Raw genomic sequence first — 72,089 nt, 5'->3', positions numbered from 1 at the left:
AAGGCTAGAGGGATCCTGAGGTCACTGTAGCAACACGAAAGAGCTCCGTGGGCCAAAAATCAACTCGAGATGAGAGGTTAGTCCCTGGCTTCGACTCCAGAGGAATACCACCTTACCACAAGCACCTCAAGAGGAGGCTTCTCTCAGCTCTAGGTATGTGAGAGGGACCCTGAGTTTGCGGCCTCAAGTGGAATGGACACCGCGATGCCTTGACGCGAAATAAGGCTGGATATCCCTTCAGTGACTTGAATGCAGGCTCGTCTTGCATCTGCCAAGATGAAAGGATGTCTGAATCCCCTGTGGAGACCACAGAGAAAGACCTAGTTCCCCACCTCATCGCGACCGGAGGCCTCACATCCTTTGAAAACTCCAGAGGTACGCGGAGATCAGTGCCTCCAAAGGAGACGATGCCTGACTCCTCGTGAAACTTGATAGGAGTCCCAGGATTCCTGTGGCACGTGGAAAGGGACACTTGGTCTCCCGTCTCAGCTGGAGAGGCGTCCCAATTGCCTTGCCAAGCCTCGAGGAGAATCCCGAGTTGTGTCTCGCAACTAGGCAAGAGTCCTGACGTGGCTGAACAAACACGTGTGTGGAAGGGCCATCCCCGTCGTAACTCGAGAATATACCCCAGGTTCCCGCCGCAACTCGAGAAAAACCATGAGACTTCCCCCTCGCCGCGAGATGAGGCCCGATTCCCCTGCACTGCGTGCAGAGCAATTCCGTGTTGCACATCACACATGAAAGGAGCCTTGATTTCCTTGATGGCACTCCAGAGAAACCCCAAGAACACTGTTTCAAGGCTAGAGGGATCCTGAGGTCACTGTAGCAACACGAAAGAGCTCCGTGCGCCAAAAATCAACTCGAGATGAGAGGTTAGTCCCTGGCTTCGACTCCTGAGGAATACCACCTTACCACAAGCACCTCAAGAGGAGGCTTCTCTCAGCTCTAGGTATGTGAGAGGGACCCTGAGTTTGCGGCCTCAAGTGAATTTGACACCGCGATGCCCTGAATCAAAATAAGGCCGGATATCCCTGCAGTGACTTGAATGCAGGATCGTCTTGCATCTCCCAAGAAGAAAGGATGTCTGAATCCCCTGTGGAGACCACAGAGAAACACCTGGTTCCCCACCTCATCGCGACCGGAGGCCTCACATCCTTTGAAAACTCCAGAGGTACGCGGAGATCAGTGCCTCCAAAGGAGACGATGCCTGACTCCTCCTGAAACTTGATAGGAGTCCCAGGATTCTTGTGGCACGTGGAAAGGGACCCTTGATCTCCCGCCTCAGCTGGAGAGGCGTTCCAATTGCCGTGCCAAGCCTCGAGGAGAATCCCGAGTTGTCCCTCGCAACTAGGCAGGAGTCCTGACGTGGCTGAACAAACACGTGTGTGGAAGGGCCATCCCCGTCGTAACTCGAGAATATACCCCAGGTTCCCGCCGCAACTCGAGAAAAACCATGAGACTTCCCCCTCGCCGCGAGATGAGGCCCGATTCCCCTGCATTGCCTGCAGAGCAATTCTGTGTTGCACATCACACATGAAAGGAGCCTTGATTTCCTTCATGGCACTCCAGAGAAACCCCAAGAACACTGTTTCAAGGCTAGAGGGATCCTGAGGTCACTGTAGCAACACGAAAGAGCTCCGTGGACCAAAAATCAACTCGAGATGAGAGGTTAGTCCCTGGCTTCGACTCCAGAGGAATACCACCTTACCACAAGCACCTCAAGAGGAGGCTTCTCTCAGCTCTAGGTATGTGAGAGGGACCCTGAGTTTGCGGCCTCAAGTGGAATGGACACCGCGATGCCCTGACTCGAAATAAGGCCGGATATCCCTGCAGTGACTGGAATGCAGGCTCGTCTTACATCTCCCAAGACGAAAGGGTGTCTGAATCCCCTGTGGAGACCACAGAGAAAGACCTAGTTCCCCACCTCATCGCGACAGGAGGCCTCAAATCCTTTGAAAACTCCAGAGGTATGCGGAGATCAGTGCCTCCAAAGGAGACGATGCCTGACTCCTCGTGAAACTTGATAGGAGACCCAGGATTCCTGTGGCACGTGGAAAGGGACACTTGGTCTCCCGTCTCAGCTGGAGAGGCGTCCCAATTGCCCTGCAAAGCCTCGAGGAGAATCCCGAGTTGTCCCTCGCAACTAGGCAGGAGTCCTGACGTCGCTGAAGAAACACGTGGGTGGAAGGGCCATCCCCGTCGTAACTCGAGAATATACCCCAGGTTCCCGCCGCACCTCGAGAAAAACCATGAGACTTCCCCCTCGCCGAGAGATGAGGCCCGATTCCCCTGCACTGCGTGCAGAGCAATTCCGTGTTGCACATCACACATGAAAGGAGCCTTGATTTCCTTGATGGCACTCCAGAGAAACCCCAAGAACACTGTTTCAAGGCTAGAGGGATCCTGAGGTCACTGTAGCAACACGAAAGAGCTCCGTGGACCAAGAATCAACACGAGATGAGAGGTTAGTCCCTGGCGTCGACTCCTGAGGAATACCACCTTACCACAAGCACCTCAAGAGGAGGCTTCTCTCAGCTCTAGGTATGTGAGCGGGATCCTGAGTTTGTGGCCTCAAGTGAAATGGACACCGCGATGCCCTGACTCGAAATAAGGCCGGATATGCCTGCAGTGACTTGAATGCAGGCTCGTCTTGCATCTCCCAAGAAGAAAGGATGTCTGAATCCCCTGTGGAGACCACAGAGAAACACCTAGTTCCCCACCTCATCGCGACCGCAGGCCTCACATCCTTTGAAAACTCCAGAGGTACGCGGAGATCAGTGCCTCCAAAGGAGACGATGCCTGACTCCTCGTGAAACTTGTTAGGAGTCCCAGGATTCTTGTGGCACGTGGAAAGGGACCCTTGGTCTCCCGCCTCAGCTGGAGAGGCGTTCCAATTGCCCTGCCAAGCCTCGAGGAGAATCCCGAGTTGTCCCTCGCAACTAGGCAGGAGTCCTGACGTGGCTGAACAAACACGTGGGTGGAAGGGCCATCCCCGTCGTAACTCGAGAATATACCCCAGGTTCCCGCCGCAACTTGAGAAAAACCATGAGACTTCCCCCTCGATGCGAGATGAGGCCCGATTCCCCTGTACTGCGTGCAAGGCAATTCCGTCTTGCACATCACACATGAAAGGAGCCTTGATTTCCTTGATGGCACTCCAGAGAAACCCCAAGAACAATGTTTCAAGGATAGAGGGATCCTGAGGTCACTGTAGCAACACGAAAGAACTCTGTGGACCAAAAATCAACTCGAAAAGAGAGGTTAGTCCCTGGATTCGACTCCAGAGGAATACCACCTTTCCACAAGCACCTCAAGAGGAGGCTTCTCTCAGCTCTAGGTATGTGAGAGGGACCCTGAGTTTGCGGCCTCAAGTGGAATGGACACCGCGATGCCCTGACTCGAAATAAGGCCGGATATCCCTGCAGTGACTTCAATGCAGGCTCGTCTTGCATCTCCCAGGACGAAAGGATGTCTGAATCCCCTGTGGAAAGCACAGAGAAAGACTTAGTTCCCAACCTCATCGCGACCGATAGCCTCACATCCTTTGAAAACTCCAGAAGTACGCGGAGATCAGTGCCTCCAAAGGAGACGATGCCTGACTCCTCGTGAAACTTGATAGGAGTCCCAGGATACCTGTGGCATTTGTAAAGGGACACTTGGTCTCCCGCCTCAGCTGGAGAGGCGTCCCAATTGCCCTGTCAAGCCTCGAGGAGAATCCAGAGTTGTCCCTCGCAACTAGGCAGGAGTCCTGACGTCGCTGAAGAAACACGTGGGTGGAAGGGCCATCCCCGTCGTAACTCGAGAATATACCCCAGGTTCCCGCCGCAACTCGAGAAAAACCATGAGACTTCCCCTTCGCCGCGAGATGAGGCCCGATTCCCCTGCACTGCGTGCAGAGCAATTCTGTGTTGCACATCACACATGAAAGGAGCCTTGATTTCCTTGATGGCACTCCAGAGAAACCCCAAGAACACTGTTTCAAGGCTAGAGGGATCCTGAGGTCACTGTAGCAACACGAAAGAGCTCCGTGGACCAAAAATCAACTCGAGATGAGAGGTTAGTCCCTGGCTTCCACTCCAGAGGAATACCACCTTACCACAAGCACCTCAAAAGGAAGCTTCTCTCAGCTCTAGGTATGTGAGAGGGACCCTGAGTTTGCAGCCTCAAGTGGAATGGACACCGCGATGCCCTGACTCGAAATAAGGCCGGATATCCCTGCAGTGACTGGAATGCAGGCTCGTCTTGCATCTCCCAAGACGAAAGGGTGTCTGAATCCCCTGTGGAGACCACAGAGAAAGACCTAGTTCCCCACCTCATCGCGACAGGAGGCCTCAAATCCTTTGAAAACTCCAGAGGTATGCGGAGATCAGTGCCTCCAAAGGAGACGATGCCTGACTCCTCGTGAAACTTGATAGGAGACCCAGGATTCCTGTGGCACGTGGAAAGGGACCCTTGGTCTCCCGTCTCAGCTGGAGAGGCGTCCCAATTGCCCTGCAAAGCCTCGAGGAGAATCCCGAGTTGTCCCTCGCAACTAGGCAGGAATCCTGACGTCGCTGAAGAAACACGTGGGTGGAAGGGCCATCCCCGTCGTAACTCGAGAATATACCCCAGGTTCCCGCCGCAACTCAAGAAAAACCATGAGACTTCCCCCTCGCCGCGAGATGAGGCCCGATTCCCATGCACTGCGTGCAGAGCAATTCCGTGTTGCACATCACACATGAAAGGAGCCTTGATTTCCTTGATGGCACTCCAGAGAAACCCCAAGAACACTGTTTCAAGGCTAGAGGGATCCTGAGGTCACTGTAGCAACACGAAAGAGCTCCGTGGACCAAGAATCAACACGAGATGAGAGGTTAGTCCCTGGCTTCGACTCCTGAGGAATACCACCTTACCACAAGCACCTCAAGAGGAGGCTTCTCTCAGCTCTAGGTATGTGAGAGGGACCCTGAGTTTGCGGCCTCAAGTGGAATGGACACCGCGATGCCCTGACGCGAAATAAGGCCGGATATCCCTGCAGTGACTTGAATGCAGGCTCGTCTTGCATCTCCCAAGAAGAAAGGATGTCTGAATCCCCTGTGGAGACCACAGAGAAACACCTAGTTCCCCACCTCATCGCGACCGGAGGCCTCACATCCTTTGAAAACTCCAGAGGTACGCGGAGATCAGTGCCTCCAAAGGAGACGATGCCTGACTCCTCGTGAAACTTGATAGGAGTCCCAGGATTCTTGTGGCACGTGGAAAGGGACCCTTGATCTCCTGCCTCAGCTGGAGAGGCGTTCCAATTGCCCTGCCAAGCCTCGAGGAGAATCCCGAGTTGTCCCTCGCAACTAGGCAGGAGTCCTGACGTGGCTGAACAAACACGTGTGTGGAAGGGCCATCCCCGTCGTCACTCGAGAATATACCCCAGGTTCCCGCCGCAACTCGAGAAAAACCATGAGACTTCCCCCTCGATGCGAGATGAGGCCCGATTCCCCTGTACTGCGAGCAGAGCAATTCCGTCTTGCACATCACACATGAAAGGAGCCTTGATTTCCTTGATGGCACTCCAGAGAAACCCCAAGAACACTGTTTCAAGGATAGAGGGATCCTGAGGTCACTGTAGCAACACGAAAGAACTCTGTGGACCAAAAATCAACTTGAAAAGAGAGGTTAGTCCCTGGATTCGTCTCCAGAGGAATACCACCTTACCACAAGCACCTCAAGAGGAGGCTTCTCTCAGCTCTAGGTATGTGAGAGGGACCCTGAGTTTGCGGCCTCAAGTGGAATGGACACCGCGATGCCCTGACTCCAAATAAGGCCGGATATCCCTGCAGTGACTTCAATGCAGGCTCGTCTTGCATCTCCCAGGACGAAAGGATGTCTGAATCCCCTGTGGAAAGCACAGAGAAAGACTTAGTTCCCCACCTCATCGCGACCGATAGCCTCACATCCTTTGAAAACTCCAGAGGTACGCGGAGATCAGTGCCTCCAAAGGAGACGATGCCTGACTCCTCGTGAAACTTGATAGGAGTCCCAGGATACCTGTGGCACTTGGAAAGGGACACTTGGTCTCCCGCCTCAGCTGGAGAGGCGTCCCTATTGCCCTGCCAAGCCTCGAGGAGAATCCAGAGTTGTCCCTCGCAACTAGGCAGGAGTCCTGACGTCGCTGAAGAAACACGTGGGTGGAAGGGCCATCCCCGTCGTAACTCGAGAATATACCCCAGGTTCCCGCCGCAACTCGAGAAAAACCATGAGACTTCCCCCTCGCCGCGAGATGAGGCCCGATTCCCCTGCACTGCGTGCAGAGCAATTCCGTGTTGCACATCACACATGAAAGGAGCCTTGATTTCCTTCATGGCACTCCAGAGAAACCCCAAGAACACTGTTTCAAGGCTAGAGGGATCCTGAGGTCACTGTAGCAACACGAAAGAGCTCCGGGGGCCAAAAATCAATTCGAGATGAGAGGTTAGTCCCTGGCTTCGACTCCAGAGGAATACCACCTTACCACAAGCACCTCAAGAGGAGGCTTCTCTCAGCTCTAGGTATGTGAGAGGGACCCTGAGTTTGCAGCCTCAAGTGGAATGGACACCGCGATGCCCTGACGCGAAATAAGGCTGGATATCCCTGCAGTGACTGGAATTCAGGCTCGTCTTGCATCTCCCAAGACGAAAGGGTGTCTGAATCCCCTGTGGAGACCACAGAGAAAGACTTAGTTCCCAACCTCATCGCGACCGATAGCCTCACATCCTTTGAAAACTCCAGAAGTACGCGGAGATCAGTGCCTCCAAAGGAGACGATGCCTGACTCCTCGTGAAACTTGATAGGAGACCCAGGATTCCTGTGGCATGTGGAAAGGGACCCTTGGTCTCCCGTCTCAGCTGGAGAGGCATCCCAATTGCCCTGCAAAGCCTCGAGGAGAATCCCGAGTTGTCCCTCGCAACTAGGCAGGAGTCCTGACGTCGCTGAAGAATCACGTGTGTGGAAGGGCCATCCCCGTCGTAACTCGAGAATATACCCCAGGTTCCCGCCGCAACTCGAGAAAAACCATGAGACTTCCCCCTCGCCACGAGATGAGGCCCGATTCCCCTGCACTGCGTGCAGAGCAATTCCGTGTTGCACATCACACATGAAAGGAGCCTTGATTTCCTTCATGGCACTCCAGAGAAACCCCAAGAACACTGTTTCAAGGCTAGAGGGATCCTGAGGTCACTGTAGCAACACGAAAGAGCTCCGTGGACCAAGAATCAACACGAGATGAGAGGTTAGTCCCTGGCTTGGACTTCTGAGGAATACCACCTTACCACAAGCACCTCAAGAGGAGGCTTCTCTCAGCTCTAGGTATGTGAGAGGGATCCTGAGTTTGCGGCCTCAAGTGGAATGGACACCGCGATGCCCTGACTCGAAATAATGCCGGATATCCCTGCAGTGACTTGAATGCAGGCTCGTCTTGCATCTCCCAGGACGAAAGGATGTCTGAATCCCCTGTGGAAAGCACAGAGAAAGACTTAGTTCCCCACCTCATCGCGACCGATAGCCTCACATCCTTTGAAAACCCCAGAGGTACGCGGAGATCAGTGCCTCCAAAGGAGACGATGCCTGACTCCTCGTGAAACTTGATAGGAGTCCCAGGATTCCTGTGGCACTTGGAAAGGGACACTTGGTCTCCCGCCTCAGCTGGAGAGGCGTCCCAATTGCCCTGCCAAGCCTCGAGGAGAATCCAGAGTTGTCCCTCGCAACTAGGCAGGAGTCCTGACGTCGCTGAAGAAACACGTGTGTGGAAGGGCCATCCCCGTCGTAACTCGAGAATATACCCCAGGTTCCCGCCGCAACTCGAGAAAAACCATGAGACTTCCCCCTCGCCGCGAGATGAGGCCCGATTCCCCTGCACTGCGTGCAGAGCAATTCCGTGTTGCACATCACACATGAAATGAGCCTTGATTTCCTTGATGGCACTCCAGAGAAACCCCAAGAACACTGTTTCAAGGATAGAGGGATCCTGAGGTCACTGTAGCAACACGAAAGAACTCTGTGGACCAAAAATCAACTCGAAAAGACAGGTCAGTCCCTGGATTCGTCTCCAGAGGAATACCACCTTACCACAAGCACCTCAAGAGGAGGCTTCTCTCAGCTCTAGGTATGTGAGAGGGACCCTGAGTTTGCGGCCTCAAGTGGAATGGACACCGCGATGCCCTGACTCGAAATAAGGCCGGATATCCCTGCAGTGACTTCAATGCAGGCTCGTCTTGCATCTCCCAGGACGAAAGGATGTCTGAATCCCCTGTGGAAAGCACAGAGAAAGACTTAGTTCCCCACCTCATCGCGACCGATAGCCTCACATCCTTTGAAAACTCCAGAGGTACGCGGAGATCAGTGCCTCCAAAGGAGACGATGCCTGACTCCTCGTGAAACTTGATAGGAGTCCCAGGATTCCTGTGGCACTTGGAAAGGGACACTTGGTCTCCCGCCTCAGCTGGAGAGGCGTCCCAATTGCCCTGCCAAGCCTCGAGGAGAATCCAGAGTTGTCCCTCGCAACTAGGCAGGAGTCCTGACGTCGCTGAAGAAACACGTGTGTGGAAGGGCCATCCCCGTCGTAACTCGAGAATATACCCCAGGTTCCCGCCGCAACTCGAGAAAAACCATGAGACTTCCCCCTCGCCGCGAGATGAGGCCCGATTCCCCTGCACTGCGTGCAGAGCAATTCCGTGTTGCACATCACACATGAAATGAGCCTTGATTTCCTTGATGGCACTCCAGAGAAACCCCAAGAACACTGTTTCAAGGATAGAGGGATCCTGAGGTCACTGTAGCAACACGAAAGAACTCTGTGGACCAAAAATCAACTCGAAAAGACAGGTCAGTCCCTGGATTCGTCTCCAGAGGAATACCACCTTACCACAAGCACCTCAAGAGGAGGCTTCTCTCAGCTCTAGGTATGTGAGAGGGACCCTGAGTTTGCGGCCTCAAGTGGAATGGACACCGCGATGCCCTGACTCGAAATAAGGCCGGATATCCCTGCAGTGACTTCAATGCAGGCTCGTCTTGCATCTCCCAGGACGAAAGGATGTCTGAATCCCCTGTGGAAAGCACAGAGAAAGACTTAGTTCCCCACCTCATCGCGACCGATAGCCTCACATCCTTTGAAAACTCCAGAGGTACGCGGAGATCAGTGCCTCCAAAGGAGACGATGCCTGACTCCTCGTGAAACTTGATAGGAGTCCCAGGATTCCTGTGGCACTTGGAAAGGGACACTTGGTCTCCCGCCTCAGCTGGAGAGGCGTCCCAATTGCCCTGCAAAGCCTCGAGGAGAATCCAGAGTTGTCCATCGCAACTAGGCAGGAGTCCTGACGTGGCTGAACAAACACGTGGGTGGAAGGGCCATCCCCGTCGTAACTCGAGAATATACCCCAGGTTCCCGCCGCAACTCGAGAAAAACCATGAGACTTCCCCCTCGCCGCGAGATGAGGCCCGATTCCCCTGCACTGCGTGCAGAGCAATTCCGTGTTGCACATCACACATGAAAGGAGCCTTGATTTCCTTGTTGGCACTCCAGAGAAACCCCAAGAACACTGTTTCAAGGCTAGAGGGATCCTGAGGTCACTGTAGCAACACGAAAGAGCTCCGTGGGCCAAAATTCAACTCGAGATGAGAAGTTAGTCCCTGGCTTCGACTCCAGAGGAATACCACCTTACCACAAGCACCTCAAGAGGAGGCTTCTCTCAGCTCTAGGTATGTGAGAGGGACCCTGAGTTTGCGGCCTCAAGTGGAATGGACACCGCGATGCCCTGACTCGAAATAAGGCCGGATATCCCTGCAGTGACTTGAATGCAGGCTCGTCTTGCATCTCCCAAGAAGAAAGGATGTCTGAATCCCCTGTGGAGACCACAGAGAAACACCTAGTTCCCCACCTCATCGCGACCGCAGGCCTCACATCCTTTGAAAACTCCAGAGGTACGCGGAGATCAGTGCCTCCAAAGGAGACGATGCCTGACTCCTCGTGAAACTTGATAGGAGTCCCAGGATTCCTGTGGCACTTGGAAAGGGACACTTGGTCTCCCGCCTCAGCTGGAGAGGCGTCCCAATTGCCCTGCAAAGCCTCGAGGAGAATCCAGAGTTGTCCATCGCAACTAGGCAGGAGTCCTGACGTGGCTGAACAAACACGTGGGTGGAAGGGCCATCCCCGTCGTAACTCGAGAATATACCCCAGGTTCCCGCCGCAACTCGAGAAAAACCATGAGACTTCCCCCTCGATGCGAGATGAGGCCCGATTCCCCTGTACTGCGTGCAGAGCAATTCCGTCTTGCACATCACACATGAAAGGAGCCTTGATTTCCTTGATGGCACTCCAGAGAAACCCCAAGAACACTGTTTCAAGGATAGAGGGATCCTGAGGTCACTGTAGCAACACGAAAGAACTCTGTGGACCAAAAATCAACTCGAAAAGACAGGTCAGTCCCTGGATTCGTCTCCAGAGGAATACCACCTTACCACAAGCACCTCAAGAGGAGGCTTCTCTCAGCTCTAGGTATGTGAGAGGGACCCTGAGTTTGCGGCCTCAAGTGGAATGGACACCGCGATGCCCTGACTCGAAATAAGGCCGGATATCCCTGCAGTGACTTCAATGCAGGCTCGTCTTGCATCTCCCAGGACAAAAGGATGTCTGAATCCCCTGTGGAAAGCACAGAGAAAGACTTAGTTCCCCACCTCATCGCGACCGATAGCCTCACATCCTTTGAAAACTCCAGAGGTACGCGGAGATCAGTGCCTCCAAAGGAGACGATGCCTGACTCCTCGTGAAACTTGATAGGAGTCCCAGGATTCCTGTGGCACTTGGAAAGGGACACTTGGTCTCCCGCCTCAGCTGGAGAGGCGTCCCAATTGCCCTGCCAAGCCTCGAGGAGAATCCAGAGTTGTCCATCGCAACTAGGCAGGAGTCCTGACGTGGCTGAACAAACACGTGGGTGGAAGGGCCATCCCCGTCGTAACTCGAGAATATACCCCAGGTTCCCGCCGCAACTCGAGAAAAACCATGAGACTTCCACCTCGCCGCGAGATGAGGCCCGATTCCCCTGCACTGCGTGCAGAGCAATTCCGTGTTGCACATCACACATGAAAGGAGCCTTGATTTCCTTGTTGGCACTCCAGAGAAACCCCAAGAACACTGTTTCAAGGCTAGAGGGATCCTGAGGTCACTGTAGCAACACGAAAGAGCTCCGTGGGCCAAAATTCAACTCGAGATGAGAAGTTAGTCCCTGGCTTCGACTCCAGAGGAATACCACCTTACCACAAGCACCTCAAGAGGAGGCTTCTCTCAGCTCTAGGTATGTGAGAGGGACCCTGAGTTTGCGGCCTCAAGTGGAATGGACACCGCGATGCCCTGACGTGAAATAAGGCTGGATATCCCTGCAGTGACTTGAATGCAGGCTCGTCTTGCATCTCCCAAGATGAAAGGATGTCTGAATCCCCTGTGGAGACCACAGAGAAAGACCTAGTTCCCCACCTCATCGCGACCGGAGGCCTCACATCCTTTGAAAACTCCAGAGGTACGCGGAGATCAGTGCCTCCAAAGGAGACGATGCCTGACTCCTCGTGAAACTTGATAGGAGTCCCAGGATTCCTGTGGCACGTGGAAAGGGACACTTGGTCTCCCGTCTCAGCTGGAGAGGCGTCCCAATTGCCCTGCCAAGCCTCGAGGAGAATCCAGAGTTGTCCCTCGCAACTAGGCAGGAGTCCTGACGTCGCTGAAGAAACACGTGGGTGGAAGGGCCATCCCCATCGTAATTCGAGAATATACCCCAGGTTCCCGCCGCAACTCGAGAAAAACCATGAGACTTCCCCCTCGCCGCGAGATGAGGCCCGATTCCCCTGCACTGCGTGCAGAGCAATTCCATGTTGCACATCACACATGAAAGGAGCCTTGATTTCCTTGATGGCACTCCAGAGAAACCCCAAGAACACTGTTTCAAGGCTAGAGGGATCCTGAGGTCACTGTAGCAACACGAAAGAGCTCCGTGGACCAAGAATCAACACGAGATGAGAGGTTAGTCCCTGGCTTCGACTCCTGAGGAATACCACCTTACCACAAGCACCTCAAGAGGAGGCTTCTCTCAGCTCTAGGTATGTGAGAGTGACCCTGAGTTTGCGGCCTCAAGTGGAATGGACACCGCGATTCCCTGACTCGAAATAAGGCCGGATATCCCTGCAGTGACTTGAATGCAGGCTCGTCTTGCATCTCCCAAGAAGAAAGGATGTCTGAATCCCCTGTGGAGACCACAGAGAAACATCTAATTCCCCACCTCATCGCGACCGGAGGCCTCACATCCTTTGAAAACTCCAGAGGTACGCGGAGATCAGTGCCTCCAAAGGAGACGATGCCTGACTCCTCGTGAAACTTGATAGGAGTCCCAGGATTCTTGTGGCACGTGGAAAGGGACCCTTGGTCTCCCGCCTCAGCTGGAGAGGCGTTCCAATTGCCCTGCCAAGCCTCGAGGAGAATCCCGAGTTGTCCTTCGCAACTAGGCAGGAGTCCTGACGTGGCTGAACAAACACGTGGGTGGAAGGGCCATCCCCGTCGTAACTCGAGAATATACCCCAGGTTCCCGCCGCAACTCGAGAAAAACCATGAGACTTTCCCCTCGATGCGAGATGAGGCCCGATTCCCCTGCACTGCGTGCAGAGCAATTCCGTGTTGCACATCACACATGAAAGGAGCCTTGATTTCCTTGATGGCACTCCAGAGAAACCCCAAGAACACTGTTTAAAGGCTAGAGGGATCCTGAGGTCACTGTAGCAACACGAAAGAGCTCCGTGGGCCAAAAATCAACTCGAGATGAGAGGTTAGTCCCTGGCTTCGACTCCAGAGGAATACCACCTTACTACAAGCACCTCAAGAGGAGGCTTCTCTCAGCTCTTGGTATGTGAGAGGGAGACTGAGTTTGCGGCCTCAAGTGGAATGGACACCGCGATGCCCTGACTCGAAATAAGGCCGGATATCCCTGCAGTGACTTGAATGCAGGCTCGTCTTGCATCTCCCAAGAAGAAAGGATGTCTGAATCCCCTGTAGAGACCACAGAGAAAGACCTAGTTCCCCACCTCATCGCGACCGGAGGCCTCACATCCTTTGAAAAATCCAGAGGTACGCGGAGCTCAGTGAGTCCAAAGGAGACGATGCCTGACTCCTCGTGAAACTTGATAGGAGTCCCAGGATTCCTGTGGCACGTGGAAAGGGACCCTTGGTCTCCCGCCTCAGCTGGAGAGGCGTCCCAATTGCCTTGCCAAGCCTCGAGGAGAATCCCGAGTTGTGTCTCGCAACTAGGCACGAGTCCTGACGTGGCTGAACAAACACGTGTGTGGAAGGGCCATCCCCATGGTAACTCGAGAATATACCCCAGGTTCCCGCCGCAACTCGAGAAAAACCATGAGACTTCCCCCTCGCCGCGAGATGAGGCCCGATTCCCCTGCACTGCGTGCAGAGGAATTCTGTGTTGCACATCACACTTGAAAGGAGCCTTGATTTCCTTGATGGCACTCCAGAGAAACCCCAAGAACACTGTTTCAAGGCTAGAGGGATCCTCAGGTCACTGTAGCAACACGAAAGAGCTCCGTGGACCAAAAATCAACTCGAGATGAGAGGTTAGTCCCTGGCTTCGACTCCAGAGGAATACCACCTTACCACAAGCACCTCAAGAGGAGGCTTCTCTCAGCTCTAGGTATGTGAGAGGGACCCTGAGTTTGCGGCCTCAAGTGGAATGGACACCGCGATGCCCTGACTCGAAATAAGGCCGGATATCCCTGCAGTGACTGGAATGCAGGCTCGTCTTGCATCTCCCAAGACGAAAGGGTGTCTGAATCCCCTGTGGAGACCACAGAGAAAGACCTAGTTCCCCACCTCATCGCGACAGGAGGCCTCAAATCCTTTGAAAACTCCAGAGGTATGCGGAGATCAGTGCCTCCAAAGGATACGATGCCTGACTCCTCGTGAAACTTGATAGGAGACCCAGGATTCCTGTGGCACGTGGAAAGGGACCCTTGGTCTCCCGTCTCAGCTGGAGAGGCGTCCCAATTGCCCTGCAAAGCCTCGAGGAGAATCCCGAGTTGTCCCTCGCAACTAGGCAGGAGTCCTGACGTCGCTGAGGAAACACGTGGGTGGAAGGGCCATCCCCGTCGTAACTCGAGAATATACCCCAGGTTCCCGCCGCAACTCGAGAAAAACCATGAGACTTCCCCCTCGCCGCGAGATGAGGCCCGATTCCCCTGCACTGCGTGCAGAGCAATTCCGTGTTGCACATCACACATGAAAGGAGCTTTGATTTCCTTGATGGCACTCCAGAGAAACCCCAAGAACACTGTTTCAAGGCTAGAGGGATCCTGAGGTCACTGTAGCAACACGAAAGAGCTCCGTGGACCAAGAATCAACACGAGATGAGAGGTTAGTCCCTGGCTTCGACTCCTGAGGAATACCACCTTACCACAAGCACCTCAAGAGGAGGCTTCTCTCAGCTCTAGGTATGTGAGAGGGACCCTGAGTTTGCGGCCTCAAGTGGAATGGACACCGGGATGCCCTGACGCGAAATAAGGCTGGATATCCCTGCAGTGACTTGAATGCAGGCTCGTCTTGCATCTCCCAAGATGAAAGGATGTCTGAATCCCCTGTGGAGACCACAGAGAAAGACCTAGTTCGCCACCTCATCGCGACCGGAGGCCTCACATCCTTTAAAAACTCCAGAGGTACGCGGAGATCAGTGCCTCCAAAGGAGACGATGCCTGACTCCTCGTGAAACTTGATAGGAGTCCCAGGATTCCTGTGGCACGTGGAAAGGGACCCTTGGTCTCCCGCCTCAGCTGAAGTGGCGTCCCAATTGCCTTGCCAAGACTCGAGGAGAATCCCGAGTTGTCCCTCGCAACTAGGCAAGAGTCCTGACATGGCTGAACAAACACGTGTGTGGAAGGGCCATCCCCGTCGTAACTCGAGAATATACCCCAGGTTCCCGCCGCAACTCGAGAAAAACCATGAGACTTCCCCCTCGCCGCGAGATGAGGCCCGATTCCCCTGCACTGCGTGCAGAGCAATTCCGTGTTGCACATCACACATGAAAGGAGCCTTGATTTCCTTCATGGCACTCCAGAGAAACCCCAACAACACTGTTTCAAGGCTAGAGGGATCCTGAGGTCACTGTAGCAACACGAAAGAGCTCCGTGGACCAAAAATCAACTCGAGATGAGAGGTTAGTCCCTGTCTTCGACTCCAGAGGAATACCACCTTACCACAAGCACCTCAAGAGGAGGCTTCTCTCAGCTCTAGGTATGTGAGAGGGACCCTGAGTTTGCGGCCTCAAGTGGAATGGACACCGCGATGCCCTGACTCGAAATAAGGCCGGATATCCCTGCAGTGACTGGAATGCAGGCTCGTCTTGCATCTCCCAAGACGAAAGGGTGTCTGAATCCCCTGTGGAAAGCACAGAGAAAGATCTAGTTCCCCACCTCATCGCGACAGGAGGCCTCACATCCTTTGAAAACTCCAGAGGTATGCGGAGATCAGTGCCTCCAAAGGAGACGATGCCTGACTCCTCGTGAAACTTGATAGGAGTCCCAGGATTCCTGTGGCACGTGGAAAGGGACCCTTGATCTCCCGTCTCAGCTGGAGAGGCGTCCCAATTGCCCTGCAAATCCTCGAGGAGAATCCCGAGTTGTCCCTCGCAACTAGGCAAGAGTCCTGATGTCGCTGAAGAAACACGTGTGTGGAAGGGCCATCCCCGTCGTAACTCGAGAATATACCCCAGGTTCCCGCCGCAACTCGAGAAAAACCATGAGACTTCCCCCTCGCCGCGAGATGAGGCCCGATTCCCCTGCACTGCGTGCAGAGCAATTCCGTGTTGCACATCACACATGAAAGGAGCCTTGATTTCCTTGATGGCACACCAGAGAAACCCCAAGAACACTGTTTCAAGGCTAGAGGGATCCTGAGGTCACTGTAGCAACACGAAAGAGCTCCGTGGACCAAGAATCAACACGAGATGAGAGGTTCGTCCCTGGCTTCGACTCCTGAGGAATACCAACTTTCCACAAGCACCTCAAGAGGAGGCTTCTCTCAGCTCTAGGTATGTGAGAGGGATTCTGAGTTTGCGGCCTCAAGTGGAATGGACACCGCGATGCCCTGACTCGATATAAGGCCGGATATCCCTGCAGTGACTTGAATGCAGGCTCGTCTTGCATCTCCCAAGAAGAAAGGATGTCTGAATCCCCTGTGGAGACCACAGAGAAACACCTAGTTCCCCACCTCATCGCGACCGCAGGCCTCACATCCTTTGAAAACTCCAGAGGTACGCGGAGATCAGTGCCTCCAAAGGAGACGGTGCCTGACTCCTCGTGAAACTTGATAGGAGTCCCAGGATTCTTGTGGCACGTGGAAAGGGACCCTTGGTCTCCCGCCTCAGCTGGAGAGGCGTTCCAATTGCCCTGCCAAGCCTCGAGGAGAATCCCGAGTTGTCCCTCGCAACTAGGCAGGAGTCCTGACGTCGCTGAAGAAACACGTGTGTGGAAGGGCCATCCCCGTCGTAACTCGAGAATATACCCCAGGTTCCCGCCGCAACTCGAGAAAAACCATGAGACTTCCCCCTCGCCGCGAGATGAGGCCCGATTCCCCTGCACTGCGTGCAGAGCAATTCCGTGTTGCACATCACACATGAAAGGAGCCTTGATTTCCTTGATGGCACTCCAGAGAAACCCCAAGAACACTGTTTCAAGGCTAGAGGGATCCTGAGGTCACTGTAGCAACACGAAAGAGCTCCGTGGACCAAGAATCAACACGAGATGAGAGGTCAGTCCCTGGCTTCGACTCCTGAGGAATACCACCTTACCACAAGCACCTCAAGAGGAGGCTTCTCTCAGCTCTAGGTATGTGAGAGGGATCCTGAGATTGCGGCCTCAAGTGGAATGGACACCGCGATGCCCTGATGCGAAATAAGGCCGGATATCCCTGCAGTGACTTGAATGCAGGCTCGTCTTGCATCTCCTAAGAAGAAAGGATATCTGAATCCCCTGTGGAGACCACAGAGAAACACCTAGTTCCCCACCTCATCGCGACCGCAGGCCTCACATCCTTTGAAAACTCCAGAGGTACGCGGAGATCAGTGCCTCCAAAGGAGACGATGCCTGACTCCTCGTGAAACTTGATAGGAGTCCCAGGATTCTTGTGGCACGTGGAAAGGGACCCTTGGTCTCCCGCCTCAGCTGGAGAGGCGTTCCAATTGCCCTGCCAAGCCTCGAGGAGAATCCCGAGTTGTCCCTCGCAACTAGGCAGGAGTCCTGACGTGGCTGAACAAACACGTGGGTGGAAGGGCCATCCCCGTCGTAACTCGAGAATATACCCCAGGTTCCCGCCGCAACTCGAGAAAAACCATGAGACTTCCCCCTCGATGCGAGATGAGGCCCGATTCCCCTGTACTGCGTGCAGAGCAATTCCGTCTTGCACATCACACATGAAAGGAGCCTTGATTTCCTTGATGGCACTCCAGAGAAAACCCAAGAACACTGTTTCAAGGCTAGAGGGATCCTGAGGTCACTGTAGCAATACGAAAAAGCTCCGTGGGCCAAAAATCAACTCGAGATGAGAGGTGAGTCCCTGGATTCGTCTCCAGAGGAATACCACCTTACCACAAGCACCTCAAGAGGAGGCTTCTCTCAGCTCTAGGTATGTGATAGGGACCCTGAGTTTGCGGCCTCAAGTGGAATGGACACCGCGATGCCCTGACTCGAAATAAGGCCGGATATCCCTGCAGTGACTGGAATGCAGGCTCGTCTTCCATCTCCCAAGATGAAAGGATGTCTGAATCCCCTGTGGAGACCACAGAGAAAGACCTAGTTCCCCACCTCTCCGCGACCGGAGGCCTCACATCCTTTGAAAACTCCAGAGGTACGCGGAGATCAGTGCCTCCAAAGGAGACGATGCCTGACTCCTCGTGAAACTTGATAGGAGTCCCAGGATTCCTGTGGCACTTGGCAAGGGACACTTGGTCTCCCGCCTCAGCTGGAGAGGCGTCCCAATTGCCCTGCCAAGCCTCGAGGAGAATCCAGAGATGTCCCTCGCAACTAGGCAGGAGTCCTGACGTCGCTGAAGAAACACGTGTGTGGAAGGGCCATCCCCGTCGTAACTCGAGAATATACCCCAGGTTCCCGCCGCAACTCGAGAAAAACCATGAGACTTCCCCCTCGCCGCGAGATGAGGCCCGATTCCCCTGCACTGCCTGCAGAGCAATTCCGTGTTGCACATCACACATGAAAGGAGCCTTGATTTCCTTGATGGCACTCCAGAGAAACCCCAAGAACACTGTTTCAAGGCTAGAGGGATCCTGAGGTCACTGTAGCAACACGAAAGAGCTCCGTGGACCAAAAATCAACTCAAGATGAGAGGTTAGTCCCTGTCTTCGACTCCAGAGGAATACCACCTTACCACAAGCACCTCAAGAGGAGGCTTCTCTCAGCTCTAGGTATGTGAGAGGGACCCTGAGTTTGCGGCCTCAAGTGGAATGGACACCGCGATGCCCTAACTCGAAATAAGGCCGGATATCCCTGCAGTGACTGGAATGCAGGCTCGTCTTGCATCTCCCAAGACGAAAGGGTGTCTGAATCCCCTGTGGAAAGCACAGAGAAAGATCTAGTTCCCCACCTCATCGCGACAGGAGGCCTCACATCCTTTGAAAACTCCAGAGGTATGCGGAGATCAGTGCCTCCAAAGGAGACGATGCCTGACTCCTCGTGAAACTTGATAGGAGTCCCAGGATTCCTGTGGCACGTGGAAAGGGACCCTTGATCTCCCGTCTCAGCTGGAGAGGCGTCCCAATTGCCCTGCAAATCCTCGAGGAGAATCCCGAGTTGTGTCTCGCAACTAGGCAAGAGTCCTGATGTCGCTGAAGAAACACGTGTGTGGAAGGGCCATCCCCGTCGTAACTCGAGAATATACCCCAGGTTCCCGCCGCAACTCGAGAAAAACCATGAGACTTCCCCCTCGCCGCGAGATGAGGCCCGATTCCCCTGCACTGCGTGCAGAGCAATTCCGTGTTGCACATCACACATGAAAGGAGCCTTGATTTCCTTGATGGCACTCCAGAGAAACCCCAAGAACACTGTTTCAAGGCTAGAGGGATCCTGAGGTCACTGTAGCAACACGAAAGAGCTCCGTGGACCAAGAATCAACACGAGATGAGAGGTTCGTCCCTGGCTTCGACTCCTGAGGAATACCAACTTACCACAAGCACCTCAAGAGGAGGCTTCTCTCAGCTCTAGGTATGTGAGAGGGATTCTGAGTTTGCGGCCTCAAGTGGAATGGACACCGCGATGCCCTGACTCGATATAAGGCCGGATATCCCTGCAGTGACTTGAATGCAGGCTCGTCTTGCATCTCCCAAGAAGAAAGGATGTCTGAATCCCCTGTGGAGACCACAGAGAAACACCTAGTTCCCCACCTCATCGCGACCGCAGGCGTCACATCCTTTGAAAACTCCAGAGGTACGCGGAGATCAGTGCCTCCAAAGGAGACGATGCCTGACTCCTCGTGAAACTTGATAGGAGTCCCAGGATTCTTGTGGCACGTGGAAAGGGACCCTTGGTCTCCCGCCTTAGCTGGAGAGGCGTCCCAATTGCCCTGCCAAGCCTCGAGGAGAATCCCGAGTTGTCCCTCGCAACTAGGCAGGAGTCCTGACGTCGCTGAAGAAACACGTGTGTGGAAGGGCCATCCCCGTCGTAACTCGAGAATATACCCCAGGTTCCCGCCGCAACTCGAGAAAAACCATGAGACTTCCCCCTCGATGCGAGATGAGGCCCGATTCCCCTGCACTGCGTGCAGAGCAATTCCGTGTTGCACATCACACATGAAAGGAGCCTTGATTTCCTTCATGGCACTCCAGAGAAACCCCAAGAACACTGTTTCAAGGCTAGAGGGATCCTGAGGTCACTGTAGCAACACGAAAGAGCTCCGTGGACCAAAAATCAACTCGAGATGAGAGGTTAGTCCCTGGCTTCGACTCCTGAGGAATACCACCTTACCACAAGCACCTCAAGAGGAGGCTTCTCTCAGCTCTAGGTATGTGAGAGGGACCCTGAGTTTGCGGCATCAAGTGGAATGGACACCGCGATGCCCTGACTTGAAATAAGGCTGGATATCCCTGCAGTGACTTGAATGCAGGCTCGTCTTGCATCTCCCAAGATGAAAGGATGTCTGAATCCCCTGTGGAGACCACAGAGAAAGACCTAGTTCCCCACCTCATCGCTACCAATAGCCTCACATCCTTTGAAAACTCCAGAGGTACGCGGAGATCAGTGCCTCCAAAGGAGACGATGCCTGACTCCTCGTGAAACTTGATAGGAGTCCCAGGATTCCTGTGGCACTTGGAAAGGGACACTTGGTCTCCCGCCTCAGCTGGACAGGCGTCCCAATTGCCCTGCCAAGCCTCGAGGAGAATCCAGAGTTGTCCCTCGCAACTAGGCAGGAGTCCTGACGTCGCTGAAGAAACACGTGGGTGGAAGGGCCATCCCCGTCGTAACTCGAGAATATACGCCAGGTTCCCGCCGCAACTCGAGAAAAACCATGAGACTTCCCCCTCGCCGCGAGATGAGGCCCGATTCCCCTGCACTGCGTGCAGAGCAATTCCGTGTTGCACATCACACATGAAAGGAGCCTTGATTTCCTTGATGGCACTCCAGAGAAACCCCAAGAACACTGTTTCAAGGCTAGAGGGATCCTGAGGTCACTGTAGCAACAGGAAAGAGCTCCGTGGGCCAAAAATCAACTCGAGATGAGAGGTTAGTCCCTGGCTTCGACTCCAGAGGAATACCACCTTACCACAAGCACCTCAAGAGGAGGCTTCTCTCAGCTCTAGGTATGTGAGAGGGACCCTGAGTTTGCGGCCTCAAGTGGAATGGACACCGCGAAGCCCTGACGCGAAATAAGGCTGGATATCCCTGCAGTGACTTGAATGCAGGCTCGTCTTTCATCTCCAAAGATGAAAGGATGTCTGAATCCCCTGTGGAGACCACAGAGAAAGACTTAGTTCCCCACCTCATCGCGACCGGAGGCCTCACATCCTTTGAAAACTCCAGAGGTACGCGGAGATCAGTGCCTCCAAAGGAGACGATGCCTGACTCCTCGAGAAACTTGATAGGAGTCCCAGGATTCCTGTGGCACGTGGAAAGGGACTCTTGGTCTCCCGCCTCAGCTGGAGAGGCGTCCCAATTGCCTTGCCAAGCCTCGAGGAGAATCCCGAGTTGTGTCTCGCAACTAGGCAAGAGTCCTGACGTGGCTGAACAAACACGTGTGTGGAACGGCCATCCCCGTCGTAACTCGAGAATATACCCCAGGTTCCCGCCGCAACTCGAGAAAAACCATGAGACTTCCCCCTCGCCGCGAGATGAGGCCCGATTCCCCTGCACTGCGTGCAGAGCAATTCTGTGTTGCACATCACACATGAAAGGAGCCTTGATTTCCTTCATGGCACTCCAGAGAAACCCCAAGAACACTGTTTCAAGGCTAGAGGGATCCTGAGGTCACTGTAGCAACACGAAAGAGCTCCGTGGACCAAAAATCAACTCGAGATGAGAGGTTAGTCCCTGGCTTCGACTCCTGAGGAATACCACCTTACCACAAGCACCTCAAGAGGAGGCTTCTCTCAGCTCTAGGTATGTGAGAGGGACCCTGAGTTTGCGGCATCAAGTGGAATGGACACCGCGATGCCCTGACTTGAAATAAGGCTGGATATCCCTGCAGTGACTTGAATGCAGGCTCGTCTTGCATCTCCCAAGATGAAAGGATGTCTGAATCCCCTGTGGAGACCACAGAGAAATACCTAGTTCCCCACCTCATCGCGACCGGAGGCCTCACATCCTTTGAAAACTCCCGAGGTACGCGGAGATCAGTGCCTCCAAAGGAGACGATGCCTGACTCCTCGTGAAACTTGATAGGAGTCCCAGGATTCCTGTGGCACGTGGAAAGGGACACTTGGTCTCCCGCCTCAGCTGGAGAGGCGTCCGAATTGCCTTGCCAAGCCTCGAGGAGAATCCCGAGTTGTGTCTCGCAACTAGGCAAGAGTCCTGACGTGGCTGAACAAACACGTGTGTGGAAGGGCCATCCCCGTCGTAACTCGAGAATATACCCCAGGTTCCCGCCGCAACTCGAGAAAAAGCATGAGACTTCCCCCTCGCCGCGAGATGAGGCCCGATTCCCCTGCACTGCGTGCAGAGCAATTCTGTGTTGCACATCACACATGAAAGGAGCCTTGATTTCCTTCATGGCACTCCAGAGAAACCCCAAGAACACTGTTTCAAGGCTAGAGGGATCCTGAGGTCACTGTAGCAAGACGAAAGAGCTCCGTGGACCAAAAACCAACTCGAGATGAGAGGTTAGTCCCTGGCTTCGACTCCAGAGGAATACCACCTTACCACAAGCACCTCAAGAGGAGGCTTCTCTCAGCTCTAGGTATGTGAGAGGGACCCTGAGTTTGCGGCCTCAAGTGGAATGGACACCCCGATGTCCTGACTCGAAATAAGGCCTAATATCCCTGCAGTGACTGGAATGCAGGCTCGTCTTGCATCTCCCAAGACGAAAGGGTGTCTGAATCCCCTGTGGAGACCACAGAGAAAGACCTAGTTCCCCACCTCATCGCGACAGGAGGCCTCCAATCCTTTGAAAACTCCAGAGGTATGTGGAGATCACTGCCTCCAAAGGAGACGATGCCTGACTCCTCGTGAAACTTGATAGGAGTCCCAGGATTCCTGTGGCACGTGGAAAGGGACCCTTGGTCTCCCGCCTCAGCTGGAGAGGCGTCCCAATTGCCCTACAAAGCCTCGAGGAGAATCCCGAGTTGTCCCTCGCAAGTAGGCAGGAGTCCTGACATGGCTGAACACACAGGAGTGTGGAAGGGCCATCCCCGTCGTAACTCGAGAATATACCCCAGGTTCCCGCCGCAACTCGAGAAAAACCATGAGACTTCCCCCTCGCCGCGAGATGAGGCCCGATTCCCCTACACTGCGTGCAGAGCAATTCCGTGTTGCACATCACACATGAAAGGAGCCTTTATTTCCTTGATGGCACTCCAGAGAAACCCCAAGAACACTGTTTCAAGGCTAGAGGGATCCTGAGGTCACTGTGGCAACACGAAAGAGCTCCGTGGACCAAAAATCAACTCGAGATGAGAGGTTAGTCCCTGGCTTCGACTCCAGAGGAATACCACCTTACCACAAGCACCTCAAGAGGAGGCTTCTCTCAGTTCTAGGTATGTGAGAGGGACCCTGAGTTTGCGGCCTCAAATGGAATGGACACCGCGATGCCCTGACTCGAAATAAGGCCGGATATCCCTGCAGTGACTTGAATGCAGGCTCGTCTTGCATCTCCCAAGAAGAAAGGATGTCTGAATCCCCTGTGGAGACCACAGAGAAAGACCTAATTCGCCACCTCATCGCGACCGGAGGCCTCACATCCTTTGAAAACTCCAGAGGTACGCGGAGATCAGTGCCTCCAAAGGAGACGATGCCTGACTCCTCGTGAAACTTGATAGGAGTCCCAGGATTCTTGTGGCACGTGGAAAGGGACCCTTGGTCTCCCGCCTCAGCTGGAGAGGCGTTCCAATTGCCCTGCCAAGCCTCGAGGAGAATCCCGAGTTGTCCCTTGCAACTAGGCAGGAGTCCTGACGTCGCTGAAGAAACACGTGGGTGGAAGGGCCATCCCCATCGTAACTCGAGAATATACCCCAGGTTCCCGCCGAAACTCGAGAAAAACCATGAGACTTCCCCCTCGATGCGAGATGAGGCCCGATTCCCCTGTACTGCGTGCAGAGCAATTCCGTCTTGCACATCACACATGAAAGGAGCCTTGATTTCCTTGATGGCACTCCAGAGAAACCCCAAGAACACTGTTTCAAGGATAGAGGGATCCTGAGGTCCCTGTAGCAACACGAAAGAACTCTGTGGACCAAAAATCAACTCGAAAAGAGAGGTTAGTCCCTGGATTCGTCTCCAGAGGAATACCACCTTACCACAAGCACCTCAAGAGGAGGCTTCTCTCAGCTCTAGGTATGTGAGAGGGACCCTGAGTTTGCGGCCTCAAGTGGAATGGACACCGCGATGCCCTGACTCGAAATAAGGCCGGATATCCCTGCAGTGACTTCAATGCAGGCTCGTCTTGCATCTCCCAGGACGAAAGGATGTCTGAATCCCCTGTGGAAAGCACAGAGAAAGACTTAGTTCCCCACCTCATCGCGACCGATAGCCTCACATCCTTTGAAAACTCCAGAGGTACGCGGAGATCAGTGCCTCCAAAGGAGACGATGCCTGACGCCTCGTGAAACTTGATAGGAGTCCCAGGATTCCTGTGGCACTTGGAAAGGGACACTTGGTCTCCCGCCTCAGCTGGAAAGGCGTCCCAATTGCCCTGCCAAGCCTCGAGGAGAATCCAGAGTTGTCCCTCGCAACTAGGTAGGAGTCCTGACGTCGCTGAAGAAACACGTGGGTGGAAGGGCCATCCCCGTCGTAACTCGAGAATATACCCCAGGTTCCCGCCGCAACTCGAGAAAAACCATGAGACTTCCCCCTCGCCGCGAGATGAGGCCCGATTCCCCTGCACTGCCTGCAGAGCAATTCCGTCTTGCACATCACACATGAAAGGAGCCTTGATTTCCTTGATGGCACTCCAGAGAAACCCCAAGAACACTGTTTCAAGGCTAGAGGGATCCTGAGGTCACTGTAGCAACACGAAAGAACTCCGTGGGCCAAAAATCAACTCGAGATGAGAGGTTAGTCCCTGGCTTCGACTCCAGAGGAATACCACCTTACCATAAGCACCTCAAGAGGAGGCTTCTCTCAGCTCTAGGTATGTGAGAGGGACCCTGAGTTTGCGGCCTCAAGTGGAATGGACACCGCGATGCCCTGACGCGAAATAAGGCCGGATATCCCTGCAGTGACTGGAATGCAGGCTCGTCTTGCATCTCCCAAGACGAAAGGTTGTCTGAATCCCCTGTGGAGACCACAGAGAAAGACCTAGTTCCCCACCTCATCGTGACAGGAGGCCTCAAATCCTTTGAAAACTCCAGAGGTATGCGGAGATCAGTGCCTCCAAAGGAGACGATGCCTGACTCCTCGTGAAACTTGATAGGAGACCCAGGATTCCTGTGGCACGTTGAAAGGGACCCTTGGTCTCCCGTCTCAGCTGGAGAGGCGTCCCAATTGCCCTGCAAAGCCTCGAGGAGAATCCCGAGTTGTCCCTCGCAAGTAGGCAGGAGTCCTGACATGGCTGAACACACACGTGTGTGGAAGGGCCAGCCCCGTCGTAACTCGAGAATATACCCCAGGTTCCCGCCGCAACTCGAGAAAAACCATGAGACTTCCCCCTCGCCGCGAGATGAGGCCCGATTCCCCTGCACTGCGTGCAGAGCAATTCCGTGTTGCACATCACACATGAAAGGAGCCTTGATTTCCTTGATGGCACTCCAGAGAAACCCCAAGAACACTGTTTCAAGGCTAGAGGGATCCTGAGGTCACTGTGGCAACACGAAAGAGCTCCGTGGACCAAGAATCAACACGAGATGAGAGGTTAGTCCCTGGCTTCGACTCCTGAGGAATACCACCTTACCACAAGCACCTCAAGAGGAGGCTTCTCTCAGCTCTAGGTATGTGAAAGGGATCCTGAGTTTGCGGCCTCAAATGGAATGGACACCGCGATGCCCTGACTCGAAATAAGGCCGGATATCCCTGCAGTGACTTGAATGCAGGCTCGTCTTGCATCTCCCAAGAAGAAAGGATGTCTGAATCCCCTGTGGAGACCACAGAGAAACACCTAGTTCCCCACCTCATCGCGACCGGAGGCCTCACATCCTTTGAAAACTCCAGAGGTACGCGGAGACCAGTGCCTCCAAAGGAGACGATGCCTGACTCCTCGTGAAACTTGATAGGAGACCCAGGATTCCTGTGGCACGTGGAAAGGGACCCTTGGTCTCCCGTCTCAGCTGGAGAGGCGTCCCAATTGCCCTGCAAAGCCTCGAGGAGAATCCCGAGTTGTCCCTCGCAACTAGGCAGGAGTCCTGACATGGCTGAACACACACGTGTGTGGAAGGGCCATCCCCGTCGTAACTCGAGAATATACCCCAGGTTCCCGCCGCAACTCGAGAAAAACCATGAGACTTCCCCCTCGCCGCGAGATGAGGCCCGATTCCCCTGCACTGCGTGCAGAGCAATTCCGTGTTGCACATCACACATGAAAGGAGCCTTGATTTCCTTGATGGCACTCCAGAGAAACCCCAAGAACACTGTTTCAAGGCTAGAGGGATCCTGAGGTCACTGTAGCAACACGAAAGAGCTCCGTGGGCCAAAAATCAACTCGAGATGAGAGGTTAGTCCCTGGCTTCGACTCCAGAGGAATACCACCTTACCACAAGCACCTCAAGAGGAGGCTTCTCTCAGCTCTAGGTATGTGAGAGGGATCCTGAGTTTGCGGCCTAAAGTGGAATGGACACCGCGATGCCCTGACGCGAAATAAGGCCGGATATACCTGCAGTGACTTGAATGCAGGCTCGTCTTGCATCTCCCAATATGAAAGGATGTCTGAATCCCCTGTGGAGACCACAGAGAAACACCTAGTTCCCCACGTCATCGCTACCGGAGGCCTCACATCCTTTGAAAACTCCAGAGGTACGCGGAGATCAGTGCCTCCAAAGGAGACGATGCCTGACTCCTCGTGAAACTTGATAGGAGTCCCAGGATTCTTGTGGCACGTGGAAAGGGACCCTTGGTCTCCCGCCTCAGCTGGAGAGGCGTTCCAATTGCCGTGCCAAGCCTCGAGGAGAATCCCGACTTGTCCCTCGCAACAAGGCAGGAGTCCTGACGTGGCTGAACAAACACGTGTGTGGAAGGGCGATCCCCGTCGTAACTCGAGAATATACCCCAGGTTCCCGCCGCAACTCGAGAAAAACCATGAGACTTCCCCCTCGATGCGAGACGAGGCCCGATTCCCCTGTACTGCGTGCAGAGCAATTCCGTCTTGCACATCACACATGAAAGGAGCCTTGATTTCCTTGATGGCACTCCAGAGAAACCCCAAGAACACTGTTTCAAGGATAGAGGGATCCTGAGGTCACTGTAGCAACACGAAAGAACTCTGTGGACCAAAAATCAACTTGAAAAGAGAGGTTAGTCCCTGGATTCGTCTCCAGAGGAATATCACCTTACCACAAGCACCTCAAGAGGAGGCTTCTCTCAGCTCTAGGTATGTGAGAGGGACCCTGAGTTTGCGGCCTCAAGTGGAATGGACACCAAGATGCCCTGACTCGAAATAAGGCCGGATATCCCTGCATTGACTTCAATGCAGGCTCGTCTTGCATCTCCCAGGACGAAAGGATGTCTGAATCCCCTGTGGAAAGCACAGAGAAAGACTTAGTTCCCCACCTCATCGCGACCGATAGCCTCACATCCTTTGAAAACTCCAGAGGTACGCGGAGATCAGTGCCTCCAAAGGAGACGATGCCTGACTCCTCGTGAAACTTGATAGGAGTCCCAGGATTCCTGTGCCACTTGGAAAGGGACACTTGGTCTCCCGCTTCAGCTGGAGAGGCGTCCCAATTGCCCTGCCAAGCCTCGACGAGAATCCAGAGTTGTCCCTCGCAACTAGGCAGGAGTCCTGAGGTCGCTGAAGAAACACGTGGGTGGAAGGGCCATCCCCGTCGTAACTCGAGAATATACCCCAGGTTCCCGCCGCAACTCGAGAAAAACCATGAGACTTCCCCCTCGCCGCGAGATGAGGCCCGATTCCCCTGCACTGCGTGCAGAGCAATTCCGTGTTGCACATCACACATGAAAGGAGCCTTGATTTCCTTGATGGCACTCCAGAGAAACCCCAAGAACACTGTTTCAAGGCTAGAGGGATCCTGAGGTCACTGTAGCAACACGAAAGAGCTCCGTGGGCCAAAAATCATCTCGAGATGAGAGGTTAGTCCCTGGCTTCGACTCCAGAGGAATACCACCTTACCACAAGCACCTCAAGAGGAGGCTTCTCTCAGCTCTAGGTATGTGAGAGGGACCCTGAGTTTGCGGCCTCAAGTGGAATATACACAGCGATGCCCTGACGCGAAATAAGGCTGGATATCCCTGCAGTGACTTGAATGCAGGCTCGTCTTGCATCTCCCAAGATGAAAGGATGTCTGAATCCCCTGTGGAGACCACAGAGAAAGACCTAGTTCCCCACCTCATCGCGACCGGAGGGCTCACATCCTTTGAAAACTCCAGAGGTACGCGGAGATCAGTGCCTCCAAAGGAGACGATGAATGACTCCTCGAGAAACTTGATAGGAGTCCCAGGATTCCTGTGGCACGTGGAAAGGGACCCTTGGTCTCCCGCCTCAGCTGGAGAGGCGTCCCAATTGCCTTGCCAAGCCTCGTGGAGAATCCCGAGTTGTGTCTCGCAACTAGGCAAGAGTCCTGACGTGGCTGAACAAACACGTGTGTGGAAGGGCCATCCCCGTCGTAACTCGAGAATATACCCCAGGTTCCCGCCGCAACTCGAGAAAAACCATGAGACTTCCCCCTCGCCGCGAGATGAGGCCCGATTCCCCTGCACTGCGTGCAGAGCAATTCCGTGTTGCACATCACACATGAAAGGAGCCTTGATTTCCTTGATGGCACTCCAGAGAAACCCCAAGAACACTGTTTCAAGGCTAGAGGGATCCTGAGGTCACTGTAGCAACACGAAAGAGCTCCGTGGACCAAAAACCAACTCGAGATGAGAGGTTAGTCCCTGGCTTCGACTCCAGAGGAATACCACCTTACCACAAGCACCTCAAGAGGAGGCTTCTCTCAGCTCTAGGTATGTGAGAGGGACCCTGAGTTTGCGGCCTCAAGTGGAATGGACACCGCGATGCCCTGACTCGAAAAAAGGCCGGATATCCCTGCAGTGACTGGAATGCAGGCTTGTCTTGCATCTCCCAAGACGAAAGGGTGTCTGAATCCCCTGTGGAGGCCACAGAGAAAGACCAAGTTCCCCACCTCATCGCGACCGGAGGCCTCACATCCTTTGAAAACTCCAGAGGTACGCGGAGATCAGTGCCTCCAAAGGAGACGATGCCTGACTCCTCGTGAAACTTGATAGGAGTCCCAGGATTCTTGTGGCACGTGGAAGGGACCCTTGGTCTCCCGCCTCAGCTGGAGAGGCGTTCCAATTGCCCTGCCAAGCCTCGAGGAGAATCCCGAGTTATCCCTTGCAACTAGGCAGGAGTCCTGACATGGCTGAACAAACACGTGGGTGGAAGGGCCATCCCCATCGTAACTCGAGAATATACCCCAGGTTCCCGCCGCAACTCGAGAAAAACCATGAGACTTCCCCCTCGATGCGAGATGAGGCCCGATTCCCCTGTACTGCGTGCAGAGCAATTCCGTCTTGCACATCACACATGAAAGGAGCCTTGATTTCCTTGATGGCACTCCAGAGAAACCCCAAGAACACTGTTTCAAGGATAGAGGGATCCTGAGGTCACTGTAGCAACATGAAAGAACTCTGTGGACCAAAAATCAACTCGAAAAGAGAGGTTAGTCCCTGGATTCGTCTCCAGAGGAATACCACCTTACCACAAGCACCTCAAGAGGAGGCTTCTCTCAGCTCTAGGTATGTGAGAGGGACCCTGAGTTTGCGGCCTCAAGTGGAATGGACACCGCGATGCCCTGACTCGAAATAAGGCCGGATATCCCTGCAGTGACTTCAATGCAGGCTCGTCTTGCATCTCCCAGGACGAAAGGATGTCTGAATCCCCTGTGGAAAGCACAGAGAAAGACTTAGTTCCCCACCTCATCGCGACCGATAGCCTCACATCCTTTGAAAACTCCAGAGGTACGCGGAGATCAGTGCCTCCAAAGGAGACGATGCCTGACTCCTCGTGAAACTTGATAGGAGTCCCAGGATTCCTGTGGCACTTGGAAAGGGACACTTGGTCTCCCGCCTCAGCTGGAGAGGCGTCCCAATTGTCCTGCCAAGCCTCGAGGAGAATCCAGAGTTGTCCCTCGCAACTAGGCAGGAGTCCTGACGTCGCTGAAGAAACACGTGGGTGGAAGGGCCATCCCCGTCGTAACTCGAGAATATACCCCAGGTTCCCGCCGCAACTCGAGAAAAACCATGAGACTTCCCCCTCGCCGCGAGATGAGGCCCGATTCCAATGCAATGCGTGCAGAGCAATTCCGTGTTGCACATCACACATGAAAGGAGCCTTGATTTCCTTGATGGCACTCCAGAGAAACCCCAAGAACACTGTTTCAAGGCTAGAGGGATCCTGAGGTCACTGTAGCAACACGAAAGAGCTCCGTGGGCCAAAAATCAACTCGAGATAGGAGGTTAGTCCCTGGCTTCGACTCCAGAGGAATACCACCTTACCACAAGCACCTCAAGAGGAGGCTTCTCTCAGCTCTAGGTATGTGAGAGGGACCCTGAGTTTGCGGCCTCAAGTGGAATGGACACCGCGATGCCCTGACTCGAAATAAGGCCGGATATCCCTGCAGTGACTGGACTGCAGGCTCGTCTTGCATCTCCCAAGACGAAAGGGTGTCTGAATCCCCTGTGGAGACCACAGAGAAAGACCTAGTTCCCCACCTCATCGCGACAGGAGGCCTCAAATCCTTTGAAAACTCCAGAGGTATGCGGAGATCAGTGCCTCCAAAGGAGATGATGCCTGACTCCTCGTGAAACTTGATAGGAGACCCAGGATTCCTGTGGCACGTGGAAAGGGACACTTGGTCTCCCGTCTCAGCTGGAGAGGCGTCCCAATTGCCCTGCAAAGCCTCGAGGAGAATCCCGAGGTGTCCCTCGCAAGTAGGCAGGAGTCCTGACATGGCTGAACACACACGTGTGTGGAAGGGCCATCCCCGTCGTAACTCGAGAATATACCCCAGGTTCCCGCCGCAACTCGAGAAAAACCATGAGACTTCCCCCTCGCCGCGAGATGAGGCCCGATTCCCCTGCACTGCGTGCAGAGCCATTCCGTGTTACACATCACACATGAAAGGAGCCTTGATTTCCTTGATGGCACTCCAGAGAAACCCCAAGAACACTGTTTCAAGGCTAGAGGGATCCTGAGGTCACTGTAGCAACACGAAAGAGCTCCGTGGACCAAAAATCAACTCGAGATGAGAGTTTAGTCCCTGGCTTCGACTCCAGAGAAATACCACCTTACCACAAGCACCTCAAGAGGAGGCTTCTCTCAGCTCTAGGTATGTGAGAGGGACCCTGAGTTTGCGGCCTCAAGTGGAATGGACACCGCGATGCCCTGACGCGAAATAAGGCTGGATATCCCTGCAGTGACTTGAATGCAGGCTCGTCTTGCATCTCCCAAGATGAAAGGATGTCTGAATCCCCTGTGGAGACCACAGAGAAAGACCTAGTTCCCCACCTCATCGCGACCGGAGGCCTCACATCCTTTGAAAACTCCCGAGGTACGCGGATATCAGTGCCTCCAAAGGAGACGATGCCTGACTCCTCGTGAAACTTGATAGGAGTCCCAGGATTCTTGTGGCACGTGGAAAGGCACCCTTGGTCTCCCGCCTCAGCTGGAGAGGCGTCCCAATTGCCTTGCCAAGCCTCGAGCAGAATCCCGAGTTGTGTCTCGCAACTAGGCAAGAGTCCTGACGGGGCTGAACAAACACGTGTGTGGAAGGGCCATCCCCGTCGTAACTCGAGAATATACCCCAGGTTCCCGCCGCAACTCGAGAAAAACCATGAGACTTCCCCCTCGCCGCGAGATGAGGCCCGATTCCCCTGCACTGCATGCAGAGCAATTCTGTGTTGCACATCACACATGAAAGGAGCCTTGATTTCCTTCATGGCACTCCAGAGAAACCCCAAGAACACTGTTTCAAGGCTAGAGGGATCCTGAGGTCACTGTAGCAACACGAAAGAGCTCCGTGGACCAAAAACCAACTCGAGATGAGAGGTTAGTTCTTGGCTTCGACTCCAGAGGAATACCACCTTACCACAAGCACCTCAAGAGGAGGCTTCTCTCAGCTCTAGGTATGTGAGAGGGACCCTGAGTTTGCGGCCTCAAGTGGAATGGACACCGCGATGCCCTGACTCGAAATAAGGCCGGATATCCCTGCAGTGACTGGAATGCAGGCTTGTCTTGCATCTCCCAAGACGAAAGGATGTCTGAATCCCCTGTGGAGACCACAGAGAAAGACCTAGTTCCCCACCTCATCGCGACAGGAGGCCTCAAATCCTTTGAAAACTCCAGAGGTATGTGGAGATCAGTGCCTCCAAAGGAGACGATGCCTGACTCCTCGTGAAACTTGATAGGAGACCCAGGATTCTTGTGGCACGTGGAAAGGGACCCTTGGTCTCCCGTCTCAGCTGGAGAGGCGTCCCAATTGCCCTGCAAAGCCTCGAGGAGAATCCCGAGTTGTCCTTCGCAACCAACCAGGAGTCCTGACATGGCTGAACACACACGAGTGTGGAAGGGCCATCCCCGTCGTAACTCGAGAATATACCCCAGGTTCCCGCCGCAACTTGAGAAAAACCATGAGACTTCCCCCTCGATGCGAGATGAGGCCCGATTCCCCTGTACTGCGTGCAGAGCAATTCCGTCTTGCACATCACACATGAAAGGAGCCTTGATTTCCTTGATGGCACTCCAGAGAAACCCCAAGAACACTGTTTCAAGGATAGAGGGATCCTGAGGTCACTGTAGCAACACGAAAGAACTCTGTGGACCAAAAATCAACTCGAAAAGAGAGGTTAGTCCCTGGATTCGTCTCCAGAGGAATACCACCTTACCACAAGCACCTCAAGAGGAGGCTTCTCTCAGCTCTAGGTATGTGAGAGGGACTCTGAGTTTGCGGCCTCAAGTGGAATGGACACCGCAATGCCCTGACTCGAAATAAGGCCGGATATCCCTGCAGTGACTTCAATGCAGGCTCGTCTTGCATCTCCCAGGACGAAAGGATGTCTGAATCCCCTGTGGAAAGCACAGAGAAAGACTTAGTTCCCCACCTCATCGCGACCGATAGCCTCACATCCTTTGAAAACTCCAGAGGTACAGGGAGATCAGTGCCTCCAAAGGAGACGATGCCTGACTCCTCGTGAAACTTGATAGGAGTCCCAGGATTCCTGTGGCACTTGGAAAGGGACACTTGGTCTCCCGCCTCAGCTGGAGAGGCGTCCCAATTGCCTTGCCAAGCCTCGAGGAGAATCCAGAGTTGTCCCTCGCAACTAGGCAGGAGTCCTGACGTGGCTGAACAAACACGTGGGTGGAAGGGCCATCCCCATCGTAACTCGAGAATATACCCCAGGTTCCCGCCGCAACTCGAGAAAAACCATGAGACTTCCCCCTCGCCGCGAGATGAGGCCCGATTCCCCTGCACTGCGTGCAGAGCAATTCCGTGTTGCACATCACACATGAAAGGAGCCTTGATTTCCTTGATGGCACTCCAGAGAAACCCCAAGAACACTGTTTCAAGGCTAGAGGGATCCTGAGGTCACTGTAGCAACACGAAAGAGCTCCGTGGACCAAGCATCAACACGAGATGAGAGGTTAGTCCCTGGCTTCGACTCCTGAGGAATACCACCTTACCACAAGCACCTCAAGAGGAGGCTTCTCTCAGCTCTACGTATGTGAGAGGGATCCTGAGTTTGCGTCCTCAAGTGGAATGGACACCGCGATGCCCTGACTCGAAATAAGGCCGGTTATCCCTGCAGTGACTTGAATGCAGGCTCGTCTTGCATCTCCCAAGAAGAAAGGATGTCTGAATCCCCTGTGGAGACCACAGAGAAACACCTAGTTCCCCACCTCATCGCGACCGGAGGCCTCAAATCCTTTGAAAACTCCAGAGGTACGCGGAGATCAGTGCCTCCAAAGGAGACGATGCCTGACTCCTCGTGAAACTTGATAGGAGTCCCAGGATTCCTGTGGCACGTGGAAAGGGACCCTTGGTCTCCCGCCTCAGCTGGAGAGGCGTTCCAATTGCCCTGCCAAGCCTCGAGGAGAATCCCGAGTTGTCCCTCACAACTAGGCAGGAGTCCTGCCGTGGCTGAACAAACACGTGTGTGGAAGGGCCATCCCCGTCGTAACTCGAGAATATACCCCAGGTTCCCACCGCAACTCGAGAAAAACCATGAGACTTCCCCCTCGCCGCGAGATGAGGCCCGATTCCCCTGCACTGCGTGCAGAGCAATTCTGTGTTGCACATCACACATGAAAGGAGCCTTGATTTCCTTGATGGCACTCCAGAGAAACCCCAAGAACACTGTTTCAAGGCTAGAGGGATCCTGAGGTCACTGTAGCAACACGAAAGAGCTCCGTGGACCAAAAATCAACTCGAGATGAGAGGTTAGTCCCTGGCTTCGACTCCAGAGGAATACCACCTTACCACAAGCACCTCAAGAGGAGGCTTCTCTCAGCTCTAGGTATGTGAGAGGGACCCTGAGTTTGCGGCCTCAAGTGGAATGGACACCGCGATGCCCTGACTCGAAATAAGGCCGGATATCCCTGCAGTGACTGGAATGCAGGCTCGTCTTGCATCTCCCAAGACGAAAGGGTGTCTGAATCCCCAGTGGAGACCACAGAGAAAGACCTAGTTCCCCACCTCATCGCGACAGGATGCCTCAAATCCTTTGAAAACTCCAGAGGTATGCGGAGATCAGTGCCTCCAAAGGAGACGATGCCTGACTCCTCGTGAAACTTGATAGGAGACCCAGGATTCCTGTGGCACGGGGAAAGGGACCCTTGGTCTCCCGTCTCAGCTGGAGAGGCGTCCCAATTGCCCTGCAAAGCCTCGAGGAGAATCCCGAGTTGTCCCTCGCAACTAGGCAGGAGTCCTGACGTCGCTGAAGAAACACGTGGGTGGAAGGGCCATCCCCGTCGTAACTCGAGAATATACCCCAGGTTCCCACCCCAACTCGAGAAAAACCATGAGACTTCCCCCTCGCCGCGAGATGAGGCCCGATTCCCCTGCACTGCGTGCAGAGCAATTCCGTGTTGCACATCACACATGAAAGGAGCCTTGATTTCCTTGATGGCACTCCAGAGAAACCCCAAGAACACTGTTTCAAGGCTAGAGGGATCCTGAGGTCACTGTAGCAACACGAAAGAGCTCCGTGGACCAAGAATCAACACGAGATGAGAGGTTAGTCCCTGGCTTCGACTCCTGTGGAATGCCACCTTACCACAAGCACCTCAAGAGGAGGCTTCTCTCAGCTCTAGGTATGTGAGAGGGATCCTGAGTTTGCGTCCTCAAGTGGAATGGACACCGCGATGCCCTGACTCGAAATAAGGCCGGTTATCCCTGCAGTGACTTGAATGCAGGCTCGTCTTGCATCTCCCAAGAAGAAAGGATGTCTGAATCCCCTGTGGAGACCACAGAGAAAGACCTAGTTCCCCACCTCATCGCGACCGGAGGCCTCAAATCCTTTGAAAACTCCCGAGGTACGCGGAGATCAGTGCCTCCAAAGGAGACGATGCCTGACTCCTCGTGAAACTTGATAGGAGTCCCAGGATTCCTGTGGCACGTGGAAAGGGACACTTGGTCTCCCGCCTCAGCTGGAGAGGCGTTCCAATTGCCCTGCCAAGCCTCGAGGAGAATCCCGAGTTGTCCCTCGCAACTAGGCAGGAGTCCTGACGTGGCTGAAGATACACGTGGGTGGAAGGGCCATCCCCGTCGTAACTCGAGAATATACCCCAGGTTCCCGCCGCAACTCGAGAAAAACCATGAGACTTCCCCCTCGATGCGAGATGAGGCCCGATTCCCCTGTACTGCGTGCAGAGCAATTCCGTCCTGCACATCACACATGAAAGGAGCCTTGATTTCCTTGATGGCACTCCAGAGAAACCCCAAGAACACTGTTTCAAGGATAGAGGGATCCTGAGGTCTCTGTAGCAACACGAAAGAACTCTGTGGACCAAAAATCAACTCGAAAAGAGAGGTTAGTCCCTGGATTCGTCTCCAGAGGAATACCACCTTACCACAAGCACCTCAAGAGGAGGCTTCTCTCAGCTCTAGGTATGTGAGAGGGACCCTGAGTTTGCGGCCTCAAGTGGAATGGACACCGCGATGCCCTGACTCGAAATAAGGCCGGATATCCCTCCAGTGACATCAATGCAGGCTCGTCTTGCATCTCCCAGGACGAAAGGATGTCTGAATCCCCTGTGGAAAGCACAGAGAAAGACTTAGTTCCCCACCTCATCGCGACCGATAGCCTCACATCCTTTGAAAACTCCAGAGGTACGCGGAGATCAGTGCCTCCAAAGGAGACGATGCCTGACTCCTCGTGAAAATTGATAGGAGTCCCAGGATTCCTGTGGCACGTGGAAAGGGACCCTTGGTCTCCCGCCTCAGGTGGAGAGGCGTCCCAGTTGCTTGCCAAGCCTCGAGGAGAATCCCGAGTTGTCCCTCGCAACTAGGCAAGAGTCCTGACGTGGCTGAACAAACACGTGTGTGGAAGGGCCATCCCCGTCGTAACTCGAGAATATACCCCAGGTTCCCACCGCAACTCGAGAAAAACCATGAGACTTCCCCCTCGCCGCGAGATGAGGCCCGATTCCCCTGCACTGCGTGCAGAGCAATTCTGTGTTGCACATCACACATGAAAGGAGCCTTGATTTCCTTGATGGCACTCCAGAGAAACCCCAAGAACACTGTTTCAAGGCTAGAGGAATCCTGAGGTCACTGTAGCAACACGAAAGAGCTCCGTGGACCAAAAATCAACTCGAGATGAGAGGTTAGTCCCTGGCTTCGACTCCAGAGGAATACCACCTTACCACAAGCACCTCAAGAGGAGGCTTCTCTCAGCTCTAGGTATGTGAGAGGGACCCTGAGTTTGCGGCCTCAAGTGGAATGGACACCGCGATGCCCTGACTCGAAATAAGGCCGGATATCCCTGCAGTGACTGGAATGCAGGCTCGTCTTGCATCTCCCAAAACGAAAGGATGTCTGAATCCCCTGTGGAGACCACAGAGAAAGACCTAGTTCCCCACCTCATCGTGACAGGAGGCCTCAAATCCTTTGAAAACTCCAGAGGTATGCGGAGATCAGTGCCTCCAAAGGAGACGATGCCTGACTCCTCGTGAAACTTGATAGGAGTCCCAGGATTCCTGTGGCACGTGGAAAGGGACCCTTGGTCTCCCGTCTCAGCTGGAGAGGCGTCCCAATTGCCCTGCAAAGCCTCGAGGAGAATCCCGAGTTGTCCCTCGCAAGTAGGCAGGAGTCCTGACATGGCTGAACACACACGTGTGTGGAAGGGCCATCCCCGTCGTAACTCGAGAATATACCCCAGGTTCCCGCCGCAACTCGAGAAAAACCATGAGACTTCCCCCTCGCCGCGAGATGAGGCCCGATTCCCCTGCACTGCGTGCAGAGCAATTCTGTGTTGCACATCACACATGAAAGGAGCCTTGATTTCCTTGATGGCACTCCAGAGAAACCCCAAGAACACTGTTTCAAGGCTAGAGGGATCCTGAGGTCACTGTAGCAACACGAAAGAGCTCCGTGGACCAAGAATCAACACGAGATGAGAGGTTAGTCCCTGGCTTCGACTCCTGAGGAATACCACCTTACCACAAGCACCTCAAGAGGAGGCTTCTCTCAGCTCTAGGTATGTGAGAGGGATCCTGAGTTTGCGGCCTCAAGTGGAATGGACACCGCGATTCCCTGACTCGAAATAAGGCCAGATATCCCTGCAGTGACTTGAATGCAGGCTCGTCTTGCATCTCCCAAGAAGAAAGGATGTCTGAATCCCCTGTGGAGACCACAGAGAAACACCTAATTCCCCACCTCATCGCGACCGGAGGCCTCACATCCTTTGAAAACTCCAGAGGTACGCGGAGATCACTGCCTCCAAAGGAGACGATGCCTGACTCCTCGTGAAACTTGATAGGAGTCCCAGGATTCTTGTGGCACGTGGAAAGGGACCCTTGGTCTCCCGCCTCAGCTGGAGAGGCGTTCCAATTGCCCTGCCAAGCCTCGAGGAGAATCCCGAGTTGTCCTTCGCAACTAGGCAGGAGTCCTGACGTGGCTGAACAAACACGTGGGTGGAAGGGCCATCCCCGTCGTAACTCGAGAATATACCCCAGGTTCCCACCGCAACTTGAGAAAAACCATGAGACTTCCCCCTCGCCGCGAGATGAGGCCCGATTCCCCTGCACTGCGTGCAGAGCAATTCCGTGTTGCACATCACACATGAAAGGAGCCTTGATTTCCTTCAGGGCACTCCAGAGAAACCCCAAGAACACTGTTTCAAGGCTAGAGGGATCCTGAGGTCACTGTAGCAACACGAAAGAGCTCCGTGGGCCAAAAATCAACTCGAGATGAGAGGTTAGTCCCTGGCTTCGACTCCAGAGGAATACCACCTTACCAAAAGCACCTCAAGAGGAGGCTTCTCTCAGCTCTAGGTATGTGAGAGGGACCCTGAGTTTGCGGCCTCAAGTGGAATGGACACCGCGATGCCCTGACTCGAAATAAGGCTGGATATCCCTGCAGTGACTTGAATGCAGGCTCGTCTTGCATCTCCCAAGATGAAAGGATGTCTGAATCGCCTGTGGAGACCACAGAGAAAGACCTAGTTCCCCACCTCATCGCGACCGGAGGCCTCACATCCTTTGAAAACTCCAGAGGTACGCGGAGATCAGTGCCTCCAAAGGAGACGATGCCTGACTCCTCGTGAAACTTGATAGGAGTCCCAGGATTCCTGTGGCACGTGGAAAGGGACCCTTGGTCTCCCGCCTCAGCTGGAGAGGCGTCCCAATTGCCTTGCCAAGCCTCGAGGAGAATCCCGAGTTGTGTCTCGCAACTAGGCAAGAGTCCTGACGTGGCTGAACAAACACGTGTGTGGAAGGGCCATCCCCGTCGTAACTCGAGAATATACCCCAGGTTCCCGCCGCAACTCGAGAAAAACCATGAGACTTCCCCCTCGCCGCGAGATGAGGCCCGATTCCCCTGCACTGCGTGCAGAGCAATTCCGTGTTGCACATCACACATGAAAGGAGCCTTGATTTCCTTGATGGCACTCCAGAGAAACCCCAAGAACACTGTTTCAAGGCTAGAGGGATCCTGAGGTCACTGTAGCAACACGAAAGAGCTCCGTGGACCAAAAATCAACTCGAGATGAGAGGTTAGTCCCTGGCTTCGACTCCAGAGGAATACCACCTTACCACAAGCACCTCAAGAGGAGGCTTCTCTCAGCTCTAGCTATGTGAGAGGGACCCTGAGTTTGCGGCCTCAAGTGGAATGGACACCGCGATGCCCTGACGCGAAATAAGGCTGGATATCCCTGCAGTGACTTGAATGCAGGCTCGTCTTGCATCTCCCAAGATGAAAGGATGTCTGAATCCCCTGTGGAGACCACAGAGAAAGACCTAGTTCCCCACCTCATCGCGACCGGAGGCCTCACATCCTTTGAAAACTCCAGAGGTACGCGGAGATCAGTGCCTCCAAAGGAGACGATGCCTGACTCCTCGTGAAACTTGATAGGAGTCCCAGGATTCCTGTGGCACGTGGAAAGGGACCCTTGGTCTCCCGCCTCAGCTGGAGAGGCGTCCCAATTGCCTTGCCAAGACTCGAGGAGAATCCCGAGTTGTGTCTCGCAACTAGGCAAGAGTCCTGACATGGCTGAACAAACACGTGTGTTTAAGGGCCATCCCCGTCGTAACTCGAGAATATACCCCAGGTTCCCGCCGCAACTCGAGAAAAACCATGAGACTTCCCCCTCTCCGCGAGATGAGGCCCGATTCCCCTGCACTGCGTGCAGAGCAATTCCGTGTTGCACATCACACATGAAAGGAGCCTTGATTTCCTTCATGGCACTCCAGAGAAACCCCAACAACACTGTTTCAAGGCTAGAGGGATCCTGAGGTCACTGTAGCAACACGAAAGAGCTCCGTGGACCAAAAATCAACTCGAGATGAGAGGTTAGTCCCTGCCTTCGACTCCAGAGGAATACCACCTTACCACAAGCACCTCGAGAGGAGGCTTCTCTCAGCTCTAGGTATGTGAGAGGGACCCTGAGTTTGCGGCCTCAAGTGGAATGGACACCGCGATGCCCTGACTCGAAATAAGGCCGGATATCCCTGCAGTGACTGGAATGCAGGCTCGTCTTCCATCTCCCAAGACGAAAGGGTGTCTGAATCCCCTGTGGAAAGCACAGAGAAAGACCTAGTTCCCCACCTCATCGCGACAGGAGGCCTCACATCCTTTGAAAACTCCAGAGGTATGCGGAGATCAGTGCCTCCAAAGGAGACGATGCCTGACTCCTCGTGAAACTTGATAGGAGTCCCAGGATTCCTGTGGCACGTGGAAAGGGACCCTTGGTCTCCCGTCTCAGCTGGAGAGGCGTCCCAATTGCCCTGCAAATCCTCGAGGAGAATCCCGAGTTGTCCCTCGCAACTAGGCAGGAGTCCTGACGTCGCTGAAGAAACACGTGTGTGGAAGGGCCATCCCCGTCGTAACTCGAGAATATACCCCAGGTTCCCGCCGCAACTCGAGAAAAACCATGAGACTTCCCCCTCGCCGCGAGGTGAGGCCCGATTCCCCTGCACTGCGTGCAGAGCAATTCCGTGTTGCACATCACACATGAAAGGAGCCTTGATTTCCTTGATGGCACTCCAGAGAAACCCCAAGAACACTGTTTCAAGGCTAGAGGGATCCTGAGGTCACTTTAGCAACACGAAAGAGCTCCGTGGACCAAGAATCAACACGAGATGAGAGGTTCGTCCCTGGCTTCGACTCCTGAGGAATACCAACTTACCACAAGCACCTCAAGAGGAGGCTTCTCTCAGCTCTAGGTATGTGAGAGGGATTCTGAGTTTGCGGCCTCAAGTGGAATGGACACCGCGATGCCCTGACTCGATATAAGGCCGGATATCCCTGCAGTGACTTGAATGCAGGCTCGTCTTGCATCTCCCAAGAAGAAAGGATGTCTGAATCCCCTGTGGAGACCACAGAGAAAGACCTAGTTCGCCACCTCATCGCGACCGGAGGCCTCACATCCTTTAAAAACTCCAGAGGTACGCGGAGATCAGTGCCTCCAAAGGAGACGATGCCTGACTCCTCGTGAAACTTGATAGGAGTCCCAGGATTCCTGTGGCACGTGGAAAGGGACCCTTGGTCTCCCGCCTCAGCTGAAGTGGCGTCCCAATTGCCTTGCCAAGACTCGAGGAGAATCCCGAGTTGTGTCTCGCAACTAGGCAGGAGTCCTTACATGGCTGAACACACACGTGTGTGGAAGGGCCATCCCCGTCGTAACTCGAGAATATACCCCAGGTTCCCGCCGCAACTCGAGAAAAACCATGAGACTTCCCCCTCGCCGCGAGATGAGGCCCGATTCCCCTGCACTGCGTGCAGAGCAATTCCGTGTTGCACATCACACATGAAAGGAGCCTTGATTTCTTTCATGGCACTCCAGAGAAACCCCAACAACACTGTTTCAAGGCTAGAGGGATCCTGAGGTCACTGTAGCAACACGAAAGAGCTCCGTGGACCAAAAATCAACTCGAAAAGAGAGGTTAGTCCCTGGATTCGTCTCCAGAGGAATACCACCTTACCGCAAGCACCTCAAGAGGAGGCTTCTCTCAGCTCTAGGTATGTGAGAGATACCCTGAGTTTGCGGGCTCAAGTGGAATGGACACCGCGATGCCCTGACTCGAAATCAGGCCGGATATCCCTGCAGTGACTTGAATGCAGGCTCGTCTTGCATCTCCCAGGACGAAAGGATGTCTGAATCCCCTGTGGAAAGCACAGAGAAAGACTTAGTTCCCCACCTCATCGCGACCGATAGCCTCACATCCTTTGAAAACTCCAGAGGTACGCGGAGATCAGTGCCTACAAAGGAGACGATGCCTGACTCCTCGTGAAACTTGATAGGAGTCCCAGGATTCCTGTGGCACTTGGAAAGGGACACTTGGTCTCCCGCCTCAGCTGGAGAGGCGTCCCAATTGCCCTGCAAAGCCTCGAGAAGAATCCAGAGTTGTCCCTCGCAACTAGGCAGGAGTCCTGACGTCGCTGAAGAAACACTTGGGTGGAAGGTCCATCCCCGTCGTAACTCGAGAATATACCCCAGGTTCCCGCCGCAACTCGAGAAAAACCATGAGACTTCCCCCTCTCCGCGAGATGAGGCCCGATTCCCCTGCACTGCGTGCAGAGCAATTCCGTGTTGCACATCACACATGAAAGGAGCCTTGATTTCCTTCATGGCACTCCAGAGAAACCCCAACAACACTGTTTCAAGGCTAGAGGGATCCTGAGGTCACTGTAGCAACACGAAAGAGCTCCGTGGACCAAAAATCAACTCGAGATGAGAGGTTAGTCCCTGCCTTCGACTCCAGAGGAATACCACCTTACCACAAGCACCTCAAGAGGAGGCTTCTCTCAGCTCTAGGTATGTGAGAGGGACCCTGAGTTTGCGGCCTCAAGTGGAATGGACACCGCGATGCCCTGACTCGAAATAAGGCCGGATATCCCTGCAGTGACTGGAATGCAGGCTCGTCTTGCATCTCCCAAGACGAAAGGGTGTCTGAATCCCCTGTGGAAAGCACAGAGAAAGACCTAGTTCCCCACCTCATCGCGACAGGAGGCCTCACATCCTTTGAAAACTCCAGAGGTATGCGGAGATCAGTGCCTCCAAAGGAGACGATGCCTGACTCCTCGTGAAACTTGATAGGAGTCCCAGGATTCCTGTGGCACGTGGAAAGGGACCCTTGGTCTCCCGTCTCAGCTGGAGAGGCGTACCAATTGCCCTGCAAATCCTCGAGGAGAATCCCGAGTTGTCCCTCGCAACTAGGCAGGAGTCCTGACGTCGCTGAAGAAACACGTGTGTGGAAGTGCCATCCCCGTCGTAACTCGAGAATATACCCCAGGTTCCCGCCGCAACTCGAGAAAAACCATGAGACTTCCCCCTCGCCGCGAGATGAGGCCCGATTCCCCTGCACTGCGTGCAGAGCAATTCCGTGTTGCACATCACACATGAAAGGAGCCTTGATTTCCTTGATGGCACTCCAGAGAAACCCCAAGAACACTGTTTCAAGGCTAGAGGGATCCTGAGGTCACTGTAGCAACACGAAAGAGCTCCGTGGACCAAGAATCAACACGAGATGAGAGGTTCGTCCCTGGCTTCGACTCCTGAGGAATACCACCTTACCACAAGCACCTCAAGAGGAGGCTTCTCTCAGCTCTAGGTATTTGCGAGGGATTCTGAGTTTGCGGCCTCAAGTGGAATGGACACCGCGATGCCCTGACTCGATATAAGGCCGGATATCCCTGCAGTGACTTGAATGCAGGCTCGTCTTGCATCTCCCAAGAAGAAAGGATGTCTGAATCCCCTGTGGAGACCACAGAGAAACACCTAGTTCCCCACATCATCGCGACCGGAGGCCTCACATCCTTTAAAAACTCCAGAGGTACGTGGAGATCAGTGCCTCCAAAGGAGACGATGCCTGACTCCTCGTGAAACTTGATAGGAGTCCCAGGATTCCTGTGGCACGTGGAAAGGGACCCTTGGTCTCCCGCCTCAGCTGAAGTGGCGTCCCAATTGCCTTGCCAAGACTCGAGGAGAATCCCGAGTTGTGTCTCGCAACTAGGCAAGAATCCTGACATGGCTGAACAAACACGTGTGTGGAAGGGCCATCCCCGTCGTAACTCGAGAATATACCCCAGGTTCCCGCCGCAACTCGAGAAAAACCATGAGACTTCCCCCTCGCCGCAAGATGAGGCCCGATTCCCCTGCACTGCGTGCAGAGCAATTCCGTGTTGCACATCACACATGAAAGGAGCCTTGATTTCTTTCATGGCACTCCAGAGAAACCCCAAGAACACTGTTTCAAGGCTAGAGGGATCCTGAGGTCACTGTAGCAACACGAAAGAGCTCCGTGGACCAAAAATCAACTCGAGATGAGAGGTTAGTCCCTGGCTTCGACTCCAGAGGAATACCACCTTACCACAAGCACCTCAAGAGGAGGCTTCTCTCAGCTCTAGGTATGTGAGAGGGACCCTGAGTTTGCAGCCTCAAGTGGAATGGACACCGCGATGCCCTGACTCGAAATAAGGCCGGATATCCCTGCAGTGACTGGAATGCAGGCTCGTCTTGCATCTCCCAAGACGAAAGGGTGTCTGAATCCCCTGTGGAAAGCACAGATAAAGACCTAGTTCCCCACCTCATCGCGACAGGAGGCCTCACATCCTTTGAAAACTCCAGAGGTATGCGGAGATCAGTGCCTCCAAAGGAGACGATGCCTGACTCCTCGTGAAACTTGATAGGAGTCCCAGGATTCCTGTGGCACGTGGAAAGGGACCCTTGGTCTCCCGTCTCAGCTGGAGAGGCGTCCCAATTGCCCTGCAAATCCTCGAGGAGAATCCCGAGTTGTGTCTCGCAACTAGGCAGGAGTCCTGACATCGCTGAAGAAACACGTGTGTGGAAGGGCCATCCCCGTCGTAACTCGAGAATATACCCCAGGTTCCCGCCGCAACTCGAGAAAAACCATGAGACTTCCCCCTCGCCGCGAGATGAGGCCCGATTCCCCTGTACTGCGTGCAGAGCAATTCCGTGTTGCACATCACACATGAAAGGAGCCTTGATTTCCTTGATGGCACTCCAGAGAAACCCCAAGAACACTGTTTCAAGGCTAGAGGGATCCTGAGGTCACTGTAGCAACACGAAAGAGCTCCGTGGGCCAAAAATCAACTCGAGATGAGAGGTTAGTCCCTGGCTTCGACTCCAGAGGAATACCACCTTACCACAAGCACCTCAAGAGGAGGCTTCTCTCAGCTCTAGGTATGTGAGAGGGACCCTGAGTTTGCGGCCTCAAGTGGAATGGACACCGCGATGCCCTGACTCGATATAAGGCCGGATATCCCTGCAGTGACTTGAATGCAGGCTCGTCTTGCATCTCCCAAGAAGAAAGGATGTCTGAATCCCCTGTGGAGACCACAGAGAAACACCTAGTTCCCCACCTCATCGCGACCGCAGGCCTCACATACTTTGAAAACTCCAGAGGTACGCGGAGATCAGTGCCTCCAAAGGAGACGATGCCTGACTCCTCGTGAAACTTGATAGGACTCCCAGGATTCTTGTGGCACGTGGAAAGGGACCCTTGGTCTCCCGCCTCAGCTGGAGAGGCGTTCCAATTGCCCTGCCAAGCCTCGAGGAGAATCCCGAGTTGTCCTTCACAACTAGGCAGGAGTCCTGACGTGGCTGAACAAACACGTGGGTGGAAGGGCCATCCCCGTCGTAACTCGAGAATATACCCCAGGTTCCCGCCGCAACTCGAGAAAAACCATGAGACTTCCCCCTCGCCGCGAGATGAGGCCCGATTCCCCTGCACTGCGTGCAGAGCAATTCCGTGTTGCACATCACACATGAAAGGAGCCTTGATTTCCTTGATGGCACTCCAGAGAAACCCCAAGAACACTGTTTCAAGGCTAGAGGGATCCTGAGGTCACTGTAGCAACACGAAAGAGCTCCGTGGGCCAAAAATCAACTCGAGATGAGAGGTTAGTCCCTGGCTTCGACTCCAGAGGAATACCACCTTACCACAAGCACCTCAAGAGGAGGCTTCTCTCAGCTCTAGGTATGTGAGAGGGACCCTGAGTTTGCGGCCTCAAGTGGAATGGACACCGCGATGCCCTGACTCGAAATAAGGCCGGATATCCCTGCAGTGACTTGAATGCAGGCTCGTCTTGAATCTCCCAAGAAGAAAGGATGTCTGAATCCCCTGTGGAGACCACAGAGAAAGACCTAGTTCCCCACCTCATCGCGACCGATAGCCTCACATCCTTTGAAAACTCCAGAGGTACGCGGAGATCAGTGCCTACAAAGGAGACGATGCCTGACTCCTCGTGAAACTTGATAGGAGTCCCAGGATTCCTGTGGCACTTGGAAAGGGACACTTGGTCTCCCGCCTCAGCTGGAGAGGCGTCCCAATTGCCCTGCAAAGCCTCGAGAAGAATCCAGAGTTGTCCCTCGCAACTAGGCAGGAGTCCTGACGTCGCTGAAGAAACACTTGGGTGGAAGGTCCATCCCCGTCGTAACTCGAGAATATACCCCAGGTTCCCGCCGCAACTCGAGAAAAACCATGAGACTTCCCCCTCTCCGCGAGATGAGGCCCGATTCCCCTGCACTGCGTGCAGAGCAATTCCGTGTTGCACATCACACATGAAAGGAGCCTTGATTTCCTTCATGGCACTCCAGAGAAACCCCAACAACACTGTTTCAAGGCTAGAGGGATCCTGAGGTCACTGTAGCAACACGAAAGAGCTCCGTGGACCAAAAATCAACTCGAGATGAGAGGTTAGTCCCTGCCTTCGACTCCAGAGGAATACCACCTTACCACAAGCACCTCAAGAGGAGGCTTCTCTCAGCTCTAGGTATGTGAGAGGGACCCTGAGTTTGCGGCCTCAAGTGGAATGGACACCGCGATGCCCTGACTCGAAATAAGGCCGGATATCCCTGCAGTGACTGGAATGCAGGCTCGTCTTGCATCTCCCAAGACGAAAGGGTGTCTGAATCCCCTGTGGAAAGCACAGAGAAAGACCTAGTTCCCCACCTCATCGCGACAGGAGGCCTCACATCCTTTGAAAACTCCAGAGGTATGCGGAGATCAGTGCCTCCAAAGGAGACGATGCCTGACTCCTCGTGAAACTTGATAGGAGTCCCAGGATTCCTGTGGCACGTGGAAAGGGACCCTTGGTCTCCCGTCTCAGCTGGAGAGGCGTACCAATTGCCCTGCAAATCCTCGAGGAGAATCCCGAGTTGTCCCTCGCAACTAGGCAGGAGTCCTGACGTCGCTGAAGAAACACGTGTGTGGAAGTGCCATCCCCGTCGTAACTCGAGAATATACCCCAGGTTCCCGCCGCAACTCGAGAAAAACCATGAGACTTCCCCCTCGCCGCGAGATGAGGCCCGATTCCCCTGCACTGCGTGCAGAGCAATTCCGTGTTGCACATCACACATGAAAGGAGCCTTGATTTCCTTGATGGCACTCCAGAGAAACCCCAAGAACACTGTTTCAAGGCTAGAGGGATCCTGAGGTCACTGTAGCAACACGAAAGAGCTCCGTGGGCCAAACATCAACTCGAGATGAGAGGTTAGTCCCTGGCTTCGACTCCTGAGGAATACCACCTTACCACAAGCACCTCAAGAGGAGGCTTCTCTCAGCTCTAGGTATTTGAGAGGGATTCTGAGTTTGCGGCCTCAAGTGGAATGGACACCGCGATGCCCTGACTCGATATAAGGCCGGATATCCCTGCAGTGACTTGAATGCAGGCTCGTCTTGCATCTCCCAAGAAGAAAGGATGTCTGAATCCCCTGTGGAGACCACAGAGAAACACCTAGTTCCCCACATCATCGCGACCGGAGGCCTCACATCCTTTAAAAACTCCAGAGGTACGTGGAGATCAGTGCCTCCAAAGGAGACGATGCCTGACTCCTCGTGAAACTTGATAGGAGTCCCAGGATTCCTGTGGCACGTGGAAAGGGACCCTTGGTCTCCCGCCTCAGCTGAAGTGGCGTCCCAATTGCCTTGCCAAGACTCGAGGAGAATCCCGAGTTGTGTCTCGCAACTAGGCAAGAATCCTGACATGGCTGAACAAACACGTGTGTGGAAGGGCCATCCCCGTCGTAACTCGAGAATATACCCCAGGTTCCCGCCGCAACTCGAGAAAAACCATGAGACTTCCCCCTCGCCGCAAGATGAGGCCCGATTCCCCTGCACTGCGTGCAGAGCAATTCCGTGTTGCACATCACACATGAAAGGAGCCTTGATTTCTTTCATGGCACTCCAGAGAAACCCCAAGAACACTGTTTCAAGGCTAGAGGGATCCTGAGGTCACTGTAGCAACACGAAAGAGCTCCGTGGACCAAAAATCAACTCGAGATGAGAGGTTAGTCCCTGGCTTCGACTCCAGAGGAATACCACCTTACCACAAGCACCTCAAGAGGAGGCTTCTCTCAGCTCTAGGTATGTGAGAGGGACCCTGAGTTTGCGGCCTCAAGTGGAATGGACACCGCGATGCCCTGACTCGAAATAAGGCCGGATATCCCTGCAGTGACTGGAATGCAGGCTCGTCTTGCATCTCCCAAGACGAAAGGGTGTCTGAATCCCCTGTGGAAAGCACAGATAAAGACCTAGTTCCCCACCTCATCGCGACAGGAGGCCTCACATCCTTTGAAAACTCCAGAGGTATGCGGAGATCAGTGCCTCCAAAGGAGACGATGCCTGACTCCTCGTGAAACTTGATAGGAGTCCCAGGATTCCTGTGGCACGTGGAAAGGGACCCTTGGTCTCCCGTCTCAGCTGGAGAGGCGTCCCAATTGCCCTGCAAATCCTCGAGGAGAATCCCGAGTTGTGTCTCGCAACTAGGCAGGAGTCCTGACATCGCTGAAGAAACACGTGTGTGGAAGGGCCATCCCCGTCGTAACTCGAGAATATACCCCAGGTTCCCGCCGCAACTCGAGAAAAACCATGAGACTTCCCCCTCGCCGCGAGATGAGGCCCGATTCCCCTGCACTGCGTGCAGAGCAATTCCGTGTTGCACATCACACATGAAAGGAGCCTTGATTTCCTTGATGGCACTCCAGAGAAACCCCAAGAACACTGTTTCAAGGCTAGAGGGATCCTGAGGTCACTGTAGCAACACGAAAGAGCTCCGTGGGCCAAAAATCAACTCGAGATGAGAGGTTAGTCCCTGGCTTCGACTCCAGAGGAATACCACCTTACCACAAGCACCTCAAGAGGAGGCTTCTCTCAGCTCTAGGTATGTGAGAGGGACCCTGAGTTTGCGGCCTCAAGTGGAATGGACACCGCGATGCCCTGACTCGAAATAAGGCCGGATATCCCTGCAGTGACTTGAATGCAGGCTCGTCTTGAATCTCCCAAGAAGAAAGGATGTCTGAATCCCCTGTGGAGACCACAGAGAAAGACCTAGTTCCCCACCTCATCGCGACCGGAGGCCTCACATCCTTTGAAAACTCCAGAGGTACGCGGAGATCAGTGCCTCCAAAGGAGACGATGCCTGACTCCTCGTGAAACTTGATAGGAGTCCCAGGATTCCTGTGGCACGTGGAAAGGGACCCTTGGTCTCCCGCCTCTGCTGGAGAGGCGTCCCAATTGCCTTGCCAAGCCTCGAGGAGAATCCCGAGTTGTGTCTCGCAACTAGGCAAGAGTCCTGACGTGGCTGAACAAACACGTGTGTGGAAGGGCCATCCCCGTCGTAACTCGAGAATATACCCCAGGTTCCCGCCGCAACTCGAGAAAAACCATGAGACTTCCCCCTCGCCGCGAGATGAGGCCCGATTCCCCTGCACTGCGTGCAGAGCAATTCCGTGTTGCACATCACACATGAAAGGAGCCTTGATTTCCTTGATGGCACTCCAGAGAAACCCCAAGAACACTGTTTCAAGGCTAGAGGGATCCTGAGGTCACTGTAGCAACACGAAAGAGCTCTGTGGCCCAAAAATCAACTCGAGATGAGAGGTTAGTCCCTGGATTCGCTCCAGAGGAATACCACCTTACCACAAGCACCTCAAGAGGAGGCTTCTCTCAGCTCTAGGTATGTGAGAGGGACCCAGAGTTTGCGGCCTCAAGTGGAATGGACACCGCGATGCCCTGACTCGAAATAAGGCCGGATATCCCTGCAGTGACTGGAATGCAGGCTCGTCTTGCATCTCCCAAGACGAAAGGGTGTCTGAATCCCCTGTGGAAAGCACAGATAAAGACCTAGTTCCCCACCTCATCGCGACAGGAGGCCTCACATCCTTTGAAAACTCCAGAGGTATGCGGAGATCAGTGCCTCCAAAGGAGACGATGCCTGACTCCTCGTGAAACTTGATAGGAGTCCCAGGATTCCTGTGGCACGTGGAAAGGGACCCTTGGTCTCCCGTCTCAGCTGGAGAGGCGTCCCAATTGCCCTGCAAATCCTCGAGGAGAATCCCGAGTTGTGTCTCGCAACTAGGCAGGAGTCCTGACATCGCTGAAGAAACACGTGTGTGGAAGGGCCATCCCCGTCGTAACTCGAGAATATACCCCAGGTTCCCGCCGCAACTCGAGAAAAACCATGAGACTTCCCCCTCGCCGCGAGATGAGGCCCGATTCCCCTGCACTGCGTGCAGAGCAATTCCGTCTTGCACATCACACATGAAAGGAGCCTTGATTTCCTTGATGGCACTCCAGAGAAACCCCAAGAACACTGTTTCAAGGCTAGAGGGATCCTGAGGTCACTGTAGCAACACGAAAGAGCTCCGTGGGCCAAAAATCAACTCGAGATGAGAGGTTAGTCCCTGGCTTCGACTCCAGAGGAATACCACCTTACCACAAGCACCTCAAGAGGAGGCTTCTCTCAGCTCTAGGTATGTGAGAGGGACCCTGAGTTTGCGGCCTCAAGTGGAATGGACACCGCGATGCCCTGACTCGAAATAAGGCCGGATATCCCTGCAGTGACTTGAATGCAGGCTCGTCTTGAATCTCCCAAGAAGAAAGGATGTCTGAATCCCCTGTGGAGACCACAGAGAAAGACCTAGTTCCCCACCTCATCGCGACCGGAGGCCTCACATCCTTTGAAAACTCCAGAGGTACGCGGAGATCAGTGCCTCCAAAGGAGACGATGCCTGACTCCTCGTGAAACTTGATAGGAGTCCCAGGATTCCTGTGGCACGTGGAAAGGGACCCTTGGTCTCCCGCCTCTGCTGGAGAGGCGTCCCAATTGCCTTGCCAAGCCTCGAGGAGAATCCCGAGTTGTGTCTCGCAACTAGGCAAGAGTCCTGACGTGGCTGAACAAACACGTGTGTGGAAGGGCCATCCCCGTCGTAACTCGAGAATATACCCCAGGTTCCCGCCGCAACTCGAGAAAAACCATGAGACTTCCCCCTCGCCGCGAGATGAGGCCCGATTCCCCTGCACTGCGTGCAGAGCAATTCCGTGTTGCACATCACACATGAAAGGAGCCTTGATTTCCTTGATGGCACTCCAGAGAAACCCCAAGAACACTGTTTCAAGGCTAGAGGGATCCTGAGGTCACTGTAGCAACACGAAAGAGCTCTGTGGCCCAAAAATCAACTCGAGATGAGAGGTTAGTCCCTGGATTCGCTCCAGAGGAATACCACCTTACCACAAGCACCTCAAGAGGAGGCTTCTCTCAGCTCTAGGTATGTGAGAGGGACCCAGAGTTTGCGGCCTCAAGTGGAATGGACACCGCGATGCCCTGACTCGAAATAAGGCCGGATATCCCTGCAGTTACTGGAATGCAGGCTCGTCTTGCATCTCCCAAGACGAAAGGGTGTCTGAATCCCCTGTGGAGACCACAGAGAAAGATCTAGTTCCCCACCTCATCGCGACAGGAGGCCTCAAATCCTTTGAAAACTCCAGAGGTATGCGGAGATCAGTGCCTCCAAAGGAGACGATGCCTGACTCCTCGTGAAACTTGATAGGAGACCCAGGATTCCTGTGGCAAGTGGAAAGGGACCCTTGGTCTCCCGTCTCAGCTGGAGAGGCGTCCCAGTTGCCCTACAAAGCCTCGAGGAGAATCCCGAGTTGTCCCTCGCAACTAGGCAGGAGTCCTGACATGGCTGAACACACACGTGTGTGGAAGGGCCATCCCCGTCGTAACTCGAGAATATACCCCAGGTTCCCGCCCCAACTCGAGAAAAACCATGAGACTTCCCCCTCGCCGCGAGATGAGGCCCGATTCCCCTGCACTGCGTGCAGAGCAATTCCGTGTTGCACATCACACATGAAAGGAGCCTTGATTTCCTTGATGGCACTCCAGAGAAACCCCAAGAACACTGTTTCAAGGCTAGAGGGATCCTGAGGTCACTGTAGCAACACGAAAGAGCTCCGTGGACCAAGAATCAACACGAGATGAGAGGTTATTCCCTGGCTTCGACTCCTGAGGAATACCACCTTACCACAAGCACCTCAAGAGGAGGCTTCTCTCAGCTCTAGGTATGTGAGAGGGATCCTGAGTTTGCGGCCTCAAGTGGAATGGACACCGCAATGCCCTGACTCGAAATAAGGCCGGATATCCCTGCAGTGACTTGAATGCAGGCTCGTCTTGCATCTCCCAAGAAGAAAGGATGTCTGAATCCCCTATGGAGACCACAGAGAAACACCTAGTTCCCCACCTCATCGCGACCGCAGGCCTCACATCCTTTGAAAACTCCAGAGGTACGCGGAGATCAGTGCCTCCAAAGGAGACGATGCCTGACTCCTCGTGAAACTTGATAGGAGTCCCAGGATTCTTGTGGCACGTGGAAAGGGACCCTTGGTCTCCCGCCTCAGCTGGAGAGGCGTTCCAATTGCCCTGCCAAGCCTCGAGGAGAATCCCGAGTTGTCCCTCGCAACTAGGCAGGAGTCCTGACGTGGCTGAACAAACACGTGGGTGGAAGGGCCATCCCCGTCGTAACTCGAGAATATACCCCAGGTTCCCGCCGCAACTCGAGAAAAACCATGAGACTTCCCCCTCGCCCCGAGATGAGGTCCGATTCCCCTGTACTGCGTGCAGAGCAATTCCGTCTTGCACATCACACATGAAAGGAGCCTTGATTTCCTTGATGGCACTCCAGAGAAACCCCAAGAACACTGTTTCAAGGCTAGAGGGATCCTGAGGTCACTGTAGCAACACGAAAGAACTCTGTGGACCAAAAATCAACTCGAAAAGAGAGGTTAGTCCCTGGATTCGTCTCCAGAGGAATACCACCTTACCACAAGCACCTCAAGAGGAGGCTTCTCTCAGCTCTAGGTATGTGAGAGGGACCCTGAGTTTGCGGCCTCAAGTGGAATGGACACCGCGATGCCCTGACTCGAAATAAGGCCGGATATCCCTGCAGTGACTTCAATGCAGGCTCGTCTTGCATCTCCCAGGACGAAAGGATGTCTGAATCCCCTGTGGAAAGCACAGAGAAAGACTTAGTTCCCCACCTCATCGCGACCGATAGCCTCACATCCTTTGAAAACTCCAGAGGTACGCGGAGATCAGTGCCTCCAAAGGAGACGATGCCTGACTCCTCGTGAAACTTGATAGGAGTCCCAGGATTCCTGTGGCACTTGGAAAGGGACACTTGGTCTCCCGCCTCAGCTGGAGAGGCGTCCCAATTGCCCTGCCAAGCCTCGAGGAGAATCCAGAGTTGTCGCTCGCAACTAGGCAGGAGTCCTGACGTCGCTGAAGAAACACGTGTGTGGAAGGGCCATCCCCGTCGTAACTCGAGAATATACCCCAGGTTCCCGCCGCAACTCGAGAAAAACCATGAGACTTCCCCTCGCCGCGAGATGAGGCCCGATTCCCCTGCACTGCGTGCAGAGCAATTCCGTGTTGCACATCACACATGAAAGGAGCCTTGATTTCCTTCATGGCACTCCAGAGAAACCCCAACAACACTGTTTCAAGGCTAGAGGGATCCTGAGGTCACTGTAGCAACACGAAAGAGCTCCGTGGACCAAAAATCAACTAGAGATGAGAGGTTAGTCCATGGCTTCGACTCCAGAGGAATACCACCTTACCACAAGCACCTCAAGAGGAGGCTTCTCTCAGCTCTAGGTATGTGAGAGGGACCCTGAGTTTGCGGCCTCAAGTGGAATGGACACCGCGATGCCCTGACTCGAAATAAGGCCGGATATCCCTGCAGTGACTTGAATGCAGGCTCGTCTTGCATCTCCCAAGACGAAAGGGTGTCTGAATCCCCTGTGGAGACCACAGAGAAAAACCTAGTTCCCCACCTCATCGCGACAGGAGGCCTCAAATCCTTTGAAAACTCCAGAGGTATGCGGAGATCAGTGCCTCCAAAGGAGACGATGCGTGACTCCTCGTGATACTTGATAGGAGACCCAGGATTCCTGTGGCACGTGGAAAGGGACCCTTGGTCTCCCGTCTCAGCTGGAGAGGCGTCCCAATTGCCCTGCCAAGCCTCGAGGAGAATCCCGAGTTGTCCCTCGCAACTAGGCAGGAGTCCTGACGTGGCTGAACAAACACGTGGGTGGAAGGGCCATCCCCGTCGTAACTCGAGAATATACCCCAGGTTCCCGCCGCAACTCGAGAAAAACCATGAGACTTCCCCCTCGCCGCGAGATGAGGCCCGATTCCCCTGCACTGTGTGCAGAGCAATTCCGTGTTGCACATCACACATGAAAGGAGCCTTGATTTCCTTCATGGCACTCCAGAGAAACCCCAAGAACACTGTTTCAAGGCTAGAGGGATCCTGAGGTCACTGTAGCAACACGAAAGAGCTCCGTGGACCAAGAATCAACACGAGATGAGAGGTTAGTCCCTGGCTTCGACTCCTGAGGAATACCACCTTACCACAAGCACCTCAAGAGGAGGCTTCTCTCAGCTCTAGGTATGTGAGAGTGATCCTGAGTTTGCGGCCTCAAGTGGAATGGACACCGCGATGCCCTGACTCGAAATAAGGCCGGATATCCCTGCAGTGACTTGAATGCAGGCTCGTCTTGCATCTCCCAAGAAGAAAGGATGTCTGAATCCCCTGTGGAGACCACAGAGAAACACCTAGTTCCCCACCTCATCGCGACCGAAGGCCGCACATCCTTTGAAAACTCCAGAGGTACTCGGAGATCAGTGCCTCAAAAGGAGACGATGCCTGACTCCTCGTGAAACTTGATAGGAGTCCCAGGATTCCTGTGGCACGTGGAAAGGGACCCTTGGTCTCCCGCCTCAGCTGGAGAGGCGTTCCAATTGCCCTGCCAAGCCTCGAGGAGAATCCCGAGTTGTCCCTCGCAACTAGGCAGGAGTCCTGACGTGGCTGAACAAACACGTGGGTGGAAGGGCCAGCCCCGTCGTAACTCGAGAATATACCCCAGGTTCCCGCCGCAACTCGAGAAAAACCATGAGACTTCCCCCTCGATGCGAGATGAGGCCCGATTCCCCTGTACTGCGTGCAGAGCAATTCCGTCTTGCACATCACACATGAAAGGAGCCTTGATTTCCTTGATGGCACTCCAGAGAAACCCCAAGAACACTGTTTCAAGGATAGAGGGATCCTGAGGTCACTGTAGCAACACGAAAGAACTCTGTGGACCAAAAATCAATTCGAAAAGAGAGGTTAGTCCCTGGATTCGTCTCCAGAGGAATACCACCTTACCACAAGCACCTCAAGAGGAGGCTTCTCTCAGCTCTAGGTATGTGAGAGGGACCCTGAGTTTGCGGCCTCAAGTGGAATGGACACCGCGATGCCCTGACTCGAAATAAGGCCGGATATCCCTGCAGTGACTTCAATGCAGGCTCGTCTTGCATCTCCCAGGACGAAATGATGTCTGAATCCCCTGCGGAAAGCACAGAGAAAGACTTAGTTCCCCACCTCATCGCGACCGATAGCCTCACATCCTTTGAAAACTCCAGAGGTACGGGGAGATCAGTGCCTCCAAAGGAGACGATGCCTGACTCCTCGTGAAACTTGATAGGAGTCCCAGGATTCCTGTGGCACGTGGAAAGGGACACTTGGTCTCCCGTCTCAGCTGGAGAGGCGTCCCAATTGCCCTACAAAGCCTCGAGGAGAATCCCGAATTGTCCTTCGCAACTAGGCAGGAGTCCTGACGTCGCTGAAGAAACACGTGGGTGGAAGACCCATCCCCATCCTAACTCGAGAATATACCCCAGGTTCCCGCCGCAACTCGAGAAAAACCATGAGACTTCCCCCTCGCCGCGAGATGAGGCCCGATTCCCCTGCGCTGCATGCAGAGCAATTCCGTGTTGCACATCACACATGAAAGGAGCCTTGATTTCCTTGATGGCACTCCAGAGAAACCCCAAGAACACTGTTTCAAGGCTAGAGGGATCCTGAGGTCACTGTAGCAACACGAAAGAGCTCCGTGGACCAAGAATCAACACGAGATGAGAGGTTAGTCCCTGGCTTCGACTCCTGAGGAATACCACCTTACCACAAGCACCTCAAGAGGAGGCTTCTCTCAGCTCTAGGTATGTGAGAGGGATCCTGAGTTTGGGGCCTCAAGTGGAATGGACACCGCGATGCCCTGACTCGAAATAAGGCCGGATATCCCTGCAGTGACTTGAATGCAGGCTCGTCTTGCATCTCCCAAGAAGAAAGGATGTCTGAATCCCCTGTGGAGACCACAGAGAAACACCTAGTTCCCCACCTCATAGCGACCGGAGGCCTCACATCCTTTGAAAACTCCAGAGGTACGCGGAGATCAGTGCCTCCAAAGGAGACGATGCCTGACTCCTCGTGAAACTTGATAGGAGTCCCAGGATTCCTGTGGCATGTGGAAAGGGACACTTGGTCTCCCGCCTCAGCTGGAGAGGCGTTCCAATTGCCCTGCCAAGCCTCGAGGAGAATCCCGAGTTGTCCCTCGCAACTAGGCAGGAGTCCTGACGTGGCTGAACAAACACGTGGGTGGAAGGGCCATCCCCGTGGTAACTCGAGAATGTACCCCAGGTTCCCGCCGCAACTCGAGAAAAACCATGAGACTTCCCCCTCGATGCGAGATGAGGCCCGATTCCCCTGTACTGCGTGCAGAGCAATTCCGTCTTGCACATCACACATGAAAGGAGCCTTGATTTCCTTGATGGCACTCCAGAGTAACCCCAAGAACACTGTTTCAGGGATAGAGGGATCCTGAGGTCACTGTAGCAACACGAAAGAACTCTGTGGACCAAAAATCAACTCGAAAAGAGAGGTTAGTCCCTGGATTCGTCTCCAGAGGAATACCATCTTACCACAAGCACCTCAAGAGGAGGCTTCTCTCAGCTCTAGGTATGTGAGAGGGACCCTGAGTTTGCGGCCTCAAGTGGAATGGACACCGCGATGCCCTGACTCGAAATAAGGCCGGATATCCCTGCAGTGACTTCAATGCAGGCTCGTCTTGCATCTCCCAGGACGAAAGGATGTCTGAATCCCCTGTGGAAAGCACAGAGAAAGACTTAGTTCCCCACCTCATCGCGACCGATAGCCTCACATCCTTTGAAAACTCCAGAGGTACGCGGAGATCAGTGCCTCCAAAGGAGACGATGCCTGACTCCTCGTGAAACTTGATAGGAGTCCCAGGATTCCTGTGGCACTTGGAAAGGGACACTTGGTCTCCCGCCTCAGCTGGAGAGGCGTTCCAATTGGCCTGCCAAGCCTCGAGGAGAATCCAGAGTTGTCCCTCGCAACTAGGCAGGAGTCCTGACGTGGCTGAAGAAACACGTGGGTGGAAGGGCCATCCCCGTCGTAACTCGAGAATATACCCCAGGTTCCCGCCGCAACTCGAGAAAAACCATGAGACTTCCCCCTCGCAGCGAGATGAGGCCCGATTCCCCTGCACTGCCTGCAGAGCAATTCCGTCTTGCACATCACACATGAAAGGAGCCTTGATTTCCTTGATGGCACTCCAGAGAAACCCCAAGAACACTGTTTCAAGGCTAGAGGGATCCTGAGGTCACTGTAGCAACACGAAAGAGCTCCGTGGGCCAAAAATCAACTCGAGATGAGAGGTTAGTCCCTGGCTTCGACTCCAGAGGAATACCACCTTACCACAAGCACCTCAAGAGGAGGCTTCTCTCAGCTCTAGGTATGTGAGAGGGACCCTGAGTTTGCGGCCTCAAGTGGAATGGACACCGCGATGCCCTGACTCGAAATAAGGCCGGATATCCCTGCAGTGACTGGAATGCAGGCTCGTCTTGCATCTCCCAAGACGAAAGGGTGTCTGAATCCCCTGTGGAGACCACAGAGAAAGACCTAGTTCCCCACCTCATCGCGACAGGAGGCCTCAAATCCTTTGAAAATTCCAGAGGTATGCGGAGATCAGTGCCTCCAAAGGAGACGATGCCTGACTCCTCGTGAAACTTGATAGGAGACCCAGGATTCCTGTGGCACTTGGAAAGGGACACTTGGTCTCCCGTCTCAGCTGGAGGGGCGTCCCAATTGCCCTGCAAAGCCTCGAAGAGTATCCAGAGTTATCCCTCGCAACTAGGCAGGAGTCCTGACATGGCTGAACACACACGTGTGTGGAAGGGCCATCCCCGTCGTAACTCGAGAATATACCCCAGGTTCCCGCCGCAACTCGAGAAAAACCATGAGACTTCCCCCTCGCCGCGAGATGAGGCCCGATTCCCCTGCACTGCGTGCAGAGCAATTCCGTGTTGCACATCACACATGAAAGGAGCCTTGATTTCCTTGATGGCACTCCAGAGAAACCCCAAGAACACTGTTTCAAGGCTAGAGGGATCCTGAGGTCACTGTAGCAACATGAAAGAGCTCCATGGACCAAAAATCAACTCGAGATGAGAGGTTAGTCCCTGGCTTCGACTCCAGAGGAATACCACCTTACCACAAGCACCTCAAGAGGAGGCTTCTCTCAGCTCTAGGTATGTGAGAGGGACCCTGAGTTTGCGGCCTCAAGTGGAATGGACACCGCGATGCCCTGACGCGAAATAAGGCTGGATATCCCTGCAGTGACTTGAATGCAGGCTCGTCTTGCATCTCCCAAGATGAAAGGATGTCTGAATCCCCTGTGGAGACCACAGAGAAAGACCTAGTTCCCCACCTCATCGCGATCGGAGGCCTCACATCCTTTGAAAACTCCAGAGGTACGCGGAGATCAGTGCCTCCAAAGGAGACGATGCCTGACTCCTCGTGAAACTTGATAGGAGTACCAGGATTCCTGTGGCACGTGGAAAGGGACCCTTGGTCTCCCGCCTCAGCTGGAGAGGCGTCCCAATTGCCTTGCCAAGCCTCGAGGAGAATCCCGAGTTGTGTCTCGCAACTAGGCAAGAGTCCTGACGTGGCTGAACAAACACGTGTGTGGAAGGGCCATCCCCGTCGTAACTCGAGAATATAACCCAGGTTCCCGCCGCAACTCGAGAAAAACCATGAGACTTCCCCCTCGATGCGAGATGAGGCCCGATTCCCCTGTACTGCGTGCAGAGCAATTCCGTCTTGCACATCACACATGAAAGGAGCCTTGATTTCCTTGATGGCACTCCAGAGAAACCCCAAGAACACTGTTTCAGGGATAGAGGAATCCTGAGGTCACTGTAGCAACACGAAAGAACTCTGTGGACCAAAAATCAACTCGAAAAGAGAGGTTAGTCCCTGGATTCGTCTCCAGAGGAATACCATCTTACCACAAGCACCTCAAGAGGAGGCTTCTCTCAGCTCTAGGTATGTGAGAGGGACCCTGAGTTTGCGGCCTCAAGTGGAATGGACACCACGATGCCCTGACTCGAAATAAGGCCGGATATCCCTGCAGTGACTTCAATGCAGTCTCGTCTTGCATCTCCCAGGACGAAAGGATGTCTGAATCCCCTGTGGAAAGCACAGAGAAAGACTTAGTTCCCCACCTCATCGCGACCGATAGCCTCACATCCTTTGAAAACTCCAGAGATACGCGGAGATCAGTGCCTCCAAAGGAGACGATGCCTGACTCCTCGTGAAACTTGATAGGAGTCCCAGGATTCCTGTGGCACTTGGAAAGGGACACTTGGTCTCCCGCCTCAGCTGGAGAGGTGTCCCAATTGCCCTGCCAAGCCTCGAGGAGAATCCAGAGTTGTCCCTCGCAACTAGGCAGGAGTCCTGACGTGGCTGAAGAAACACGTGGGTGGAAGGGCCATCCCCGTCGTAACTCGAGAATATACCCCAGGTTCCCGCCGCAACTCGAGAAAAACCATGAGACTTCCCCCTCGCAGCGAGATGAGGCCCGATTCCCCTGCACTGCCTGTAGAGCAATTCCGTCTTGCACATCACACATGAAAGGAGCCTTGATTTCCTTGATGGCACTCCAGAGAAACCCCAAGAACACTGTTTCAAGGCTAGAGGGATCCTGAGGTCACTGTAGCAACACGAAAGAGCTCCGTGGGCCAAAAATCAACTCGAGATGAGAGGTTAGTCCCTGGCTTCGACTCCAGAGGAATACCACCTTACCACAAGCACCTCAAGAGGAGGTTTCTCTCAGCTCTAGGTATGTGAGAGGGACCCTGAGTTTGCGGCCTCAAGTGGAATGGACACCGCGATGCCCTGACTCGAAATAAGGCTGGATATCCCTGCAGTGACTGGAATGCAGGCTCGTCTTGCATCTCCCAAGACGAAAGGGTGTCTGAATCCCCTGTGGAGACCACAGAGAAACACCTAATTCCCCACCTCATCGCGACCGGAGGCCTCACATCCTTTGAAAACTCCAGAGGTACGCGGAGATCAGTGCCTCCAAAGGAGACGATGCCTGACTCCTCGTGAAACTTGATAGGAGTCCCAGGATTCCTGTGGCACGTGGAAAGGGACCCTTGGTCTCCCGCCTCAGCTGGAGAGGCGTCCCAATTGCCTTGCCAAGCCTCGAGGAGAATCCCGAGTTGTGTCTCGCAACTAGGCAAGAGTCCTGACGTGGCTGAACAAACACGTGGGTGGAAGGGCCATCCCCGTCGTAATTCGAGAATATACCCTAGGTTCCCGCCGCAACTTGAGAAAAACCATGAGACTTCCCCCTCGCCGCGAGATGAGGCCCGATCCCCCTGCACTGCGTGCAAAGCAATTCTGTGTTGCACATCACACATGAAAGGAGCCTTGATTTCCTTCATGGCACTCCAGAGAAACCCCAAGATCACTGTATCAAGGCTAGAGGGATCCTGAGGTCACTGTAGCAACACGAAAGAGCTCTGTGGACCAAAAATCAAATCGAGATGAGAGGTTAGTCCCTGGCTTCGACTCCAGAGGAATACCACCTTACCACAAGCACCTCAAGAGGAGGCTTCTCTCAGCTCTAGGTATGTGAGAGGGACCCTGAGTTTGCGGCCTCAAGTGGAATGGACACCGCGATGCCCTGACTCGAAATAAGGCCGGATATCCCTGCAGTGACTGGAATGCAGGCTCGTCTTGCATCTCCCAAGACGAAAGGGTGTCTGAAACCCCTGTGGAGACCACAGAGAAAGATCTTGTTCCCCACCTCATCGCGACAGGAGGCCTCAAATCCTTTGAAAACTCCAGAGGTATGCGGAGATCAGTGCCTCCAAAGGAGACGATGCCTGACTCCTCGTGAAACTTGATAGGAGACCCAGGATTCCTGTGGCACGTGGAAAGGGACCCTTGGTCTCCCGTCTCAGCTGGAGAGGCGTCCCAATTGCCCTGCAAAGCCTCGAGGAGAATCCCGAGTTGTCCCTCGCAACTAGGCAGGAGTCCTGACATGGCTGAACACACACGTGTGTGGAAGGTCCATCCCCGTCGTAACTCGAGAATATACCCCAGGTTCCCGCCGCAACTCGAGAAAAACCATGAGACTTCCCCCTCGCCGCGAGATGAGGCCCGATTCCCCTGCACTGCGTGCAGAGCAATTCCGTGTTGCACATCACACATGAAAGGAGCCTTGATTTCCTTGATGGCACTCCAGAGAAACCCCAAGAACACTGTTTCAAGGCTAGAGGGATCCTGAGGTCACTGTAGCAACACGAAAGAGCTCCGTGGACCAAGAATCAACACGAGATGAAAGGTTACTCCCTGGCTTCGACTCCTGAGGAATACCACCTTACCACAAGCACCTCAAGAGGAGGCTTCTCTCAGCTCTAGGTATGTGAGAGGGATCCTGAGTTTGCGGCCTCAAGTGGAATGGACACCGCAATGCCCTGACTCGAAATAAGGCCGGATATCCCTGCAGTGACTTGAATGCAGGCTCGTCTTGCATCTCCCAAGAAGAAAGGACGTCTGAATCCCTTGTGGAGACCACAGAGAAACACCTAGTTCCCCACCTCATCGCGACCGGAGGCCTCACATCCTTTGAAAACTCCAGAGGTACGCGGAGATCAGTGCCTCCAAAGGAGACGATGCCTGACTCCTCGTGAAACTTGATAGGAGTCCCAGGATTCCTGTGGCATGTAGAAAGGGACCCTTGGTCTCCCGCCTCAGCTGGAGAGGCGTTCCAATTGCCCTGCCAAGCCTCGAGGAGAATCCCGAGTTGTCCCTCGCAACTAGGCAGGAGTCCTGACGTGGCTGAACAAACACGTGGGTGGAAGGGCCATCCCCGTCGTAACTCGAGAATATACCCCAGGTTCCCGCCGCAACTCGAGAAAAACCATGAGACTTCCCCCTCGATGCGAGATGAGGCCCGATTCCCCTGTACTGCGTGCAGAGCAATTCCGTCTTGCACATCACACATGAAAGGAGCCTTGATTTCCTTGATGGCACTCCAGAGAAACCCCAAGAACACTGTTTCAAGGATAGAGGGATCCTGAGGTCACTGTAGCAACACGAAAGAACTCTGTGGACCAAAAATCAACTCGAAAAGAGAGGTTAGTCCCTGGATTCGTCTCCAGAGGAATACCACCTTACCACAAGCACCTCAAGAGGAGGCTTCTCTCAGCTCTAGGTATGTGAGAGGGACCCTGAGTTTGCGGCCTCAAGTGGAATGGACACCGCGATGCCCTGACTCGAAATAAGGCTGGATATCCCTGCAGTGACTTCAATGCAGGCTCGTCTTGCATCTCCCAGGACGAAAGGATGTCTGAATCCCCTGTGGAAAGCACAGAGAAAGACTTAGTTCCCCACCTCATCGCGACCGATAGCCTCACATCCTTTGAAAACTCCAGAGGTACGCGGAGATCAGTGCCTCCAAAGGAGACGATGCCTGACTCCTCGTGAAACTTGATAGGAGTCCCAGGATTCCTGTGGCACTTGGAAAGGGACACTTGGTCTCCCGCCTCAGCTGGAGAGGCGTCCCAATTGCCCTGCCAAGCCTCGAGGAGAATCCAGAGTTGTCCCTCGCAACTAGGCAGGAGTCCTGACGTGGCTGAACAAACACGTGGGTGGAAGGGCCATCCCTGTCGTAACTCGAGAATATACCCCAGGTTCCCGCCGCAACTCGAGAAAAACCATGAGACTTCCCCCTCGCCGCGAGATGAGGCCCGATTCCCCTGCACTGTGTGGTGAGCAATTCCGTGTTGCACATCACACATGAAAGGAGCCTTGATTTCCTTGATGGCACTCCAGAGAAACCCCAAGAACACTGTTTCAAGGCTAGAGGGATCCTGAGGTCACTGTAGCAACACGAAAGAGCTCCGTGGGCCAAAAATCAACTCGAGATGAGAGGTTAGTCCCTGGCTTCGACTCCAGACGAATACCACCTTACCACAAGCACCTCAAGAGGAGGCTTCTCTAAGCTCTAGGTATGTGAGAGGGACCCTGAGTTTGCGGCCTCAAGTGGAATGGACACCGCGATGCCCTGACGCAAAATAAGGCTGGATATCCCTGCAGTGACTTGAATGCAGGCTCGTCTTGCATCTCCCAAGATGAAAGGATGTCTGAATCCCCTGTGGAGACAACAGAGAAAGACCTAGTTCCCCACATCTTCGCGACCGGAGGCCTCACATCCTTTGAAAACTCCAGAGGTACGCGGAGATCAGTGCCTCCAAAGGAGATGATGCCTGACTCCTCGTGAAACTTGATAGGAGTCCCAGGATTCCTGTGGCACGTGGAAAGGGACCCTTGGTCTCCCGCCTCAGCTGGAGAGGCGTCCCAATTGCCTTGCCAAGCATCGAGGAGAATCCCGAGTTGTGTCTCGCAACTAGGCAAGAGTCCTGACGTGGCTGAACAAACACGTGTGTGGAAGGGCCATCCCCGTCGTAACTCGAGAATATACCCCAGGTTCCCGCCGCAACTCGAGAAAAACCATGAGACTTCCCCCTCGCCGCGAGATGAGGCCCGATTCCCCTGCACTGCGTGCAGAGCAATTCTGTGTTGCACATCACACATGAAAGGAGCCTTGATTTCCTTCATGGCACTCCAGAGAAACCCCAAGAACACTGTTTCAAGGCTAGAGGGATCCTGAGGTCACTGTAGCAACACGAAAGAGCTCCGTGGACCAAAAATCAACTCGAGATGAGAGGTTAGTCCCTGGCTTCGACTCCAGAGGAATACCACCTTACCACAAGCACCTCAAGAGGAGGCTTCTCTCAGCTCTAGGTATGTGAGAGGGACCCTGAGTTTGCGGCCTCAAGTGGAATGGACACCGCGATGCCCTGACTCGAAATAAGGCCGGATATCCCTGCAGTGACTGGAATGCAGGCTCGTCTTGCATCTCCCAAGACGAAAGGGTGTCTGAATCCCCTGTGGAGAGCACAGAGAAAGACCTAGTTCCCCACCTCATCGCGACAGGAGGCCTCAAATCCTTTGAAAATTCCAGAGGTATGCGGAGATCAGTGCCTCCAAAGGAGACGATGCCTGACTCCTCGTGAAACTTGATAGGAGACCCAGGATTCCTGTGGCACTTGGAAAGGGACACTTGGTCTCCCGTCTCAGCTGGAGGGGCGTCCCAATTGCCCTGCAAAGCCTCGAAGAGTATCCAGAGTTATCCCTCGCAACTAGGCAGGAGTCCTGACATGGCTGAACACACACGTGTGTGGAAGGGCCATCCCCGTCGTAACTCGAGAATATACCCCAGGTTCCCGCCGCAACTCGAGAAAAACCATGAGACATCCCCCTCGCCGCGAGATGAGGCCCGATTCCCCTGCACTGCGTGTAGAGCAATTCCGTGTTGCACATCACACATGAAAGGAGCCTTGATTTCCTTCATGGCACTCCAGAGAAACCCCAAGAACACTGTTTCAAGGATAGAGGGATCCTGAGGTCACTGTAGCAAAACGAAAGAACTCTGTGGACCAAAAATCAACTCGAAAAGAGAGGTTCGTCCCTGGATTCGTCTCCAGAGGAATACCACCTTACCACAAGCACCTCAAGAGGAGGCTTCTCTCAGCTCTAGGTATGTGAGAGGGACCCTGAGTTTGCGGCCTCAAGTGGAATGGACACCGCGATGCCCTGACTCGAAATAAGGCCGGATATCCCTGCAGTGACTTCAATGCAGGCTCGTCTTGCATCTCCCAGGACGAAAGGATGTCTGAATCCCCTGTGGAAAGCACAGAGAAAGACTTAGTTCCCCACCTCATCGCGACCGATAGCCTCACATCCTTTGAAAACTCCAGAGGTACGCGGAGATCAGTGCCTACAAAGGAGACGATGCCTGACTCCTCGTGAAACTTGATAGGAGTCCCAGGATTCCTGTGGCACTTGGAAAGGGACACTTGGTCTCCCGTCTCAGCTGGAGAGGCGTCCCAATTGCCCTGCCAAGCCTCGAGGAGAATCCAAAGTTATCCCTCGCAACTAGGCAGGAGTCCTGACGTCGCTGAAGAAACACGTGGGTGGAAGGGCCATCCCCGTCGTAACTCGAGAATATACCCCAGGTTCCCGCCGCAACTCGAGAAAAACCATGAGACTTCCCCCTCGCCGCGAGATGAGGCCCGATTCCCCTGCACTGCGTGCAGAGCAATTCCGTGTTGCACATCACACATGAAAGGAGCCTTGATTTCCTTCATGGCACTCCAGAGAAACCCCAAGAACACTGTTTCAAGGCTAGAGGGATCCTGAGGTCACTGTAGCAACATGAAAGAGCTCCATGGACCAAAAATCAACTCGAGATGAGAGGTTAGTCCCTGGCTTCGACTCCAGAGGAATACCACCTTACCACAAGCACCTCAAGAGGAGGCTTCTCTCAGCTCTAGGTATGTGAGAGGGACCCTGAGTTTGCGGCCTCAAGTGGAATGGACACCGCGATGCCCTGACGCGAAATAAGGCTGGATATCCCTGCAGTGACTTGAATGCAGGCTCGTCTTGCATCTCCCAAGATGAAAGGATGTCTGAATCCCCTGTGGAGACCACAGAGAAAGACCTAGTTCCCCACCTCATCGCGATCGGAGGCCTCACATCCTTTGAAAACTCCAGAGGTACGCGGAGATCAGTGCCTCCAAAGGAGACGATGCCTGACTCCTCGTGAAACTTGATAGGAGTACCAGGATTCCTGTGGCACGTGGAAAGGGACCCTTGGTCTCCCGCCTCAGCTGGAGAGGCGTCCCAATTGCCTTGCCAAGCCTCGAGGAGAATCCCGAGTTGTGTCTCGCAACTAGGCAAGAGTCCTGACGTGGCTGAACAAACACGTGTGTGCAAGGGCCATCCCCGTCGTAACTCGAGAATATACCCCAGGTTCCCGCCGCAACTCGAGAAAAACCATGAGACTTCCCCCTCGATGCGAGATGAGGCCCGATTCCCCTGTACTGCGTGCAGAGCAATTCCGTCTTGCACATCACACATGAAAGGAGCCTTGATTTCCTTGATGGCACTCCAGAGAAACCCCAAGAACACTGTTTCAGGGATAGAGGAATCCTGAGGTCACTGTAGCAACACGAAAGAACTCTGTGGACCAAAAATCAACTCGAAAAGAGAGGTTAGTCCCTGGATTCGTCTCCAGAGGAATACCATCTTACCACAAGCACCTCAAGAGGAGGCTTCTCTCAGCTCTAGGTATGTGAGAGGGACCCTGAGTTTGCGGCCTCAAGTGGAATGGACACCGCGATGCCCTGACTCGAAATAAGGCCGGATATCCCTGCAGTGACTTCAATGCAGTCTCGTCTTGCATCTCCCAGGACGAAAGGATGTCTGAATCCCCTGTGGAAAGCACAGAGAAAGACTTAGTTCCCCACATCATCGCGACCGATAGCCTCACATCCTTTGAAAACTCCAGAGGTACGCGGAGATCAGTGCCTCCAAAGGAGACGATGCCTGACTCCTCGTGAAACTTGATAGGAGTCCCAGGATTCCTGTGGCACTTGGAAAGGGACACTTGGTCTCCCGCCTCAGCTGGAGAGGTGTCCCAATTGCCCTGCCAAGCCTCGAGGAGAATCCAGAGTTGTCCCTCGCAACTAGGCAGGAGTCCTGACGTGGCTGAAGAAACACGTGGGTGGAAGGGCCATCCCCGTCGTAACTCGAGAATATACCCCAGGTTCCCGCCGCAACTCGAGAAAAACCATGAGACTTCCCCCTCGCAGCGAGATGAGGCCCGATTCCCCTGCACTGCCTGCAGAGCAATTCCGTCTTGCACATCACACATGAAAGGAGCCTTGATTTCCTTGATGGCACTCCAGAGAAACCCCAAGAACACTGTTTCAAGGCTAGAGGGATCCTGAGGTCACTGTAGCAACACGAAAGAGCTCCGTGGACCAAAAATCAACTCGAGATGAGAGGTTAGTCCCTGGCTTCGACTCCAGAGGAATACCACCTTACCACAAGCACCTCAAGAGGAGGTTTCTCTCAGCTCTAGGTATGTGAGAGGGACCCTGAGTTTGCGGCCTCAAGTGGAATGGACACCGCGATGCCCTGACTCGAAATAAGGCTGGATATCCCTGCAGTGACTGGAATGCAGGCTCGTCTTGCATCTCCCAAGACGAAAGGGTGTCTGAATCCCCTGTGGAGACCACAGAGAAACACCTAATTCCCCACCTCATCGCGACCGGAGGCCTCACATCCTTTGAAAACTCCAGAGGTACGCGGAGATCAGTGCCTCCAAAGGAGACGATGCCTGACTCCTCGTGAAACTTGATAGGAGTCCCAGGATTCCTGTGGCACGTGGAAAGGGACCCTTGGTCTCCCGCCTCAGCTGGAGAGGCGTCCCAATTGCCTTGCCAAGCCTCGAGGAGAATCCCGAGTTGTGTCTCGCAACTAGGCAAGAGTCCTGACGTGGCTGAACAAACACGTGGGTGGAAGGGCCATCCCCGTCGTAATTCGAGAATATACCCTAGGTTCCCGCCGCAACTTGAGAAAAACCATGAGACTTCCCCCTCGCCGCGAGATGAGGCCCGATCCCCCTGCACTGCGTGCAAAGCAATTCTGTGTTGCACATCACACATGAAAGGAGCCTTGATTTCCTTCATGGCACTCCAGAGAAACCCCAAGATCACTGTATCAAGGCTAGAGGGATCCTGAGGTCACTGTAGCAACACGAAAGAGCTCTGTGGACCAAAAATCAAATCGAGATGAGAGGTTAGTCCCTGGCTTCGACTCCAGAGGAATACCACCTTACCACAAGCACCTCAAGAGGAGGCTTCTCTCAGCTCTAGGTATGTGAGAGGGACCCTGAGTTTGCGGCCTCAAGTGGAATGGACACCGCGATGCCCTGACTCGAAATAAGGCCGGATATCCCTGCAGTGACTGGAATGCAGGCTCGTCTTGCATCTCCCAAGACGAAAGGGTGTCTGAAACCCCTGTGGAGACCACAGAGAAAGATCTTGTTCCCCACCTCATCGCGACAGGAGGCCTCAAATCCTTTGAAAACTCCAGAGGTATGCGGAGATCAGTGCCTCCAAAGGAGACGATGCCTGACTCCTCCTGAAACTTGATAGGAGACCCAGGATTCCTGTGGCACGTGGAAAGGGACCCTTGGTCTCCCGTCTCAGCTGGAGAGGCGTCCCAATTGCCCTGCAAAGCCTCGAGGAGAATCCCGAGTTGTCCCTCGCAACTAGGCAGGAGTCCTGACATGGCTGAACACACACGTGTGTGGAAGGTCCATCCCCGTCGTAACTCGAGAATATACCCCAGGTTCCCGCCGCAACTTGAGAAAAACCATGAGACTTCCCCCTCGCCGCGAGATGAGGCCCGATTCCCCTGCACTGCGTGCAGAGCAATTCCGTGTTGCACATCACACATGAAAGGAGCCTTGATTTCCTTGATGGCACTCCAGAGAAACCCCAAGAACACTGTTTCAAGGCTAGAGGGATCCTCAGGTCACTGTAACAACACGAAAGAGCTCCGTGGGCCAAAAATCAACTCGAGATGAGAGGTTAGTCCCTGGCTTCGACTCCTGAGGAATACCACCTTACCACAAGCACCTCAAGAGGAGGCTTCTCTCAGCTCTAGGTATGTGAGAGGGATCCTGAGTTTGCGGCCTCAAGTGGAATGGACACCGCAATGCCCTGACTCGAAATAAGGCCGGATATCCCTGCAGTGACTTGAATGCAGGCTCGTCTTGCATCTCCCAAGAAGAAAGGACGTCTGAATCCCTTGTGGAGACCACAGAGAAACACCTAGTTCCCCACCTCATCGCGACCGGAGGCCTCACATCCTTTGAAAACTCCAGAGGTACACGGAGATCAGTGCCTCCAAAGGAGACGATGCCTGACTCCTCGTGAAACTTGATAGGAGTCCCAGGATTCCTGTGGCATGTAGAAAGGGACCCTTGGTCTCCCGCCTCAGCTGGAGAGGCGTTCCAATTGCCCTGCCAAGCCTCGAGGAGAATCCCGAGTTGTCCCTCGCAACTAGGCAGGAGTCCTGACGTGGCTGAACAAACACGTGGGTGGAAGGGCCATCCCCGTCGTAACTCGAGAATATACCCCAGGTTCCCGCCGCAACTCGAGAAAAACCATGAGACTTCCCCCTCGATGCGAGATGAGGCCCGATTCCCCTGTACTGCGTGCAGAGCAATTCCGTCTTGCACATCACACATGAAAGGAGCCTTGATTTCCTTGATGGCACTCCAGAGAAACCCCAAGAACACTGTTTCAAGGATAGAGGGATCCTGAGGTCACTGTAGCAACACGAAAGAACTCTGTGGACCAAAAATCAACTCGAAAAGAGAGGTTATTCCCTGGATTCGTCTCCAGAGGAATACCACCTTACCACAAGCACCTCAAGAGGAGGCTTCTCTCAGCTCTATGTATGTGAGAGGGACCCTGAGTTTGCGGCCTCAAGTGGAATGGACACCGCGATGCCCTGACTCGAAATAAGGCTGGATATCCCTGCAGTGACTTCAATGCAGGCTCGTCTTGCATCTCCCAGGACGAAAGGATGTCTGAATCCCCTGTGGAAAGCACAGAGAAAGACTTAGTTCCCCACCTCATCGCGACCGATAGCCTCACATCCTTTGAAAACTCCAGAGGTACGCGGAGATCAGTGCCTCCAAAGGAGACGATGCCTGACTCCTCGTGAAACTTGATAGGAGTCCCAGGATTCCTGTGGCACTTGGAAAGGGACACTTGGTCTCCCGCCTCAGCTGGAGAGGCGTCCCAATTGCCCTGCCAAGCCTCGAGGAGAATCCAGAGTTGTCCCTCGCAACTAGGCAGGAGTCCTGACGTGGCTGAACAAACACGTGGGTGGAAGGGCCATCCCTGTCGTAACTCGAGAATATACCCCAGGTTCCCGCCGCAACTCGAGAAAAACCATGAGACTTCCCCCTCGCCGCGAGATGAGGCCCGATTCCCCTGCACTGTGTGGTGAGCAATTCCGTGTTGCACATCACACATGAAAGGAGCCTTGATTTCCTTGATGGCACTCCAGAGAAACCCCAAGAACACTGTTTCAAGGCTAGAGGGATCCTGAGGTCACTGTAGCAACACGAAAGAGCTCCGTGGACCAAAAATCAACTCGAGATGAGAGGTTAGTCCCTGGCTTCGACTCCAGAGGAATACCACCTTACCACAAGCACCTCAAGAGGAGGCTTCTCTCAGCTCTAGGTATGTGAGAGGGACCCTGAGTTTGTGGCCTCAAGTGGAATGGACACCGCGATGCCCTGACTCGAAATAAGGCCGGATATCCCTACAGTGACTGGAATGCAGGCTCGTCTTGCATCTCCCAAGACGAAAGGGTGTCTGAATCCCCTGTGGAGACCACAGAGAAAGACCTAGTTCCCCACATCTTCGCGACCGGAGGCCTCACATCCTTTGAAAACTCCAGAGGTACGCGGAGATCAGTGCCTCCAAAGGAGACGATGCCTGACTCCTCGTGAAACTTGATAGGAGTCCCAGGATTCCTGTGGCACTTGGAAAGGGACACTTGGTCTCCCGCCTCAGCTGGAGAGGCGTCCCAATTGCCCTGCCAATCCTCGAGGAGAATCCAGAGTTGTCCCTCGCAACTAGGCAGGAGTCCTGACGTCGCTGAAGAAACACGTGGGTGGAAGGGCCATCCCCGTCGTAACTCGAGAATATACCCCAGGTTCCCGCCGCAACTCGAGAAAAACCATGAGACTTCCCCCTCGCCGCGAGATGAGGCCCGATTCCCCTGCACTGCGTGCAGAGCAATTCCGTGTTGCACATCACACATGAAAGGAGCCTTGATTTCCTTGATGGCACTCCAGAGAAACCCCAAGAACACTGTTTCAAGGCGAGAGGGATCCTGAGGTCACTGTAGCAACACGAAAGAGCTCCGTGGGCCAAAAATCAACTCGAGATGAGAGGTTAGTCCCTGGGTTCGACTCCAGAGGAATACCACCTTACCACAAGCACCTCAAGAGGAGGCTTCTCTCAGCTCTAGGTATGTGAGAGGGACCCTGAGTTTGCGGCCTCAAGTGGAATGGACACCGCGATGCCCTGACGCGAAATAAGGCCGGATATCCCTGCAGTGACTTGAATGCAGGCTCGTCTTGCATCTCCCAAGATGAAAGGATGTCTGAATCCCCTGTGGAGACCACAGAGAAACACCTAGTTCCCCACCTCATCGCGACCGGAGGCCTCACATTCTTTGAAAACTCCAGAGGTACGCGGAGATCAGTGCCTCCAAAGGAGACGATGCCTGACTCCTCATGAAACTTGATAGGAGTCCCAGGATTCCTGTGGCACGTGGAAAGGGACCCTTGGTCTCCCGCCTCAGCTGGAGAGGCGTTCCAATTGCCCAGCCAAGCCTCGAGGAGAATCCCGAGTTGTCCCTCGCAACTAGGCAGGAGTCCTGACGTGGCTGAACAAACACGTGGGTGGAAGGGCCATCCCCGTCATAACTCGAGAATATACCCCAGGTTCCCGCCGCAACTCGAGAAAAACCATGAGACTTCCCCCTCGATGCGAGATGAGGCCCGATTCCCCTGTACTGCGTGCAGAGCAATTCCGTCTTGCACATCACACATGAAAGGAGCCTTGATTTCCTTGATGGCACTCCAGAGAAACCCCAAGAACACTGTTTCAAGGATAGAGGGATCCTGAGGTCACTGTAGCAACACGAAAGAACTCTGTGGACCAAAAATCAACTCGAAAAGAGAGGTTAGTCCCTGGATTCGTCTCCAGAGGAATACCACCTTACCACAAGCACCTCAAGAGGAGGCTTCTCTCAGCTCTAGGTATGTGAGAGGGACCCTGAGTTTGCGGCCTCAAGTGGAATGGACACCGCGATGCCCTGACTCGAAATAAGGCCGGATATCCCTGCAGTGACTTCAATGCAGGCTCGTCTTGCATCTCCCAGGACGAAAGGATGTCTGAATCCCCTGTGGAAAGCACAGAGAAAGACTTAGTTCCCCACCTCATCGCGACCGATAACCTCACATCCTTTGAAAACTCCAGAGGTACGCGGAGATCAGTGCCTCCAAAGGAGACGATGCCTGACTCCTCGTGAAACTTGATAGGAGTCCCAGGATTCCTGTG

The sequence above is a fragment of the Cervus elaphus genome, chromosome X (genome assembly GCF_910594005.1).
Source record: "Cervus elaphus chromosome X, mCerEla1.1, whole genome shotgun sequence".
Classification (NCBI taxonomy): Eukaryota; Metazoa; Chordata; class Mammalia; order Artiodactyla; family Cervidae; genus Cervus; species Cervus elaphus.
The sequence above is the reverse complement of the archived record's forward strand: the minus strand, read 5'-3'. Positions refer to the sequence as shown.